Source organism: Chanos chanos, chromosome 7, assembly GCF_902362185.1.
Source record: "Chanos chanos chromosome 7, fChaCha1.1, whole genome shotgun sequence".
Taxonomy (NCBI): domain Eukaryota; kingdom Metazoa; phylum Chordata; class Actinopteri; order Gonorynchiformes; family Chanidae; genus Chanos; species Chanos chanos.
The window spans coordinates 45,043,739-45,109,310 of NC_044501.1; the positions used below are offsets into that span (position 1 = coordinate 45,043,739).

At 39.0% G+C, this 65,572-nt stretch overlaps 2 protein-coding genes across 2 annotated transcripts; one reads left to right on the top strand and one right to left on the bottom strand.

The window, feature by feature from the left end:
• The first annotated feature begins 25,648 nt into the window (after window positions 1-25,648).
• LOC115816486 (apoptosis-associated speck-like protein containing a CARD) lies at window positions 25,649-26,982 on the top strand. The gene is made up of 3 exons (XM_030779440.1): window positions 25,649-25,916; window positions 26,381-26,410; window positions 26,729-26,982. The coding sequence occupies exons 1-3, from the start codon at window positions 25,649-25,651 to the stop codon at window positions 26,980-26,982; spliced, it is 552 nt and encodes a 183-aa protein (XP_030635300.1).
• A 4,346-nt stretch (window positions 26,983-31,328) lies between these two features.
• LOC115816770 (E3 ubiquitin/ISG15 ligase TRIM25) lies at window positions 31,329-34,724 on the bottom strand. Its single transcript, XM_030779885.1, has 6 exons — window positions 34,028-34,724; window positions 33,579-33,674; window positions 33,157-33,390; window positions 32,921-32,943; window positions 32,623-32,768; window positions 31,329-32,405 (listed from the first exon to the last, which is right to left on the bottom strand). The coding sequence occupies exons 1-6, from the start codon at window positions 34,673-34,675 to the stop codon at window positions 32,161-32,163; spliced, it is 1,392 nt and encodes a 463-aa protein (XP_030635745.1). The 5' UTR covers window positions 34,676-34,724; the 3' UTR covers window positions 31,329-32,160.
• Between the last annotated feature and the right edge of the window lie 30,848 nt (window positions 34,725-65,572).

The window sequence follows — 65,572 nt, forward strand, 5'->3', positions numbered from 1 at the left end:
GATAGGCTTAAAACTATAGAAATTAGCAATTCGTTTTCTTCACTGTTTTAGTGATTTGGTTAATAACTTGTATTTTCATTCTGCCACTTGTTGAACACTTAATTAAATATTTGTCTATATAGGAGAAGACAGAGACATCAGCCACAGTGGTTTCTTGAAACCCCACAATGTAATGGAGAAGAGATCAAGAATGGTAGACAATTAAAGATCTCCATTTATTCTAGGCCAGCCAATTGGTAATTAAAAACCTATTGTTTCATATGTGACTTTTCATATATAACTCATACTGTAGAGAAACCAGGAAAAAGCTTTATCCTTGACTTGGCCCTAAAATAATTCACAGAATGTTTGGTGGTCACTGCTGATCAAAAGATGAATCCAAAATTATTGTCCAAAAATATCTTTCCACAAGATAAGTTTTATTTGTTTATTTATCTGTTAAGTTGTTACTCATTTCCATGGACATGATGTTTAATAAGCCTAAAACTATATAAATGATCAATTTGGTTCATAATTTGTGTTTTCATTCAGCCACCCATTGAACATTCTACATCTTGGACTGAAGGCAAGCAAGATGCATTCAAACAGGGAACAACCGACTCAGAGAAAATGAAAAGAAAACAACAAAGTCAAAATTCTATCTGTCATGTCACACAAATAAATCTTCACTGTCATTGTTTGAATAGTTTGCCTGTTGTTTTGCAAATCTTGTGACAATGTGAATGTGAGTTGTTTCCATGTTTTTTGTACGATTACGTCATTCAGCATTTCATATGAGATTAAGTCTTGAATGAAAATATAAGAGATTTTTAGTTTAAGTGCTCTTGACAAACTAATTTTGCAGTAGCTGATGTTTAACAATGAATATAAAAGAGTGTTGTTGCAGCAATTATGGCACATGATCTACTTGCCAAATATTGTTTTAACAAATGAGATCACTTTCAGTATGACCTCATGTATTTCATTTTGTTAAAACAGAGTCATAGCAAGTTGCACTTAAATTAGTTCCAAACAGTTCCAAAGATTAGAGTTCAGAAAAGTAACTAGGCAACTTTTCACTCAACCTCTCAAGCAATGTTTATAAAATGACTTGCGAATAAATGTGTGTTTTTGCATGAGATTAAATTACATATGTGTATCCTAAATAAATACGAAATCCTTACACAGGACTCTGAAGATTGGGAGCTGATTGAGCCCTCTGTAATTTCACAGAGGGAAGATGCTGAACAATTCCATTGAAGGCAACTTCACACCTTAAGTCTGTACCAAGGTCTGAACCAAGGTTGATCCAGTTAGTTTTGGTTTCACATTGCAATTGCGCGAACGTGCTAAAGAACTTTGCATGACATACCTACGTCCCTCTGCCATCACCTACATGCGGTGCGTTTCCCTTGACTTAACATTGATTGGTTTGTAGACCTCCTTTGTCCTTTGGTCCGGACCGTGGTCCGAGGCACCTCTCACACGTGCTGTTTTGGATCTGACCAAACTGAAAAGTGTGAAGGTCTGGATCAAACAAGGTGTGAAAGCACCCTAAGCTTTCCCTCTGTCCTCTCCTAATTGTCTTAAATTGAGACGGACTGGATGCAAGTGGAGACAAAGCTTTATCCAGATTGTTATCCAAATGCAAAATTAGGTAAGGCCTGATACAGTAAAACATTTTACAGGCATTACAGTAGTCAACACAAAGGAAGTCTCACAGGGAACAAGGCTAATTAAAATAGGACAAGGCATGGCTCAATGCAATCGGCAAGTGAGAGACTATGCAAAGGTATACGGGAAAATAAGGGGTGTGTGTGTGTGTGTGTGTGTACATACACAGACACACACACACACACACACACACACACACAAAGAAGCAATGGGAAACAAACTGGGACGGGTGCAAGTAATAATTAGGTCACAGTAATCAGACAGAATTGTGTAAAGATAAGCTATGATTGGCCAGGAGACAGGCAGGTAGAGGCAGAGGATTGATACTATCACAATAGAATAGAATTTCTACTTCTTTAGTCCAAATGAGCAGAAATTGCATTTACGCAAAATCAACCTGTAGGATATGTCGTAAATCTCCTGTAAACACCTTGTGTGATGTTCCTCAGAAGCCGTGCCTCATGTCTTTTATATCACTCTTAGTGTTCTTTGTCATTGCACTGGTAATAGTCACATACAATCAACAAGCACTTCTGGATATCGACGAGAGACTGTTGTATTCGAGACCGAGAGCCCAGCTCACTGTGTGTGCAATCACGGAAACTTCACTTATTCTTGCTTACTCTGTGGCTCACACAGCTGCCCTGAACCCTCAGGCAGGGGGCAGAACAGCACAAAAATCACAATATCACACTCTTATGACTCAGGGTCATAACACTTCACAGCAGAGGTTATTTGTATATTTTGATGTGTCTTCAAACTGAAAAGGAAGGAGGAACTTTAAATGAAATGTGCTAAAACATAAGTGTGTGTACACAAATATATTTTTTTATCTCTATGTGCACATACCATAGGAACACAACCATTGTCTCAGTGACAAAGGAAAAAAGAAAAGAAAAGAAAAAAGTACAAAAGAGCAATTTGACTCTGTGACTTCTGCTCAATTGTTACTGACAGTCATTAAATGTTTGGAAAAGTTAGTGATGTCCCTAACTTTTATCAGCCACATTCCTGACAGTCTAGACATGCTCAAACTCACATACTTCCCACACAGTTCCACAAATGACACTAAACCACTGTCTGCTTTGGCATAGTAGAAAAAATGTATTGATTCTTGTCTTATGTACTAATTTCTAGTATCTAATGTGTATTGATCTCTTGTGTGTATCTTTGTATTAATGTAGAACTGACATTCTAATAACATGTTAGTAAAAGAGTGATCAAAGTAAGATATTAATTCTACTTGTATGCATAAGATGACACACCAAAATTTAAGTCAAAAATTCTATTATACATTAAAATGTCATTCCTAATCTTCAGTACCACGAAGCGTCATTCTTGTTTCATCTTTTTATCTTTTGAAGATTACAGTCAGACTTTTGCATAACAGAATGTTCTCTAAAGATAATGCATGGAATTTATTTTTTGATGATTGGTCTTTTCAATGTGTTTGATGTCTGAAATGTGTCCCATTGACAGTGGAGTAAACAACATGACGTGAGAGTAAACAACATGACGTGAGTTGCAGGAATGCCCGAATGACTTTGGCACGAACTGTCTTGTTTCGCTTTCAACCAGTCATCAGATTCAGAAACAGCATCATTTCATTGCAAAGCACACTAAGAACTCGTTTTGGCCTGTGGTGCAATAAAAAAACAAGTAACCTGTTTTTGTTTTAGATTTAGATTTAGGCTGCTATCAGAGCTGAAGTTAAACATTCAGTTGTGTTGTCAGTATTTTATGCATCTATGAAGAACATTTTTTTTCTTGTAATGCTGAAAAAATGTAAATATAGAAGTACTAGGTACGAGTAGAAGTGAAAGTTTTTAGTGTCATCAGTATCTCATTAGTGTTTTTATATAACACAAGGACTTAAGCATACTTGAAGGTATGTCATGAGCTGAATAAGCCTTGTAATAATTTATCTGGCAGGTGTACAAAGCACTTAGTGTCGCAGCCAATGATGTGTGGCAGCTTTCTTTATTCTATCTCTACAGAGATACCATCACTGATAGCACGGATTGATTTTTCCTTACTAGAAATCTGATTGTGGATCTGTCTTTAAGGAAGTAAGGTAATTAAAACCTCTACAACAATCAAAAAGGCGAATGAAATAAGATCAAATCCAATAAAATAAATCCTGTTAATCCTCAGTCACCAGACAGTAAACATTACACCCTGAAAATGATACTTGATCATATGAGGTTTTTCAAAAATGTATTTTTATTGAGTATGAACAAAGTGAATAAACAAGTAAATGAATTGGAAAAGTAAAACCTAGAGACAGGGACCAGTACAGGGTCACTAAGGACAATCACACATTGGGTTACAGGAGGCAACAAGGTAAAACACTGACAATAACACAACCTCTCACAATAACCAACTACACTCCTTTCAACACAACCCCCAAAGTCAACTTCACACTCCTCAGTTTACGCAAACTTTTGCCTCAGTCAGGCCCCTGAGGTGCCTGACAATACCGGATTATTGTAAGATGCCAACACCATCCTACCAAACCAAGACAAAACCCTCTTGCCTTCCCTGCTGTATGTGGTGCTATAAACTTGTCTAACCGCAGCTGCAGCACACATATAAATGACCCTAAGTACTTTCGATCTGATGAAACTAATGGAGTGTTGAAGTGAGTCAATGTTTTCAGTAAATATACCACTGTAATCCCAAATATATATACATGGTCTAATTTAGATGAAATTGTTACAACTCTGCAGGATTTTTTTATTTTTTGGGCTCTTGTGCTACTTTTTCCTTTTTTCTTCTTTCTTTTTTTTGCGTAGTGTGAAGTGCAATTATAAAATAAAGAATGTGGAAATATTTTCTAATGGGAAATATTTAAACATCCAAAGTAAAAAAAGGAAGCTGAAACATGGAATTGTTTAAAATGTAGTAAAATTCATTTATTCATGACATAATACGTCATGTGACGAAGAAATAATAGTTTGGAAGACTGGCAAACCGAAAGTTATACTGTTTTTGTTTTGTTGATGAACAAATGGCTGATGGCATGAAAAGAATATAATTAAAAATATAATTTAAGCAACGATAGTCATGGAGGTCTGAAAGACGGCCATTTTATTGGTTTGAATTTAAAAGTGGTAGCTGATGAGGACATCCCAAAGAGGTGATTAATGTTCTGTTATCTGAAGAATCGTTGACTTTAGCCTGTGGACATCCACTGTCTGGAAAAAAAAAAAAAAAACACAAACAAAAAACATTTCACAAATCCAAACTCAGCTGAATTTATGAAATGCTATAAATTCCTCCAACTCATTATCTGTGGAACACATTGTCATATGCATTTTTGTTGTTGCAATCTATGTAAGTAAGAGGTTGAAAGGATGGTAATAGATCTGCAGCTGGTTGCACCAGCAGGGCGTAACTTTGAACTGTAACTAGTTCAAACATAAATCGGCACTGCGTACAAGTTTAGGAACAACTAAAAGTACAGTTGCACCAATTCACATATGTTCAGCATAGCCTTAAGTTATATCATAGAACTTACACCTAATAAAAATTATGGAGTACGCGGTTTGCGTAGGCAAAGAGTTCTCTGCAACAGGTCTGCTGGACCTCTAGGGTGACATCGATTTATATTTGCGTTTCGATTTCGGGGCACAGAAATTCTCCAAATAACGCACATCCTTTCCCTCAACTTAATGCATGACCCGGACAGGAACGGGGCCCTTAGCCCATATTTACAGGTGTGTCTGGCTCTTAGATATTTTGCCACGGGATCATTTCACAGTCTTGTTGGTGAACCCCTACAGGCGCACAAGTCTACCGTGTGAAGGGTAATTAGGTCTGTGCCGCTGTCATTCTGTAAACACATTGATACGAACGCATGTTTCCCATCACAGCCTGAGCACCGAAACACAACGTGTCAAAAATTCTTCCAAAATGCCAGCTTCCCTGACGTGCATGGATGTGTGGATGGCACTCACATAAAGATCAAAACTCCACGGATCGCATGACATTAATGAAACATATAGATTTAACATTCATGCACTCTGCATCACAGCAAACAAAACAATATCATTTTAGCCGCATCAAATTTAAATGATGATTAAGCCTTAATCTGATAGCAAAATTCATATACATAATTCATGCTCTGTATTTTGATTCAACATCCCAGCAGCGTATATACTGCACATGTGATATACAATGCAACTTCAAAGAATTTAAGTCTCTTTAATGATTTATCCATCCTGGGACTGTGATAGTCTTGAGGCACTCAAAGTAAGTTCAGGAAAATTAAAGGCTTTCAGAGCTGGTAACAGAATTAACAGAATCCACAGAATCAAATGTGAATGATTATATTTGATTATATATGTCTCTGCCTTCACTGCATAGCTTTACATATATTGATTTTTGATATTCAAGTTGTTCCACAGATGCCTCCACATTTGGGATGTTGTGTGTAAGACACTCACATTATAATATCTGTAATGGGATGACAGAATCTGGATTCAGAGTTAATAGCATGTTAACAAGCACGGTTCATACAGTGTTCAAGTGCATTACTCAACTGTATGTTTAGGAGTGATGTGATTCCTGGGCTTCAGATAGGCTGGTAGAGTTCATACCTTTACCTCTGTGTCTGTGTGAATACCGACGTTCTTCACTCAGGACAAAGGAGTGGAAAGTAAAACCAGACAGTTGGCTATGGGCTAATCACTCAGGCGTTGCAAAGGAGCCCGCATGACCAGTAAGTTTGTGTGGTTCATAAGGCACATTTTTCATATTCTTATGCTTTGAGTAACGCTTCAGAATTTGACACGAGTGGACAGCGTGTTATTCAGTTCAGATGTGAAGGGCAAGCATAGATATATTCTGATTGGTTGCTATTTTACTCAGTCAAAGCTAATATGCTCTAATGTGCACACCCTGTTTGAACTTATCACCCCTCAGAAAACCCAACAAGAGGGACTGTTGGTGAGCTGTCCTTTGTGTTGCCTTTCAAAATACAGCTGAAAAAGACCAAAGACACTATTTCTTTTTCTATTTGAGTTTGTTAGGGGGAAAAAAGCCTCTTTTTTAACAATGAAGCCATGGCATAACATCATCTACTGTGGTAAAATTAAGCCCTACTCTGGATTATGAATCTAGACATTACTTTTTATAAAACAAAACAAAACAAAAAAAACAATCCAAAAAACATTCTGCCCATTCTGTTTGTCAAAACCGATTATCTATACTGGAATCTGTCCATTATATTCACTGGAAATCAAGTCACCTCACTTTGTTTATTGCAATCTAAAGGATCTGGGAGTAAGACAGCAATTTACCAATTATAAATATGATGGAAGAAAAAGACAGAATAAATATATATTAGATTTTTTTATTTACATTTTCACTCCCCATAAACCAAGAAATAAATATTAAGAAATGAAAGTGGCAGCAGAATACTACTACACTACTATAGAAGTGTACTACTGGACACTTTTCCCCTTTTCTGGATGGACATCAGATGCAGCGCTATTTTCGGGACTCACAGAATCGGAAATATTTGGACAGCAAAGCTTACTTTGAAATCTAACAGATAATTTGTTAACTGACACGTGATTTTTTTTTCAATGCAGGGTAGCTTGGCAAGCATGCTTATGTTCTTCCTGCTCCTTCTGTCTTGTCAGCCTTTATGTACATCACAGCCCTGCAAAAAAAATCTTCCTTTCTGATCTTATTTCAATATCAGAAATAAAGTGATTTTTTTAATTGAAGGTGACCTGTTTATAAACAGCATACAGTTACACCATAATATTAATTTATGCTTTAGTGTAATGTGATTCACAGTAATTTTAATCATTGTATGTATTATGCAACATGTGCTTGATTATTGTACATAAAATATAATGAAATATAACAGATTATAAATAAATACAAGAAATGCTGGTTTGTTATCATAGTTAAGCAAATTGCATTAATATGGGAACAAATAAATACTTTTGGGCATACGTTCTGTGCCATGAAACTAGCAATCTTGATATGTTTTGTGTGTGTGTGTGTGTGTGTGTGTGTGTGCGTGTTTGCATGTGGGTTTCTTACGTATGTGTATGTGTACGTGAGTTGATCTGTGATCTGATCCTCATTGCTGATTCGCTGCAGTGAAATGAGACCCAGTGCTATTTTTATGAAATTGTAACCATAACTGTGACTCACTGAGTCTACAATGTGAGGAAGGTGAAGTTTACTGTATGATGTCATATGATTTTTTTTAAGCATGGGGGAATGCTCTTCCTGGAGCCTGCACACACATTCCGTACCTGCCATAGACTTTTGCTTTCATATTTTATGTCTTTTCCAGAAACTCTCTGACAAGCCTGAATGGCAACTATGAACAAACTACTACTGGACATCCTAGAGGAAATGGTGATAAAAGAATGTTATTACAACTCTCATTCTGAAGGGGATGAGTAAAACAGTCTTGTTAAAAAAAACACAGAAGAACATTCTGCACAGTAAACTAACATCCATACATAACAACCCATAAAAGATTGAAAAAATTACGACACTCATTCTAAAAAAGAGAGTTTAGACAAATCTTGCTGAGAATGGGATACATCTTGACCCTCATTCATTGTTTGTTTACAAAGTTTGCTTTCAAATTTAAGAGTCTATATTTGTATAGAACTACATAGTATCTGAGTTGTCATAATTTTAAGCTTTTGAATTTAAAAAGAAGAAGAAGAAGAAGAAGAAGAAGAAGAAGAAGATCAGATATTTGTGACAATTAAGTGTTACTGACAACACAAGAATTGACCAGCTGTGACAAATTCTAAAACATCATGAGTTCTGTAACCTAGCCAAGTAGAGGTTTCACACTGGCTCAGTGGTTAGCACCTCGCCTTTTTAATAATTTTGAGATTTGAGATTTGAACTTATTAGGCAAACCGTTGGCACCATTTGTGAGTATTACCTTTGTTTTTTTATTCTTTAAAAAAATGTTGAAATTTCATGTAATGTCTTCACCTGCATTTGCTAAGCACTATAATTATTGGTATGTTGTTACGTCTTCCTAATCTTACTGTAGATAGTGTATCTGAACCTTCATATCTAGGAGTGTCTGTCCAAGTAGGAGGAGTTTCCTAAAAAGTGCCTGGGTAGTGTAGAAGTATTGTATTTCCTGATGCAAATTGAATGTGACGACGCAGCTGATCCTCCCCTACAGAAGTGCCTTAAAAGGCAGCAACATGTGCATTAAGTGAATCATTTGAAATTTGATGCCTGTTAAATGAGAGGGCATCAGCTACTTTTTTCCCCCAATTTTACTTAAATGTTAGGCCATTACCTCGGACTCATATGTGATGATCAGTTGGACAGATGAACATTTTATTTGGCTTTTAATCATCACAGAGTAAGTCAACCATGGCAGAACTGTCAGAACATGGTGAGTGTTTAGTGCGGTTTATTTAATATTATGTCTATAAAGATTGTTTTCAAAGTTTAGGATCTTTCCATATCTGTGGATGTTGATTTGGGATCTCAATGATTTTGAAACTAATTTTATGGGCTCCTATGGGCATCCATTGGTTTGTGCAACATATTGAGGGTCTAAGTCTACAATATACAGGCAGCTGGATTCCTAACCAGTATGAAGGGAGTTCATTACAGTAAAACAATGTTTGTGACAGATGCTTTAAATAAAGGAATTACTAACTAACCAACCAACTAACCGACTAACTAAATACATAAACCAACGAATAAGTTCTTTTTTTTTTCCAGGAATAAGTTCTTCCACATTTACACCTGAGAGACTGAGGAAGGGATTGAAGGAATATGTAGAGGGTGCAGTGGAAATATCACGGCTCAGTAATAATTGTCATGAAAGGTATCAGTTGTTTTTACCCTGGTGCGGTGAAATCATCACAGCAATTGTTAAGAATGACCTTACCTCTTCACCTGGTTTATTCAAGTTACCATTTATTCTTAATTCCATTGAAATTATGTGAGCAGCCTATTTGGGTTATGGTATATTTTGTACTAAAGTACTGTTATTAAAATAAGAAATTGTCTCCTTTGACTGTGTTGTAGTGTCCTTAATGATTCTGCAGGACTTGAAGAGAAACTTGCGAAGGTCTTAGCTGAAATTGGGGATGACATAGACATTCATGATGATGCTTGGGTGAAGCTGTACAGTGTAATGGAGCGTGGATCAGTTTTGGTGCACAAGTCCATCCAATTCTTTGATCCAGCCAAATCAACAAGTAATTCCTATTGTTTCTTATTTCATTGTCCATATGTTCAGCTCAGTGAGAGAATGAGACAGAGGCATACCATTATTCTTAGACGGGTCTCTAATGTATTTATTTAATTTATTTTTCAGCTGTACCATGTCAGATAGTTTATTAACATTTGGCCATAACTCATAACTCTATGGTCTCCCATCCACTGTCATTTGATTATTTTGTGGTTTTAATTGATGTAGTCCACACTGTTGAAACAATATCTGTTTGCAGTGAACCCTTGTTTTTATATAACACGCATGTACAAGAGAAACACTCTTTAATTTAATTTCCCATCTTTCAGTGGCTGGGGCGCTCAAACATTTACCTGTCAAAGAGGATCTTGTGAGATCTTGTGAGTGCCAAAAGTACAATTTTCCATATCTGCCTGTGTTACTATTTTCTTCCTTATATTGCATTATATTTTATTTATAGTACATTTTTCATAACTATCACTAGAAAAATACTGAAACTGTTTACAACAGCAGCAAAAGTTCTGCTTTGTTTGCAGGTTTGAATACACTTGAACACAACATGGAGGAGCTGAAACAAGAGAAACAAGAGAACATTGACTGTGAGGAAAATGGGGTCCTTGACAAGGATGAAAAGAGTGTCAAAGAGTCAAGTACTGAAAACCCAAACCATGCCTTGCACGCTGCAAAGCAGTTACTGAAGGACACTTTTAATCAGCAGATGAAAATATATCATTCCATGAACATCTATCCAGAAGGCAGGATTGTTTTGTGTAGTATTCTTTTTCTATTTTTCATGATATTTGTTCTCCGATAAATCATTTGGTATACTGTAGTGTACACCTAGCTTTATATATTTGAAACTATGACATAACAGTAGCATGTAATCCTTTACTTGTGAGGAGATTCTGAATCGGAAACAAACTGCAGCTATTGATTCCCTCTCCATGGTATTTTATAAATTGTTGAAGTAAAATATTTAAGTGGCTCTCTCATTTATGATTACACTACTATATTTGGTCATACATTTGAACCTGCTCAGCTTTGTAGAAGTATTTGTGAAATCTGAAACATTTCCTAAAGACATTAATGTGTGCTTTTCAGACGCAGGGGATTCAAACAATGTGAATGTCCTTCCTAAAAATGACTGGGACTCAGAGGAATCAGAGCTAACCCGTTACCGAGTTTTTCACTCTTCATTCTGGAATATAAGGACTTCCATTGCAAATGTGTTTCCAGTCAAGGTTCACTGTGACATACTGATCTATTGCACTGGAACTGCACAATCAAAGTTCCGTGTGTATCTGTTTCCATGCGACAGCGAGATGATAAAGGTAGTGTTAATTATGAGATACTGTATGTTCATTCATGAGTCCAAGTGAGTAGCTATCCATGGCTGCTATTTCTAAATGACTGATTTTATTGATGCTTTTTATTTACATATATTTTCTCCTATTGATTTGTATATGCACTGGTTTGTTTGGTCTTCTCTATAGTCTGTGCAAGCTAAGGAGAAACATGATGGTGGTGTAAGGATCTATAAGCCACGACCAGAGACTTCACTCAAAACAAATAAATTTTATAGCCTTAAAACATCCTGCAACTCTGATGTCACACCACAGGTATTTGTGCCTTAAATGATTTCAAATTTGTAGTGTTTTTAGCCTTGGCCTAATTCTGGTATAGGAAGAATTAATTTCTCTTCTTTTGAAAGTTATTAATCATTTGGACTATCAGAAACACAACACAGTATAAACATCTAGGAATAATCCAAAAATAGGAGATGCCTAAGTGACAAATTTGTTCTTCAAATTACTATCACATTGCAAAAAAATCTAACTTAACACAGGTTTGAATAATTGTGTTTACCATGCTGATCAAGCAAAAATCCTGGAAAAAATAAGAGTAATGTTACATATTACGTTTCTTCAACCTAACCAAAGATTTCAAAGGATTTTTTAGTTTCATGACAAGACTTTGTTTCAAGGGCCAGAATGTATCTCTTTGCGATTCTGTATGTTTCTTTCTCAAGGAAATGAAGCTGAAATACTTAACCCATCCCTTATTCTTTGAGTTTGATGCAAAAAATGCTGAACAAGACTTTGAAATGCAATTAATCAATGCTAAGGACAAGGCAGTATGGAGAGCTCATATACTCAAAGGTAAAGGAAACATTTTCAAAGGTTGTGAAGCTACTTTGTTTTCTTCTCAGAAAAAATAAATAGATAAATAATTAAGGTCAAATCTATCATGAAATTCTAAATATGCATTTGTTTTGCCTGCTCATTCTAGAAGAGTACAATAGGAATGCCAGTTCAGCTGGCAAGTGAATTTGAAATCATTGCACTCCAACATATATTCATATTTGTTTCACAACAGCCACGCTTGAGAATGTAAGAAAGAAAATTCTTTTATCATTGTCTTGAGCCATACAGCTGTGCCAGAATTCATACATTTTTACCCTTTTTTTCGACGTAAATGTTTGTTTTTGTTACATTTATTAAGTTTTCATTTATATTCTTCTTACAACCAGTGTGAAAAAAAACAGTCATCAGTTGTTTTTTTGTTTAGTTTTATTGTGTGATATTGTTTAGCCTGTTTTTACAGAGGCCAGTTTGTCTGGCTGAGCTTAGAGTTACAAAGTATTGTACTTACCACCAGTCAACACCCTACTCTGTCCCTTCCAGTCATGACCCCTCCTCCCACCACACACACACATACACCTTAATTGAAATTAGTTTTACTTTTAGACTTCTATAAAGCTTTCGATACAGTGGAGCATCAGTTCATTTTGCAATCTTTGAAGAAATTTCGCTTTGGTATTTATTTCGCTACAGCTATTAAAATTCTTTATAAGGAGGGTAATGGTGCTGTTAAACTAATGGGCGGGAGATCTCCAAGATTTAACCTGTCCAGGGGCATTAGGCAGGGTTGCCCCACCTCCCCATACCTCTTTCTCTTAGTGGCTCAGCTTTTAGCAAATTAATTGTTTGTCTATATAGGAGATGACAGAGACATCAGTCACAGCGGTTTTGACATGGAACCCCACAACGCAATGGATTATACATCAGGTCTGATGAACAATTAAAATATTTGTTTGTTCCAGGCCGGCAAATCTGTAAGTAGTAAACCTGATAGAAGTGCCCAATGGCTTTATTCTCCAAGCAAAGCAAAGCCATAGGGTTCATTTACCACTTACTTACTTTCTTTCTTTCTTTCTTTCTTTGTTGATGTTATGCTGTTACTCATATCCATGGATATAATGTTTAATAGGCTTAAGACTATAGAAATTAATAATTCGCCTTCTGCACTGTTTAGTGATTTCGTTTATAGCTTGTATTTTCATTCAGCCACTTGTTGAACACTCAAGTGTTCTATTTACTATATGTTTATAGTATATTAAATAGAACACTGTAACTCTGAAATATCTACATTGAATTGTTCTACTTTACGTATTTCAGACACATTCAAGGATGAAACCGAAAAACAACATTTGGAAGGAAAAAAACAACCCACAGAGGGTCTTTCGTTGAGTATACTTTGTTACTGCTGATGATAATCATGTTGATATGTCTTACCTGTTCTCTTTCTATATTTCTTCTTACATTATCACTCTTAATATGATCAAGCCCAGTAGCACGGATGTGGTATTCAGTAAAAACACTGCTTCATGTCTTACCTGTTCTCTTACATTACTTACATCTACTTACATTACCATTCTTAATATGATACAATTTTTAACATTACTCTTCATAAAACTGAATTTTATTTCTGATCTTATTTTTCAAGGTTAGAAATGCTACGTTTACAGCTCAAGGTAGATCACATTGGAGATGAGATGGAAGATGACCATGAATTTCAAGCCACGTTGCCTGAAAGAGGGCTCAGATCAAGCCCAGCAGCACAGAAGCAGTATTCGGTCAAAAAACGGTTTCACGGTCTGCGGCCAGCAGGTAATTACATTTCGTTTGTCTTATTGGTTGCTGAAACAGAGGACGTCCTTTCCAGTGTCATGACTTTGTATAGTTGTTCATCTTGTTGGAGAGTATGATTTATTAATGTGTAATGATTAATTCACGTAGTGTTTCACCTTGAGACAACCATGATTTCGTGCACAATCATCTAATGATGTGTTATACTATGGATCGAAGAATATAGTTATTCAGTATATTTTTATGCAGAGTAAAAATGCTTTTTAAATTATTTGTTAAAACCTGGAACACATTTATATGAATGACATTTTCATTCAATGGACAGCCCGACCAATACCCAGTGTAAAGAGAGATCTTGAAAGAGGTGAGTAAAAAGAGGACCATGTTCCTGTTTAGCATTTATTTACTTTTTTATTTAAAAAGAGAGGGCACCAGCATGTGTTACTGGCTTGTACTATTGTTAATATTTAGCCCCTCACCATCTTTCCTCTCGTGCAGGGGTAATGAAAGTTAGCCTTGCAAGGCTTTTATGTTCTTATGACTCAGTCATTTTAGCTGATACCAAGGAAGAGTCAGTCGGTCATTTGGTGTTATTTTATGCTTATAACAGTTTTTAACAAATGAATATTGTCAAAGAGTGAAACACTCATTTGTAGTCTTATTTTTATACACAAGACTTGAAAATTCAAGCCCTAATCAGGTTTAGGGTTTGAATTTAGATGGGTTAAATGCAGAGGACAAATTCACTGCTCACTGTTCATGGTGTGTTTGCAATCGTTGGGATTCTATCATAATCCTCCAGGGAGGAGAGCTGGTCATTATTGCGAGATAGACCCCGACGGGGTGATGCAGGACCGCGACACGAAGCGGAGGGGTCTTGCATCGCCCTGAAGAGGTTTATTTCCTTATAATGACCGGCTCACTGCACATTATCCCACTTGCTACACAACTACTTACTAAAGCAATCAATAATTTGACACAAAATATTGATTTAAAAATTATTTTAATGATTTAAAAGTTATTTTATGGCTTCAGCTAAATAAATAGTTCTATAGCAAAAGTCTGTTATACAAAGCAGCGGTCTACTATACAGAAATAACAGACCGTAGAATGCCGTAATTGACCAATCAGAATCGAGTATTCAGCAACGCTGTGTAATAAACATAGTTAGGTGTGGATGTCCTCTGTTTTAATGTATTCCTCCCTATATGGGATAAAGGTAGACAACTCAAAGCTTTTCTTTATCAAAATGCCATTGACAAGTAGTGTTGTTCTGAGTTGAGATTGTCTCCCCAAAGCTGAGATACCAGCTCCGATTGGTCAGTCAAGGCACCTGATCTGGGGAAACATCACATGAACCTTGTAATGTGTTAAGGGTTTCCCAGTGAAGTCCAAGCAAGACACAGACAAGCAGGAAAAAACTGGCCCTAAGAGAACAAGACAAACATAACAAATTCAGGGTCATGCTAAAGATGCAAGCATGTTTCATTTAAATTATTGCATTCATGTAACCATTGACTAACAGCTTGATTGCTTACTACTTGATGTTTACTGTTTTTTCAGGGTCAGAGCGATTTTGTAATTCTTGCGTGGATGTGATGGTAATTCAGTTTAATTTTCTTCGCATAACAATGAGATATTGTTAGTTAGTATTTATTCTTTAGCATAAGATTCACAGTGTAAATAATCGTATAATACACTTTTCAACAACACCTGATGTCTCCATGAGATCATAAAACAGGGGTTTTGCAGCAATTACACGCCATGATATGGGGTCTACTTGATGTCAATAAAAAGAGATTAAATGCTATTGTGTGGACAGACATCAATATTTGACAGTTTTTTATGTGATTGTCAATATCCTATCCATGGAGGAAAATATTTCTCCTTTTTCAATCCTCATTTCCAATCTCAGCATGATCTCATGAATGTCATTATTCTTAAGTAAGGCTACATTAAACAAGGTTACCGACTGCTAAGGCTTTGGGCTCAGGTTGGGGCTGGTATCTATGTATAGGCAGGGCTGGTTTTTTTTTTTTTTTTTTTTCCACAAGCCTGTTTGATGTTTTATATCTTTTACATATGAATATGCTGGGATTGATCAGGGATAGTTAATATTTTGCAAACATAAAAAAAAAAAAAATCCATTATTAATGAGCTCTTACTGGACATTTAATTTTTTAAGAAACATAACCTGTGCATACTGGGATTGAAGCTCGTAACATTTTGCTGTCATCAAAGTTTGACATCTTGTTTTTGTAATCAGACTGGATCAATATGCTAATTAAAGACAAAATCTTTACACAGGACTCTGAAGGTTGGGAACTGACTGAGCCCTCTGTCATCTCACAGGAGCAGGGAGCTGAACAATACCAGTAGGCTTCCCCTTTGTTCTTTCCTATCAGACACACAGTCATATCAGACATACAGTGTTTGTCCTACTCTTAGAATTTATCTACTTTTACTCCAAGGGAGAACATTTAACAATCCTTAGCATTTAATTGCAAATTATCACAATTAAACTTTAGGATCTGTTGTCCTCCTGGAAGATATGAGTGCACAGTCACAAGGCTTCGGATGGAGTGTTCCTGTCCAGTTACCCTGCAGTATCACTACATCAACTGGGGACTAGTGAGTGAGTTCCTGAAAAAAAAAAATATAGAACCGTGTGGTCCTTTGTTTGACATCACCATCATTTCAGGACGCCTGGAGGCCATCCATCTTCCACATTTTATCTGTTTAGGTACGACACTGTCAGGAACATGTGGTAGTGTATATATGTCACTACCCATTCTTTTCAATAACTTTCTGTGTTTATTATTCATCATTATTTTAAAAAGTCTTTTTTTTGTCTTTTAATGGTCATCATGCAAGTATTTGTGAGAATGATTACCACACACACTTTAACATCAGAGAGTCTGTGAGAGCTGATAAAAATCTCAGACAAGTACAATCTGTCATTTACAGGCTCAGGCTCTTCTCTGCAAGACAAAATAAAGGTTCTCCGTAAGAGTGATGGTGGGGTAGAATTGGAAGAGTGGGAATTATCACGTTTCCACGCCAAACGTCTTCACCCTACCTTCTCCTGGATAGGCATGATCATTAAAAAGCTTTTCACTGTGAAATCTCACTGTGATACTCCAATTTATTGTGTCAGGAGAGCTCCCCTCACCCTCCGAATATATCTCATTCCACTGGATTCACAAATAGCTCAGGTACTGTGAATTATCATAGATCTAATGGCACTTAAAGAAAGACTTGCATTTCTGTCTTTTTTCATTTGGGTGTGATGTGCGTTGTTTTCAGCTGCTTTTTGGTAATGCTCAGATGCTTTCAGATATTAATTTGAAATAACATGTCTGAATGGTCTTTTCTGTAGGTGGTGGAAAATCAGGAGAAATCACACGGTGGTGTAAGGATCCTGAAGCCCGGACCAGATGATTCCCTCAAAATGAGAAACCGCTATAGACTCCTTACATCCTGTAAATCTGATATTACACCCAAGGTTCATACAGTTATCACATCTTGCCCATCCTTTCTTAATTCTCCAATTATCTGGACAGAAATGATTGAAAGGTCTGCCAGTGTTTTATTAATAATTGTCTCTATTTCTGGTATTGCAAATTTAATACATTTTGTGCATTGAAAAGTTTCTTTTCTTTAACTGTCAGAAAACGGGATTGTGTGCCAAGTGTTTTAACACCCCCCATCCTCATGTTCTTTGACTATGTTCTAGTTTCGTTTATCTTCATTGTCCAGCTATATAACTCATTCTACTCTCTCTCTCTCTCTCTCTCTCTCTCTTACTTTCTTTTTTTTCAAACATACTTTCTGGCCTTCTGAAGGATATAAAGCTGAGATACTGCAATATTCGTCCAAACTTTTTTGAGGTCTTCACTGAATGTACAGAAGGTGACTTTGAAGTGGAATTAAAAAGTATAAAAAGTAGAAGATCAAAGTGGAAAATAAAATTACGAAAAGGTACAAAAGATTCACTTTTCATCCACAGAATAGCATGCATTTACAACTCGCACCAAATTTAACCAAAATAACACCCCCCCCCTTTTTTTTAAATTACTTTCCTGGTTCTTTGTAGTGGAGTACAGCGAAGTCTCAGCTTCAGCTGGTAAGTGAATTTGTAATATTTTCAACTCTCTGAGTGTATTAAGCTTTTCCAAATACATTTCAATATGAGAACCTTGTTTAATGTTAATGATGACATAATGTGATAAGGTGAGAGATTTCACTTCTGCTTAATTTAGTGTATGTGAATGGTTTAAACAAAAGTGTAGGCTACCAAAAGTAGCAAAAAATAGTCAGTTGTTGTGTGTAAAACTCAGAATTGACATTATTTAAGCAAAATGCCACTAAATTCCCACATATAAGCCAAAGGACTAATTACTCAGCTGGCCCAATACATAAGCAAAAAACAAAAAAACAAACAAACAACAACAACAACAAAACATTGTATTTGTGAACAGTGTACATTAATTAATTGGCAAATATTGTATCACATAAGTATACATTTTCCATGAATTCAGAGACACTGGATACGGGCCCAGACTGTCTTTGTTACAATGCACAATTCATCGTCAATGTAATAAACAGGTGGAGTTCGGTACAAGGTAAACACGCTGAATCCAAAAGTCAGTATCAGAAACAGGTAGAGTTCAGTACATGGTAAACAGGCTACAATAGGCACTAAATCAGAAAACAGGCAGTGGTCAGTGCATAATAATAGAAAGGCTAACAGGGAACAAAGAGGCTAACTGCAACTATGCAAACAGGACCATGGAAGCTTAGAAAAAAATAGCACAGTTCGGTATACTTTTGAAAGTGAGAGACATCACAACTAACACTGAAATAAGTAAGACTATTTACAAACTGATGAGTAACTTAACCATATATGGGTATGAATGATAATCAGATAAAGCCAGCTGATTTGGTGACCCGTGATTTGACAAAAAGGAGCACTGATTGGCTGGAAGATGGGGAGGTAGAGTGAATGGTGTTGCAGACCTCATAATTCAATGTTATGACTTGACTGTGACTAGGGTCCTCTCCTCTTAACTTCCATGTCAGATGCTGGTGCTCAGTTTGTGGATAAACACAGAGCAAGTCTCATCGATAGGGTGACGACAGTGGAGCCCATCGCTGATGAACTACACTCAATGATCAGCCGTGAAACATACTCTAACATCAGAGCAGCTCCAACCCACCAGGAGAAAATGAGGAGGATCTTTGTTGACATCCTGGTGACGCAAGAACTGAAGGCAAAATTTTATGAGATTCTTCTAAGACATGAGCCTAATCTAGTCACAGAGCTGGCAGGGTCTGGGCGAGACAGTCAATATTAACACAACTCTTCAGTAATGACTGTGAACCACTGTTTGAGAATGCCAGGCGATGAGAAGGGAGAAAGATATTTGTATATACACATTGTGGTACATAAATAAAACTGAACTGGGATACCATTTTATATTTTGCTGAAACCTTAACGCCATAATATCTTTGAAACCTGAAACCAAAGTGAGATATTGCAAACATTGTTAGTTTACACCAATTGTACAGCATATATAATAACAGCTTTTATACAGCACAGTGAACATTCACTCACTCACATATTATCTTAGCTGCTTATTTTAATTAGGGTCGTGGGAGGTGCTGGCGCCTATCCCAGCATTCATTGGGCGAAAGGCGGGGAAACACCCTGGACAGGTTGCCAGTCCATCGCAGGGCAGACACACAGACAAAAACATTCTTGCACTCATTCACACCTAGAGGCAATTTAGTGTCTCCACTTCACCTGACCTGCATGTCTTTGGACTGTGGGAGGAAACCGGAGCTTCCGGAGGAAACCGATGCAGACACGGGGAGAACATGCAAACTCCACACAGACCACTGCTGTGAGGCGACAGCGCCACCATGCGCCCCGCATGATGAACAAAATACAATTATTTGTACACAGCACATGTATTTTATGGTTCTACTGTCTTGGTCACATATAAGCAATAAGCAAATTATTATAAACTGTAAAGATCTTGATGACATATATTTTTATTACCGTCTTGTGTATGTCTTAGATTCTTTTTTTTTTTTTTTTTTTTTCTGTTTACAACGTAATCCTGTCAGCTGCATTTAGAAGGTCCTCTCTGTATAAATATACATTACTGTCAAATGATTCATCATTATTGTGATAATATCTCATATACATCAGCTACAAGTTTCATAGGTCGTAAGTAGGGGAGGGGCTGTATTGTGACATTATCTCATTTTCATCAGTTATGTTATGTGAATAAAATCAAATGTATAAGTTGGCTGATATTGGGGTTTTTGACATTTGTTTGAAATTTCCACTTATTGTTGATCATTTCTTTTGCTGGAACCAAAAATTCACGGTTTAATACTTAGCCCTGTTCCTCACTGCTGGTTTGCTGAACTTTGAACCGTCAGAGATACGACCCTTCTGTTGAACTCCAGAGCACAGTCTGTCTTCTGCAGTCTGTAAAGTGTGGCATGTAGGTGGAGCTGGTATGACGTCCGACATATGTGAGCATGTTTATACCAGAAAGGAAGCAGAGCAGGGGGGGTATTCCAGAAAGCAGGTTAATAAGTAAACCTCCTAATAGAAGAGTCCTACGGCTTTGTTTTGCTAGGAGAGTGAAGCCATAGGGCTCTTCTATTAGGAGGTTTACTACTTACTTAGAGTTAACTGACTCAAAGTAAGTAGTGCGTTTTCACTAAACACACTTTCTGGACTACCCCCAGTCCTCTTCCCAATTAGGGAAGTTGAGAGAAACTTCTGCAAAGAGCATGATACTTTGCAGGACTACTTTGTTACGTTGAAGTAAACGGGAGATAACTTTATATTTAAAGTGGCCTGCCAGGTAAGAGCAATATTTATCCTGCTGTATATACTTCTCTGTTCTTTTGAGACTTAATTGACAATGTTTGATTGTATGAGCTGGTGGCTACTGGCTGACAAAAACTGAAGGTGAAAGAGGGTTTTTTTTGTTTTGTTTTTTTGGTCTCTGCTCTTTTCTCTGCTTTTGTTTGTATTTTGATTTTTCGGCAGGAGTTTGGTCCTTTGTTTGGTCTTTTGCACTTTTACACTGTCGTTTTGGTTTATGCTGTTAAGCAATAGTTGAACAGACTTTGAAAAACATTCATTTATTTGACTGTCTTCCTTTTTCTCCAGTGAACTACAATGGCAAGCATACCCACACTGCTCCTGAACACCCTGGATGAACTGGGAAAGAAAGAATTCATTAAACTTAAATGGTACCTAAAAGAAGGCATGCCAATGGATTTTACTCCCGTCCACAAGGGTAAGTTAGAAGACACAGAGACGCAGGACGTTGTAGATCTGATGAGGGATCAGTATGGTGAAGAAGATGCTGGAAGGATTACAGTTCTCATTCTGAGAGAGATGAAAAACAACCATCTCGCTGAGAAACTGAACAAAAATCTGAAAGGTAAAACTGTCCTTATTATGTTCCTGCAATTACCATTGCTAATTTTCATTTATACTTGCTTTGAGAGATCTTCACCTAAACCAAACTAAATGTTACTAAATCAATATATAGGTAACTAACAAACACCTAAAATATTTGTAAACTGTATTAATAGGAATGTGCCTCACTTTTATTTCCAATGCACTTCATTTCAAAGGTCTTTGTGTGTGTGTGTGTGTGTGTGTGTGTGTGTGTGGGCGGGCATGCACGTGTGTATCTGTGTGACTGTGATTGTCTCTTTATGTGCATATGTGTATGTTCTACATGTAAACAATCTTTGTAAATTGTTCCTTGTTTCAGTAGGACCTAGTGGCCATGCAAGCTCAGATGCTGAGTAATTCTGTGTCATGACTTTGGGGAGTGTCATTCCTTCTTTTGCCATGTGGGGTCCTCAGTCTCTTTGTTTTGTGCCTGTCACGTGTTTAGTTCACCTATTGCTCTTTATTAATATATTGTTTTCACTTGAGTCTTGTTTGTCAGTCAGTTTAAGCCTGGCATTCTGAATATATGAAATTCATGTTTGTTTGTTTTTTAACATTCAATCCTCAGATGAAATTGAGAATAGTCAAAGTGCATAAGACACTTACAGCTTTAAAACTAAAGTAGATTATATGTATGTGTGTGTATATGTGTGTTGGGGGGGTATTTGTGCATATTCCAGTGTAAATGTATGTGCACTTGTCTTCATTCTTATTGCCTCATTTTACTAAGAACTTCTCTTTTTTTCCCTCCCTCCACCCAGGTGCTCAGTTTGTGGATAAACAAAGAACAAGTCTCATCCGGAGGGTGACAGCAGTGGAGCCCATTACTGATGGACTACACTCAGTGATTGGCCCTGAGAAATATTCTCAGAGCAGCTTCTCATTTTCTCCTGGCTGGTTGGAGCTGCTCTAACATCAGAGCAGCTCCAACCCCCCAGGACAAAATGAGGAGGATCTTTGTTGACATCCTGGTGACACAAGAACTGAAGGAAAAATTTTATGAGATTCTTCTAAAACATGAGCCTCATCTGGTCAAAGAGCTGGCAGAGTCTTGGTGTGACAGACAGTATTAACGCAACTCTTTAATAATGACTGTGAACCAGTGTTTAAAAACACCAAGGGATGAGAAGAGATGAAGAGAGTGAGAAAGAGTGAAAAAGTGAGAGTGACTGAAATGAAAAGAAAATGTTGATTTATGTTTGAGTCACTGTTGACTTATTTTCATCTTTGTCAGCTAAGGGTGGTTTAGCCTTGACAGAACCACTTTCAGTGTGTCCTGTAAGTTTAATTGAAGTTTAGCTTAACCACCAAACCTCGAATCATTGTTATATAGTATATTTCATTCATTTGGTGAATGATCATTCTGCAGTATTTATCTTTGTTTTGTTTGGGGTTTTGTTTGTTTGTTTTCCTTTGCAATATGTATACAACTGAACTGGGATTCCATTTTATATTTCACTGAAACCTGAAACCATGTCATACACTCAGTGTATATTTTATTGTGGTATTTGTGCTGAATGTATAAGACAACAGTTGCTGAAATCATTAAGCAGTTACAGTAGGAGACTATTAAGTCTGGACTGTTAATGTGTGATTGCATTCATCTCAGTGATAGTCTGTCTATTTGTCATGTATTTGGGAAGTGTAGTTCTTTTTTTGGCCATGTGGGGTCCTCAGTCTTTGTTTTGTGCCTGTTTAGTTCATTATTGATGTATTGTTTTCACCTGTGTCTTGTTCTGTCAGTCTATTTAAGCCTCTTGATTTCAAACCTTGTAGTAAGTTCTGTGTGTTTGCTTGGATTGGGCTCTGTTGCTGAACCTCTGTTTTTGGATTAAGATTCTGCCAGCTGTTTTTCTCTTGGATTTGTTCACGGTATATCTCTGTTTACTGGAACGATTTTTACTGATTTTTGCCTGACTCTCTTTGATACCTCTGCCCTGATTCATCAATTAAAAGGAATCACTTTAACTGTATTATTTTTGCCTTGCTTTCTGCAAGTGGGTCTTACACTTGGTGGTACTAGGGTAAGGCACTGGGCTCTCAAGCCAGAGCCCTGGGTTCCATTCCCAAGTTAGGTGTTACACTACTATTAGATAACTCAAACAGAAAGAGAGCTTCTGTAAACATTGTTAGTTTACAACATTTGTACAGCATATATAATAATTGCTTTTATACAGCACAGTGAATGAAACACAATTATTCCAACACGGTACACATGTAATTTATGGCTCTACTGTCTTGGTCACATCTTGAAAATACACATTACTGTAAATTGTAAAAGTGTTGAGTATAGATGTTTTTAATACTGTCTTATGTATGTTTTATATATTTACAAGATCTTAATTCTAATTAAAGCTATTTTTTTATTTTCGGTTTACACTGTAATTTTGTCGGCTGCACTTAGAGGGTTCTCTCTGTATAAACATTACCAGTGAGGCCAAAAAAAAAAAGTCGCTAATATTTCACTCTAATATTTCTTTGGACCGTCTTTAGCTTTGATTATGGTGCACATTCACCGTGGCTTTGTTTTGACAACCTTATGCAACATCACAACATTTATTTCTGTCCAGAGTTGCATTAATGTTTGGTTGAGATGTTGGCGATGGGAGAGCTGAACCATCCCGTAAAGTCTTCTCCAGCACATCTCAAAGACTTTCAGTGGGGTTAAGGTCAGGACTCTGTGGTGGCCAAAAGATCCATTGGTGGGATCACCTGGTCATTCAGTACATTAAGGTACTCAGCTGACTTCATTTTATTGCCACATAACGTTGCTGAGCCTAGACCCGACCAACTGAAGCAACCCCAGATCATAACACTGCCTCCAGAGGCTCCAACCCCAGATCATAACACTGACCTCCAGAGTCAACCCCAGATCATAACACTGCCTCCAGAGACTCCAACCCCAGATCATAACACTGCCTCCAGAGACTCCAACCCCAGATCATAACACTGCCTCCAGAGGCTCCAACCCCAGATCATAACACTGCCTCCAGAGACTCCAACCCCAGATCATAACACTGCCTCCAGAGACTCCAACCCCAGATCATAACACTGCCTCCAGAGGCTCCAACCCCAGATCATAACACTGCCTCCAGAGACTCCAACCCCAGATCATAACACTGCCTCCAGAGACTCCAACCCCAGATCATAACACTGCCTCCAGAGACTCCAACCCCAGATCATAACACTGCCTCCAGAGACTCCAACCCCAGATCATAACACCGCATCCAGAGACTCCAACCCCAGATCATAACACTGCCTCCAGAGACTCCAACCCCAGATCATAACACTGCCTCCAGAGTCAACCCCAGATCTTAACACTGCCTCCAGAGACTCCAACCCCAGATCATAACACTGCCTCCAGAGTCAACCCCAGATCATAACACTGCCTCCAGAGACTCCAACCCCAGATCATAACACTACCCCCAGAGGCTCCAACCCCAGATCATAACACTGCCTCCAGAGACTCCAAATCCAAATGGTGACTTTTTTTTTTTTTTGGCCAGGCAGTGTAGATTACTGTCTTATGATTCATTATTATTGAGATATTATCTCATTTTCATGAGTTATGTTATATGAATAAAATCAGATTTAAAAGGAGTTGACTGATCATGTTTTGTTGTTGTTGTTGTTTGTTTGTTTGGTTTTTTTTTACATTTGTTTGGAATTTCCAGTCATTCTCGCTAATTTCTTTGCTGAAATCAAAAATTCACAGTTTAATACTTAGCCCTGTCCCTCACCTCTGGTTGGCTGAACTTTGATCTGTCAGAGATATGACCCTTCTGTTGAGCTCCAGGGCATAGTCTGGCGTCTGCAATCTGTGAGGTGTGGCGTGGAGGTGGAGCTGGTGTGACGGGTGTCATACGTAAACATGTTCATAGCAGGAAGGAAGCAGAGCAGCACTCTTCCTGATTAGACGAGTTGAGAGCAACTTCTGCAAAGAGCACGATCTTCACTCTTTTATTGTTACTTAAAGGCGAAGGACAGGCAATTTACCTCCATATTTAAAGTGACCCACCGGGTAAGAGGAATATTTGTCCTGTTATATGTACTTATCTGTCCTGTTGAGACTTAGATGACATGTTGTTTGAATGTATGAGCTGGTGGATACTGGCTGACAAATGCTGAAAGTGAAAGGGTTTTTTTTTTTTTTTTGGTCTCTGCACTTTCGCTGCTTTTTGTTTATAGTTTGTAGATTTTTTGGCAGGTTGTGTATTGAGATAAAGGTATGTCATGCACGTTTGGTCTTTTTTGTGTTTACAGTGTAGTTTTTGGTTTCATGTTGTTAAGAGATAGTTGAGTGGACATGGAAGACCGCTCATTTCCTTGACTGTCTGTCTTTTTCTCTAGTGAACTACAATGGCAAACATGTCCTCACTGCTCCTGAACACCCTGGAGGAACTGGGAAAGAAAGAATTCAGTAAATTTAAATGGTACCTAAAAGAAGGCGTGTCAGAGGATTTTACTCCAATCCCCAAGGGTAAGTTAGAAGACACAGAGACAGAGGACGTTGTAGATCTGATGAGGGATCAGTATGGTGAAGAAGATGCTGGAAGGATTACAGTTCTCATTCTGAGAGAGATGAGAAACAACCATCTCGCTGAGAAACTGAACAAAAATCTGAAAGGTAAAACTGTCCTCATTACATCATTGCAACTATCACTACTAATTTTCATTTATACTTCTTATGAGAAATCCTCACCTAAAACAAAGTAATTGTTGGTCAGTGAATATATGCATAATTAGCAAACATTTAAAATATTTGTAAATTATATTAAGAGGAATGTGCCTTCCATTTTATTTGCAATACACTGCATTTGTGTGTGTGTGTGTGTGTGTGTGCGCGCACGCGCACGTGTGTCAGTGATTGTGTGTGTTAGTGATTTATGTGTATATGTGTATTTTCTACATGTAAACAGTTTCCATATATTGTTCTTTATTTCAGTAGGACCTAGTGGCCATGAAAGCTCAGATGGTGAGTGATTTTGAATGTATGAAAACATGCATAATTAGCAAACATTTAAAATATTTGTAAATTGTATGTGTATTTTCTACATATAAACAGTTTCCATGAATTGTTCTTTATTTCAGTGGGACCTAGTGGCCGTGCAAGCTCAGATGGTGAGTGATCTTAAATGTATGAAAGTTTTTTAACATTCAATTTTCAGATGAAATTGAGAACTGTCATGGTGGATGTCTGGGTTTGAGGAATTTAAAAATGGTGCTGTCAAAAAGTGCATAAGAGACATTTACAACTTTAAAACTACAACAGCGTTTTAGTGTGTTTGTGTGTGTGTGTGTGTGTGTGTGTTGGGGGCTGGCATGTGTGTACATTTCAGTGTAATTGTATGTGTATGTGTCTTCATTCTTATTGCTTCATTTTACTAAAAGCTTCTATTTCTTATTTATATTTATTTATTTTTTTCTCCCATCACCCAGGTGCTCAGTTTGTGGATAAACACAGAGCAAATCTCATCCAGAGGGTGACAACGGTGGAGCCCATCGCTGATGAACTACACTCAATGGTCCACCCTGAAAAATACTCTAACATCAGAGCAGCTCCAACCCCCCAGGAGAAAATGAGGAGGATCTTTGATGACATCCTGGTGACACAAGAACTGAAGGAAAGATTTTATAAGATTCTTCTAAAACATGAGCCTTATCTTGTCAAAGAGCTGGCAGGGTCTGGGTGAGACAGTCAATATTGACGCGACTCTTTAATAATGACTGTGAACCACTGTTTAAAAACACCAAGGAATGAGAAAAGACTTGAGAGAGAGAGAGAGAGAGAGTGAAAAAGTGAGTTACAATAATGAAAAAAAGGAATTAAAGTTCTTTTTTAATTTTTCAGGTGTTGTAACAACATTCTTTAAATTATATACATAAAAAAGCAATTAATAAAATTAGGTGACGTGGTGCTAAATTGATCCTATTTTGATCCTACGACTGAATGAATTAATGGTGTAATTTGAATTTGAACAAACTCTCTGTTTGTTATTTCTACAACCTTTCATCAAGATTCATCAAGATTCAAAACTCAGACTTTTTTGAAAACTCAGGGTGGCTTACTTTTAGATGGAACCTCATCTAGTTTCTTCTATAAAAACAATTAAAGTTAAAATCGCTCACCAAACTCCTGATATATTAGAAAATGTTGCGACAATATATTTAAATGAATTTTGTTTGTTTTTGTTGCTTTGTTTTAGTTTTGTGTGGTGTGCTGGGTATTCTGTTTACTGCAATTTGCTCAGTGTTTTACATGGGATTTTTGTTTTTGTACGCCTGTAGAAGTTCCATTTGAAATGTCTTGTTTACCATTTCGGCTGATTCTGTATGGTTCATATTCGGCTCATAAGATGCTTTGTTATGACCTTGGGAAATGTTTTTAAAAGACAGCTAGAAATAAACCCCATTTATATATACATACATGTCTGAGAAGGGTGTCATTGCTCTATTTGAAATGAACATACAATAACTGAAAACATTAAACAATGACACTAAGAGACTATTTACTCTCTAATATGATTATCAATGTGAATATATGTGATTTGATTAATTTCATTGTTAGTCTGTCTGTGAATCTAAGAGATGCACTAATTCTAATTCTTGTAAACTGAACATATTCCTATCTATGTGCTGAATTAGGCTTAATTTTGCATAGAGTTTTGATATGATTCATGTTTGTGTAACTAATTATTTTTCTAAAGTTAAAATGAGTGCTCATGATTATGTTTGTTTATGTCACAATACTGACAGTATAAAACACACATCTTTGTAATAATTGGTCAAGACAGGTCACATGGTAGGGTTGTGTGTCTGGCTCATGTGTCTGCCTCTCTGAACTGTATCCGAACTTCCTGGTTAGTATTTACCGCCAAAATTTGATCCTCGCTCCTGATTGGCTCAAGCCAAAAATGAGTCACACCGAATGTGTAGAATATGTGTAGTACGTTGAGTTTACGAAATGAAACCTGAGACACAGTTTTGTTTTCTCAACAAAGAGAGCAGTGAAATGCTGGTCCTGGTTGTATAGTTTGCATACATGTGCTGTCATTGCAAAAAAAAAACAAACCCTTCCAGTTTCTTTTAACTTTTAACTACCTCATAACTTCAGAACACAGGAAATGTTTTAAAGACAGTCTTATTGTGTAAGTATTTATAAGCTTTGTTGGGATTTATACATCCTTGTCATATTTAATTCATATTCAATATCAAAATTGCTCAGAATACTGAATTGGGAATGTGTTTTATTTGTTAAGTTACACAAATTTGCACTTGTTGTTGCTATGATTTCTTTTGTGCACAGTCTTTGTTCATGTTTGCTCAGTTGTGGGTGTGTGTTACAGTATGCAAAGTGTTGATACAGTATGCAAATATGTATTGCGCATGTTTCGTCTTATGTGTGTTTACAATGTGGGTCTCTTTTTTTTGGTGTTGCAGTCACTGTTTCATATCATCATATATTAGTTTAAAGGATTAGGAGCGGTTGAGAATCCTACTGGTTGTTTATGGCTACCATACCAAAACTGCTCTTGGATTGCCTGGATGAGTTGGTCACAGAGGAGGTAGAAAAGTTCAAATGGTGTCTGACAGATGTGGTGTTGAAGGATTTCAACCCTGTTGCAAGGGGCCATCTAGAGAAAAAGACCAAACTGGGAACGGTGGATTTGATGATTCAACAATATGGACCCCAAGAGGCTGGAAGAATAACAGCTCTGATTCTGAGAGAGATAAAACAGAACAGAATTGCCGATAAACTTGAGACTTTTGGAAGGTGAATGGATATTCATCACAAATTTTCGTTTAAAAGTACAATGTGCACAGGCTTAAGAAGGAAAGAAAGAAATGTTCATTTCAGTGCGTACAGGGTGTACTTACAACTTCAAAAGTGTTACGTAATGTGTGTGTGTGTGTGTGTGTGTGTGTGTGTGTGTGTGATTTGTAGGCCAGTGCAGTGCAACTTCCAGTTCAAATGGTGAGTGATTTCCAAAACAGCTTTAAAGCTATCAACACTGACTTCAGTCAAAATTCAGTCAGCTCTACCTGGTGGAGACTAAGGTTGATCTCTGGCTTCTTGCTCTTCTTTTTCCTCTCTCTTTTCCATTCAGTCCTCTGCCCTGGAGTCCAGTTTGTGGCTAAGCACCGAACAGAACTCATTGAACGGATAACAACCGCGATGCCCATGCTGATGACCTGTACCAAAAGATTGGCCACGAAAAATATAAGAAATTACAAGCTGCTTCAACAAGTTGTGATCAGATGAGACTGTTGTACGACTATCTACACGAAGGAGGAACGGAACTAAAGGAGAATTTTTATGAGAGCCTCAGGAAACGTCAGCCATACCTTGTCAAAGATCTGGATAAATCTGAGTAAAAAAAAAACAAAAACATTCACGCTCTTACAACGTCCTTCAGGTCTCCACTCAGTTGTCGGATTCAAAACGTTTTCTTCTATCAGAATCGCTGAAAACCGAAATCGACAAGATCCTAGAGTTATAGAAGAGAGAGAGCGAGAGAGAGAGAGACAAAAATGTATTTTTTTTTTTTTAGTAAATGAGTATTCTCTGTGAAATAGATGAGACAGTAAATTGGTATTTTTTATTCATTATTAGTTCAGAGAGGTGGAATATCGAGAGAAGGGGATGTGGGGTGATTGGGGGCATTGACTTCATTGTCCCACCCTCTTCCCAGACTACAAATCCAGTCAATACTGTCCAGTTACAGGTACAGCAGTTAGAAGGGAGATGACAGTAATACAGAAATATTCATATCAGTATTGATTGCCGTTGATTTAATGAGATTACAGCGTATGCCAGTTAATATCAGTATGTAAAAGCAGAAGGATACCGGGATCTCTGCATGATACACAGGGAAGATCTCTTATTATGCTTGATAAAACTAAGACATCCAAGTTAATTACACTGACACTGACACTGACAAGTGGTGTTCTTTTCTTTATTTTTGGAACTTATAACCCCTGATCTGGTTTTATTGGAGGATCCACACTGATTCAGAGCGAGAGAGAGAGAGAGAGAGAGAGAGAGAGAGAGAGGACCTTCAGCTTTATTATATTAAAATGTGAAATAAAGAGATGTTTGGAATGGCAATAAAACTTCCACTCTCGGAAACTATCCACATTCATTCGGGCAACAGTACTGGCATGTGTGTGTGTGTGTGTGTGTCTTGTGCGCATGGAAGCATGCAGTATGGATTACTATTTTTAACAAGGCAGTGAAATGAACGTTCCTGTTTGACCAGCTTCACATACCGGCTACTGCATCAGACCATACTTCCAGTTTTCAGTTTCTGTGACTAGAGCCTGAAGGAGGTGTGGGGAAAATGCCAAAATAACAATATGAGTAAATGTATTGAGTAAATGTATAATACAGCAAAGTGTATAATGATATCTCTCACATAAGAGCTGCAAATTTCCTTTCTAGCTCAGTGTTAAGATCTCTAACATAACTTGGCCGCTAATCAATAGGCTTTTTTATTATTAGCTCAATGAGGTGTTCTAGCACTTGGCTACAATAAAAAAATATCTTGTTGCCATGGATTTCTAACACTTCAGCCTTCAAGAGCGGATCAAACAAAAAGCTCTGCTAAAGTCTGCATTGTTTCATTAGATCTCCCCTCCTTGTAACTGTGCTTAACTGTTTGAACCTGGATTTCCATTTAGGGCAAAGGTTCAGTCGTCCGAGGTAACCCATAATCGATGGGAAATGTAGTTTTAATTTAACCACGGGTTTCCAGTTTGACATTATCAAACCGCAGTGGTAAAATATGACAAAAATACTGGAGGAATAAAAGAAAGAATCAGGGAAAGAATTGATATTTATTTTAATCATACCAAAGAAAATCAACTTAACAAAAAAAATATATTTATGTATCTATAAACCAGTTAGTTAAAATGACAATCTGTAAGTGCAAATACATCCAGTCTTAGCTCAGCTCCTCATCCCAAATGCTTAATTGTGCAAACATAAACATTATAACCCCACCCCCCAAAAAGTGCAGTATCTTTTAAGATATATCTCTCCAAGAATTGGAACGTAGGCCAGCTTAGCATTTTCCCCAAAGTACAAAGTTTCACTGCTTAAGAAATTGCCCTTTTCTAATAAACAGCATAAAATGTATGGTGTTTTAGTTTATAATTGTGTATTTGCTTAGATAAGTGCAGCTTCATTCAAAGAACATGAAACCATTAGTTACCACTGCCTGAACACACCTGAAAATACATTTCTAGTCATTGCTTGGTTGTAAACGAACATCAACAGACCGTACCCAGATAAGACCGAAAAAAAAAGAAAAAAGGGGTTTGGAAATGTGTTAATTTGATCCTCAAAGTAATGTACTGATGCACACACCAAACAACTGTTACCACAGAGAACACACCACTGGTAACTGGAACAAATACAATATAAACTACTTGGAAAAGCAATTCAATCCTTCAAAAGGGTCATTTTGGCAGTCTCTGAAAAATTCAGCACAACCTAGTCCCTACAACAGACCTGTACACAGCATTAGAACACAGAGACAACTGGGACGACAGAGTATGAGAGAGAGAGAGAGAGAGAGATGGAGAGGTTTCTGACTTCAAACAGTCAGTGGAATTTCTTTACTGTATAAACTGTTTCACATTCACTGAGATTTTTTTTTTTAAAACACTTGTTTTGAATTCGCACCGACGGCAAAGTGCAAGAGAGAACACCGTGCAGCTCTCTACATATGAGCCACTTCAAAAGAGAACTGAAGTGTATCCAGTGATTTCAGTGAGCCGTCTTTTGGCTCGTGTAAGCTATGCTTACTTCACGTACATTCAATTACTCTATAACAGTCACTTCTCCAAGGCCTTAGACTAATCTGTTTTCAGTCAGACAGAATGACCTCCTCTTCTTCATCATCATCCTCCTCATCCTCCTCCTCTGGACTGTAAAGCTCATCTCCAGACTCGCTGTGGTTTTGAACCAGCTCCTCCTCACTCCTCATCTCCTCCTCCGCCTCCTCCTCTTCCTCGTCACTGTCGTTGTCATCCTCGTCTTCTTCATCCTCATCCTCCTCCTCATCCTCTTCTTCCTCTTCCAACAGCTCACGGCCTTCCTCCTCTGATGAACCTGCGAAAAGAAAAATTATTAAAATTGCATATCGTACTCCCATATACTCAGAAAAGCATTTTATATCTCAAAACGACCTTGAGATGACCTAGGACCTAGTCCCATTAATCTACTTAAACTATTATCTGCTAGATTACAAAGACTAATTAATGGGGCCCTAAGTTATTTGTTTAGATAAATTAAAAAAAAAAAGAAAAAAAAAAAGAGTGGTACTCACAAATCGTCTCGATGACAGAGGTCACATGCTGTCTTAGCTCGGTCATAAACTCCTCCAGTTTCCCCTCCATGTTGTCTGAGAGTGTGTCAGTGTCAACCAAAGTATACTCAGGGAAGAACAGAGGCTTTTTCAGCAACCTACGGAACCTGAGGACAGCACACACACATGAATGCACACACACACACACACACACACAAAAAGAACAATATTGTATGCAACAATAACTTATATATGGGTATCAGTGCCCACACAGGCGTGTTACTGTTTTTTTTTTTTTGTCTTCTCTCGTGCTTCTTACCTTTTCCCTGAAGAGTGGTACTCCTGAAAGATAAAGAAATGCAACACATTTTACTCAGCAGATACATAAACATTTCAAAAATCAAATCGAAATAAAACTCTGACAGCTCCAAAGGAGGTTTAAAGACACAGTAAAGATAAACATTCAGAAAATAATTGCTGTTTTCTTTCTCAGAATATTACTGTTCATCTCTGTTTATCAGCTGGACTCAAAATGACAGCAGCTGTGTCACTTGCCTTTACAAAGTGGAACGGGTCTTTTTCCTGCAGAAGGTTCTGGATTCCTCTGTGGACCTCCCGTAGCCGATCCTGGTCTTGAGTTATCCAGGTAAGGTTCTGTTGGATACCCGAACCGCACTCTACCTCAGGAGAGCGAGGGCACTCGCGCAAAGATGTGAGAAATCCATCCAGTCGCACCTTAAGCACCTCACCCAAAGCCACGATCCGCTGATCCGCATCCTCCAGAAACTCCTGTACGGGCGGGTGTCAGGGGAACAGCATGAAAAGGAAGCAAAAAGGCACAAGGGGGTTTAAGGGACAGCACCAGCATCACCATCGTCGTCCAATCAGTCTCGACTAAACGGACGAGCAAAAACACGTGGGCGTGCTCTGCACAGTAAACGCGGGGAAACACGGGCGGAAATTTCCGGAATCATCACCTCATGTCGTCGCTCTTCCCTTTTTTGGTGCTGCAGAACTCCCTCTGTCCGGCTTATCTTCCTCTCCACTTTGTGCAGTTGACCTTCCAGGGAAGCCTAGGGTGTGTGTGTGCGTGTGTGTGAGAAAGAGAGAGAGAGAGAGAGAGAGAGAGAGAGCACAGACACCTCTCAGGATTATAAGTCACTGTAATAGGTTTATGGCTTGCGTTTGAACACTGTTTGCTCTTTCATTAAATCCCCTTCCCCTACATTTCAAAAACACTGTTCCAACACTGCACGTCACCCTCTCGGGTTTAACTGGGGGGCCGTTGTTTTACTTTTCATTGAAGCTGACCGGTCAGTTTGTACCACTGCTGGGGCGGGTTAACAACTGTCAATCAAGTGGATCCTTGTCTCAAGACTAACACGATTTGAGAGTGTGCAGTTTAAGCCAAACATGAGAGCCCTACCTTGAGATCCTTCATGGTGTTCCTCAGAGTTTTGATGGAGTGTCCAGCGTGCGCCCCTTCAATGGTACAGGCGTTACAGAGGCACTTCCTCTCATCCATGCAGTAGTAGCGGAACATCTCATCGTGCTCCGGGCACTTTCTTTTCCGCATGTCGCCCAACGGCTCCACCAGGGGATGCTCCCGGAACGCCGGGAGCTCCAGGTGCGGCCGGACGTGCTCCGGACACATGGAGACCTCACATTTCAGACACGTCTTCACCGCCAAGCCTGATGCAGCTGAAGCCCCCGCCGGGCCCTTTCCAGCGTTGCCCATGTCTGGAGGGGGGCAGTAGTCACAGCAGACCTGGGACAGAGTCCTGTTTGGGGGCTCGTGGTTCTGAGCTGGTCCCTTGGCCCCTTTACGGCGGTAGTCCTCAGCGATGTTGCCCAGTTTGAAGTTCTTTTGCGTGGGCGCGCTGCACCTGTGCGTCTGTCGGCACTCGGGGCAGCGGAACCGGCCGCGTTCGGAGCGGCCCTTCAGACGACGCAGGCACTGCAGGCAGAAGTTATGACCGCACGGCAACAGGTGAGGGTCCCGGTACAGGTCCAAACACACTGGGCACGTGAGCTCATCTTCCAGAACGCTGGTATCTTCGGCTGAAGTGGCCATTTGGCGGGAAGGCAAACGGTGGTCGGGTCTGGTTGGCCAAAAATGGGAGTCAGTGTGAATGTCCGTGCCGATTTTCACTGTCTGTTACTGGGGAAGGAGGAGAACATGAAGGGAAATAACAGCTGGGAACTCTTCTCATTAATCAGTTTCAAAGAAAAACAAAGAATAAACCACCCAAACAACTTAGCTAAATGTTCAAACATTTACAAACAAGTAATCATGAAATTAAAATGGAATGCAGATGAGGGAAATTTGAGGGGGAAAACAGAATTCAGTTTTTCCTCTTACCTGGCACCTATGATAGGAGAAATGTATTCCGATTTATAGGCCTACATTTACTAAAATTCACAATGAAATGTAAAACGAAACTTGTAAGTCAGGTACTTACAAGTGGAAAGCGGAAACTGCTTATTTGTTTTTTTAAGACTTCACTTCAAAATCGAAAGAGCCAAAGTGACGCATGACATTCCCTCATTCTGTTTCGTTTCACGCCTCACACACAAGCGCTCGTCTTAAGCTAAACCAGCTGACTATTAAAACAGGTCATGAACTCGAACAGATGAACTTTGAACTTATTATCGGAAACTGTACCAATATCATAATTTGCGGCAAAACCACTTTGACCACGTAGCTCAAAAAAACAATCTTTGAAGCAATTTATACTCTCTGTACAGGCAAATTGTTTTTAGACAGCTAATTAAGAAACAAACAAACAGACAGACACACAAAAAAAACTTTCAACTGTTGTTTTGGTAACATTCAAACGGCCTTACCCTGGAATTCCCTGAAGCATCCAGTCATTACAAATAGCTATGCATCTCATGCACTCACTATTTTCGCTAACCATATCTGTTAAAGTTGTTTCTAATGTGGAAACAACACTACCACCTCATTACACATTCGAAACGCATTACACACAAAAAACTGTTGTCCCGGAAGTGGGTGTTGCAAAACATAGTTACTGGGCTCCATATATCGACAGCAATTCTAACATGTACTGTAGATTTGAAATATAGAGTGCAAATGCCATGGTCTACCTGGAAACCCAAAGTCTTCTTAACCCCTATACACGGTTACGTGCACCCATTTCTGACAACAGCGTTCACAAAGGGCGATCTAAGACATAAAAAGGAGTTTACCTCTGTTGACAAGTCCTCAAGAAGCCAAGCCCTCGCTAGTTGATCTTCAACTGAAAGTTCCTTATTTAGTGTTCTTCTCGGTAAATGAAAGACAGCACTGCTGCGATAAACTCGGTTTGCGAAAAGAGTGTACTACGTAGGCTATGACGAAGCACACAAGTTTGTAATCTGTAATAATCGGAATTTACTAGAGTATGAGAGGTACGCCGGACTAGCAATTGCAATACAACGGCAGTGGAAAGCAGTGGTGCTATAGCAGTTTTTGGGGACAAAGTCAAATCCGTATTAGAAGCAATACTCACTGTGATGGAAATCGCTGAGATGCATAGACAGACGATTTATTTACCGGTGTAGCCTGAGGACTTCTGTGTTGATCAGTCATGTGGGGCCGCACAGAGCACGTGCTCGCTCCACACAGACGAACACATGGTTTCCTACTGGATAGCCCGGCGAACTAGACACACACATACACACACACACACAGAGGTATAGAGCGTTTTGTATTATTTTTTGGGTCCCCTGCAACGTGACAGCATTACAACAATAACAAATAGCAAATGCTATTTGTTTGGACGTGGTAAAATGTAACAGTAGCACCTGTAAATTATGAGACGTACATTTTACTACCATAAATGTATTACTTTCCCGTGAGATTAAATTGGCCAAAGGGCAATATGCAGTTGGCAAATTTACACAAGCCCTTTTGGGAAAAAAATCAGTTGTAAAGATGCTGGTAGCCTAGAGCTCTGTTGTTGTTAGTGTTGTCAGTTTGTAAGAAATTTCTCTGTTGTATGGCACACCATTGTGCGGTGTCTGTCTTTGTGCTCAGAACTGACCGGAAGGTTGACCCTTTCTGTCTGTATGGTCTGCAATGGCAAGTTTTGTGGAGTGTGTTTTGTGATTATTTTCAGTCAAAACAATCCTTTCGCATTGTTTTGTACCACAGGAACTGGATTTGGTCCATGTCCAGTGGGAGTTGTTGAAGTGAACCTGAAAGATGAGGTAACTACATTTTTTTAAGGTATATCTAACAAATGAACCTATGTGTAAAGCAAGCTGTCGAATTAAGCTGTGCTTGTTTGTCCCTTTTCAGACTGGTGGCATCCTCCTGTAAGCTAACGACTAGTGAAATGACTAGACTATAGTCTAGTCATTTCTCTCTCTTTTTCTTCTCTCTTGTTGACAGCCTCATTTAGCTTAGGTTTTGTGCAATTATTTCAGTTTCCTGTTAGATTATCCTGATTTTGTTCACCTCTTTTGCTAAACTGCCCTTATATTACTGTTGGTGTCTATTTTCTGTTGGACTGACAGCTATAATTTTCTTCACATGAAATGCACTCTAAAGCTAACATCAAGCTTTTCATAAGGAGTCTAAGCTGTTTGAGAATTACGCACATACATAGACGCAGACTCATGAGAATAATTAGGACTGTAATGTTATTAGTGTATTTAATTATTTATTTAAATATTCATTCAGGGAATATAGTGATTTCCTTCCAAACAAGATGTAAGAACTGAGTGTCAGTCACAAAATCACACGTGTAAATAGACAATCTCTCTATTTGTGGATGAACAGTATTTTATCAATTTGGAGACACACATACACACGCACACGTATGTGTGCTATAAGTTATGTGCATGTGTGTGTTAACATTAATTTACTCCCCATTGTGGGAATGCTGCTGTTTCGGTTGATTTGCGGTTGAAACAGTGGCAGCTGTCCTGAAGCGTGTATATAGACTGAATTTTGCTATTTCTTTCAGAGTATACCATAACTCAGATGATTATAGGGAAGAACATTCGACTCTGCTGCTTTGTTTGAGTTGATTTGGCCCGGGGTCTAACTTATAACGGCCACAAGCTTTATTTTCCTCCCTGTCAAAGGTAATGATGATCGCCAAACTGACTCATTATATGAGGGTTCACAGTCATCAGGTCATCCAGAAGTGACAGTGACAGTGGCTCCCAGTGTTCTTCTTCTTCTTCCCAGTGCACAGTTGTGCAAACAAGTCAGACTGGACACAATGACGTACAAGAGGAAAAAATACAGCGCAGACTCAGAAAGATGGCTCTAAGGTTACCTGCAGAAAAGGAAGAACAATTCAGGTGAGAGGAGGTAGAAAATAAGACTATGGAACAAAGACTTGGGACATAGAGCTTACGTGTTATTAAACCTGAGATAAAAGAAATACCTATGACTTTAGAAGAACAGTTGTTTTCAAATGAATAGGAGGAACAGAAAAGTCCTTTTGCAGATGTTCGTAGAGGCTTTCAGGATAGGTAAACAGTTCAGCAAGAAGTCTCATGACCAGTGGTGCACATAAGCTGTGCTCAGGTGTGCGTGCGTGGTCAAAATAAATAATGCGCAGCATGTTTTACAATAAGAAGCGCTTTCTATACCAACATTCTGATACGCAAAAGCACCTCTTATTGTAATACATGCTGCGTGTCGTTTATTTTGACCACGCACGCACACCTGAGCACCACGTATGCGCACCCCTGCACATAACCCTAAAAGACACCACCGTCAAGGCTGAAAGCAGTGAGATTGTACCTCACGAGTTATTACTGTCCTTGTCTATGGCGGTGATAAACGCTGATCCGAGCAGGCATTTGGAACGTGAATCTCCAGGTGTAGATTGCCAGTGACCTGGCAAATCCTGTGAGTCTTTCCTGTGAGGAAAAAAAACACTCACGAGGTCTCCACGAGAGATATTTGTATTTTTACGTCTCCTGGTATCTCTCCATTGCTTCATGAGCAGAGGGAATCAGAAGACGGCCTCATATCTGAGGGGATCCAGAGGTCACGCCTAAGTATGACCTTAACGGCCAGGCACAGTGCGGAGCTATTGGCGCGTTCCATTTGAACTCGGAAGTGAGATTTTCCGAGTTCCCATTTAGAAATTTCAATGGGAACGCACCTTGAAGTCAGATATCTAACTCGGAAAGTCCGAGGAACCTCACCGACCCCAACTTAAAAACCCAAGATGACTGCCCCAGTAGTGAAGTAGTGAAAGCTGTAGTAGTTTACTGTTTATTGGCACTTCTGTCTTAGTTGTGTCCCATTAAATCAGTTGTACACACAGTACAACGGCGGACATGTTGCTACGGTGTTTGCATGCGCAGAATACCGCTTAATGTGTTGTTCTAACAATGGCTAACAATAGCTAACCTGGCTGAAATGGTTTTCCAACTTGTTGTTTGGGAATGCGGTCAATTTGGCTGTGATGCCATTCCCAGCTCCGAGTTCTGACTTCTGAGGTAAATGGAATGCACCATATGTCAGGGAATGGTGAAGGAACAGGGATGCCAGAACTTCTCAGAGGGTGTGTACAGGACGTCGGGAGACTTTAAAATCTTGCTCAGTTCTTCTTGGCGAAGCAGCAGCATTTGCAAAGCCTCCTCCGGCAGTGCCGCCCACTCAGAAAAACCTTACCACTGCACCGAGCAATGAAAGGTTTTGACCCTGCGCAAGAACCTCAGGAGACACAAGAGGCTCCACTCGGGAGAGAAAACCACACAAACGTGTCACATGCAGGAAGCAGTTCAGACTGAGGAGGACAACTGAGGTTCACCAGCGCTTCCCCACTGGTGAGAAGCCATTTGGTCGTAGTGTCTGTGGGAAGCACTCCAGGAGACTGAAAAACTGTGAGAGACACATATCATGTTTTTGAAGAAGTCATGAGTATAGACTGACAACAATTATTGTTCTTCATCTTTCCAAGTCTGGTCTTGTGACTTGTGGGGGGAAAAAAAGGGAGAATGTTTAAATGTGTTCTCATCCCACATCAAAGTGTACATCATCACCATTTACCATGTATATGTAAAATATGTGTGTGTTTATGCCTACTACTTTTTTTTTCAATTCTTAATATTTTCAGTCAGATAGAGTTTGTATCAAAAAAGGGATGCTGTCAGGGTTTGTGTAACACTTGTAACACAATAAAATAGTATTGCTTCTGTTCAAATACTGTTTTAGGTATTAAAAGTATTATTATTGGAACTATTAAGTATTGGTGTCTGTTTTAGTACTTTTATAACTTAATTGGGAGTTATAAAACAGGTAAAATCAGATGTATTTTACAAGGTAAGTCGCCACCGGATTCATTGGAGTCTGGACTTGTTAGTGGCAAAACAGCTGCCAAGAGGGCGTTATTAATATGATTGCTGGCTTGGGAAAAAAAAAGTTCTATGTGGACTTTGATTACTTGCCTAACCAGCCATGTAAAATAATACAGATTATTTCCTCTGGCATCCTTTGTTTCGGCTCTGGTTTAATTTCAGAAGAAAAGCTCAGACAAGGGGTAGGTTTGTCTCCTTACTTTATTTCAAAGTCTGAAACCATCTCAATACAAAATAACATCTTATTTCTTCTTAGTTCAGTATTTTTCTAATTGTGCAATCAGTTGATACGTAAGAGTTTAACAGCGTTCTACAAAACAATAAAATCGTTAGATTTGAATATTTGCAAAAAGGTTTCGTTGTGACTGAATTATTTTCAACACTCAATAGAAAAGAAGCATAGACCATTTTACATTTCACAGGGATAGCACACATCGAAATGGCAGCTTACTATAACTATTCTCAACTGTATTTAGTGACTGTACATGATATTGAATGCCACAGGCCCCTTGATGTTGAAGCCAAGGTAGAAGGTGACCAAGCCCTGACTCCTAACGCTGGCTGGGTTGTTTGGGGAAACCTCAATTTTCTCATTACTGCTGAGGGCATACACTCTGTGGTTTCTGATTTCCCCTTTCACACGGATAAGACTCGGATTATTGAGTCCCTCGTCGAATTCTATTAGCCGACGGCTATCGGCAGCGTCCAGTTTGGACCTGTGGACCAATCTCTGGAGACCTTCTCCCTGACCAAGGAAGAAGAGAGGCACCAGGAAACGAGAGCGAAGATACTTCCCATATGAATGCTCAAATGACTTATGCATTTCTTTGGTACATTCCTCAAGGTCTGGTAAGTTGTGGTTTTCCTGCTGTTGTCTTTCATCTGGCCAGAACAGCAAAAGGATCAAGAGGTAAAACTCAGGCTTTTGATTGGTCTTTTTTTCCTCCCAGTATTTTCTTAAAGTGGACATCAATGTCTTTTGTGGACAAATCTCTCCTGAGGTTGCATTTTTGTTGCTCAGGATTATGTTGGCGAGGACATAGTTTTGCACAATATGTGCATCAGACAGTTCAAAGTTCTCTTTGTTTTCCACAATGTATCTCCACAGTGTGACAATGTGCTCCAGGTCAGAAACAGTGCTGCCTTGGTCCAAACAAGACAGCAACCCAGCAGAAGTCCAGGCCTTCTTCTGTTTCAGTATCTGCTCAGGGATTCTTTTTAATGGCTCAGCATATACTTTGTGGCATTCTTCAACCTCTGGCCGAAAGTATGCCGGCTCACTTTCATAGATGCTTGGCTTGGAGTACGTCAAGTAACTCTGAAAAAACTCAAATTTATTTTCTACTCCTTCTCTGAGACTGGTGAGAAGAGCTTTGTGCTTGTGAAGTTTTCTTCTCTGCGATTTAAAGAAAGTATCAGGTGGCTTTTTGTGGGTGAGGACCTCAGACCATTCAAGATCACATTTTGTGAGCTTGAAATGAATTAGTTTAGCAACCTGTAGGTAACCGAAAAGGCCCCTGCTGTTAAAGGCGTAAGAGATCTTTGTCACACCAGCATCCCTCAAATCGGGACCTTGTTCCTTCTCAGCTGTCTTTTCCTCATTTTCAAAGGCCTCGATTGCCAAGTGCCCTAACCTGAATATCTTACTTGCATATGTTTTGTCCTCTGTCTCATTAGCCAAATTCCTTAAATGGTTTTTATGGATTTGTGCGAGTGTATCCCTGATGAATGAATTGTCACTGTCTCTCTTGATTGCAATTTGAGCCCAGTTCTCTGCTTTTTGGTACTTTTCCTCTTCAATCAAATAAAATCGTGCAAGGGCTTGTGGAAAAAATGGATCTTGGTCAAATTTGTCTGAGGCATCTCTCAAAATACGCACACAGATGGCACTTCTCTCAACTCTCTGAATGGCCTGAATGAGTTCTGAGAACCTTTCCTTTTCCTGGCCTTTTGTAACTTCTCGTTTCATCAGCAGTTTTTTGATGATTTGCATCAAATATGGTGACACTGCATCTCTACAGAATTGCAGGAGGAACATCCGTGTTGTTTCGCCCCTGGTTATTCCTGCTTCGGTAAGCAACTCCAAACACTGAGTTGCAATCATGGGGTGTGCTGTTCTGATGTGTTTCTCCTCATGTTGTGTCCCTTCCTTTTGGAGGGAGAATGTGATCAAGAGGTCTTCAAAAGGCTGCATTTTGTTCTCTAAGTAGAATCTGCCATAAACAGGGTCAATGAATTTTCCACATAGATCTTGAGGAAGGTACGAGCCAGGTACGTATGAATTAACTAGAGCCAAAAATGCAAAGAGCTGTGCTTTGCGTCGCCTCCTTCTCCTTTTAACTGGTTCCAGAACTGAGCAGACTTCCGTCACATAAGCTTGATCAAAATTTCTTTGCATAATGTTAAAAGCGTAGAACTTGAGCTGCTGTTCTCTTCCATGCTCTTGGGTGATCTCTCTGCTCTTGTCCTCGAATTTGGATTGCTCCTCTGCGGAAAGCTGCATCTTCAGTATCACAGAGTTGTTTTCTGTGATTTTTTTTTTGCGCTGACAGTCCACAATGATAACGACTGGGATCTTGGTGATGAGGTTCCTTGCTTTCATTGCGTCAAACAGACTGTCTTGTAGAGATTTCTTAAACTGGATCTCTCCCACGTCTTTGTTATCCAAAAGGAGAAGGACAGTGTTCTGATTGTTGGGACCTCCCTCAGTGAAAAGGCTGATCACATGCTTTGCTACTACCTTTGTATCTGATGCGAAATCTTTGACTTTGGCACATCTCAGCTTTTTCCTGAAATCCCACAACAACTGCATTGACAAGGTGGACCCTCCACTTCCTGGCTCGTGAAACAAGTTGATATTGACAACGCTCCATCTGGAATCTCTCTTTTCCTTAACCTTTTTCTTTAACTCCTTGTAAATGTCTCGCTCAACAAAAGGCCTGCGCTTCTTTTCAGCCCAGTAGAAATTCAGCCATTGCGGTGGGGTCCCTGTGTAAAAATCAGCCTCCTTTTTTTTGGCTTCATTTTCATCGATTTCCTCATCCTCAAATTTATTCGACCATACAATGTCTAAAGTCGACAGAGTATCTCTGACACTGCTGGTTAGGTGAGTGTATCCACCATGGCGTAAAGGGATTTTGTAGTCTGCCATCAGGGTGTTCTTTTTATTTTTGTTACGGTCGTTTTTTTTTCTCTCTGTTAGCTCAATGCAGATGGATGTAAACAAGTCCAGTGTTATCTGCCAGGTCTTTGGATGAAAGAGACAGAAACTGTGAGAATTCTTTAAGTACATTTTTAACACATGAACCTAGAACATTAGCTTAATTAACTTTGTATATATATTTCAGTGATCAAAGGTGCTGGACAAAGGCCTGCAGATGGCCCTTTGTAATTATATGGTAAAAGCAGGAAAGATGTGTAACAGTGCATTCCTATGCAGATTTATGTATTTATACAGTTATTTAAAACAATTTGATTGAATCCTCAGGAAAGTCATGATGCAACATAAATTCCATATGAATTCATAACGATCACAGTCATCATAAAAAAACTTTATAATTATAAGGTAAATTAAGCTATTTCTAGCTTATGTCACAGTATCACAAAACGGAAGTATGAAAATATCTTTCATGCTACATCTATTCCTGCAGCAGTTCTTGTCGTCAGATCTGATATCATGTCTTTCTGCTTGACACCACAGGTTTTCTGCTCTGATCCACAACCCAGCTGCTACCTTGGATCCAGAGCACTGCCCTCTTAAAGGCTTATCAAATTGTTAATTTTTGTTTTTACTAATGTCCAAAAGTACATTCACTAGAAGGTGTAACAAGTCCCCAGTGACATTTTCTTCATCATCATCCTCTTACTCTTTCTTAGTAATGAATTAATTCATTTGTTTTACGTATGTAAGCTACATGGTTACAACGAGATAAATGTTCCTTGTTCGTCAGAGGACAAAGTGCTAGTTGACTTTCCTTAACATTTATATAATTTTTTTTACTTCATATCAGTATTATTTTGACATCATTTTCATTCATTAAGCCAGTAAGACAATGCATGTTTTACAAATGTCCACGAGATGAAAGCATCTACTTACACACCTCATTTTTTCCCCTTGTTTATGTTTGAGAGAAATCTCTGTGATTTTTTGTGTAGGTTTGAAAATGTAAGGCTTTTTCACTGCCTTAAAGAAACTGTAGTACCAGTTCCATGTCACAATTATGTTAAATAAATAAAATATCTCTTCTTCTCTTTATGGCTCACTCTTTCAAGAAATGATTGATAGTAGGGGGCCACTCTGTCAATTCCATGCAAATTAAAAGAATATCTATTGGTCAGTGCTTGTAAAAATGGCCCATGGTTGTACAAGACTAATTAAACATTTAACATTTAAGGCTTACCTTGTGAGAAGTGGGTGGCAAAAGTGATGCTGTTCCCCTGTTTTTTTTAATAATAATACGGCAACGAGACAAAAAATAGTATTCAAACCAAAATATTTACCTATTGAAAACTGACAATTTCTCTCTCTGTTTGCAACCACCTTGCTGAGACTTGTGAGAGTGAATCAGCAGGGGACCTAATTTTATATACAAAGCCACTCCCAGAGTGCGTGAGATGGTGTGTCCAGGCGTACAACTATTCTTTTGTAATGCAGTTAAGTTTTGTTTTGATGAACTGGCAGAATGACCCATCCCATTTGAATTGTTATCACACCTGTTACCTGATAGAATCTACAGAATTTGTTCAGTGGAATGTTCAGAATGAATACTGGTTATCACAGAGATGGCTTTCATGAGTGATGACCTCCTCACAAGTTGAAATGATTACATGTACAGTTGTAGTGTATTGTCCATAAACGTATTAACACTGTAAATTCGCTTGTATATTTCAAATGTAAATATTGATGATTTAATGTTTTGTGGTTCAGTTATGATATTTGATTAGACTGTGTATATATTTGTTTTAGAGTTTTGATTTGTTTAGATTTTATTTAAGGTATTACTCTGAACGGCTAAAAGGGGCGGTACCAGATGAACTGGGCAGACTGGTATCTGACTTTTGTTTCTCCTGAAAGGCTAAGTGGTACATATAACTGCAGAGACCGGTGTCTGAGTTTCATTTCCCCTGATAGACTCAGAGGTACAAATAGCAGCACACTGAAGATACATACTTTTCATTTTTATGTTTTGGTTTCTTGTAAAAGGGGAGTTTATGGGAACCAGCAGAGTGTCTCATCTGACCTGTCAGTGATGTTGGCACCAAGCCTGTTCATTAAATTTGACATAGGTTTGATGACATGTGACAGAATACATGAAAAGCCCATTTTATGCATTAAATGATTTTGGTTTTTTTTTTAATTTGCTTGTTTAATTGGCGCTTAGTGCAAGAAGCCATGTAAGAGTAATCTGCATCATATATCTAAAGTGTGAAGAGAATAGAATGATGACTCAATCTGAATTAAAAAAAAGCACCATTCAGATGAAGTTTGGGTTCTAAAGACCAGATCCCGTTTGGAGTCACAAATACATATAACTCTTTGGCATGAGGTTTTCAGGCAGTTACACTATACAGAACATTTTGACAAAACAAAACAGCCCTAACCTCACCAAGGGAACACACAACTACAAAACAAAAGGTGGCAGAGCCAAACAAAAACCTAGCTACCCTAGGGGGTATTTCAGAAAGCAGGTTTAGTGAAACCTCGACTAAGTAGTAAACCTCCTAATCGAAGAACACTATGGCTTCATTCTCCTAGCAAAACAAAGCCATAGGGCTCTTTTATTCAGAGGTTTACTATGTTCTCTGAGTTAACTAACTCTCAGTTTTCACTATACCCTCTTTCTGAAATACCCTCTCTGACTATCTGCAAAGCAAAACATACAGTAGTGGCTTCTAGGATTGCCACCTGTCCCTTATAATGCCGGATCGTCGTGTTTTGGAAAACAAAATGCTGCGTCCCGTATTGAATCAATAAGGGACGCGATTTGTCCCGTGTTTTCGTACATATATACACTAGGTCTTCAAAGTGCTGAGAATAACATAACATCGGGTAAAATCAAACCAGGTATACGAGCAGAGTGGGGAAGTTTAATTTCAGTGGTGAACTACAGACCAACAAGCTCTGCGTGCTGTGTTAGGCTGTGTAGGTGCAATTTCAGTCCTAACACAGGGACACCAAAAGATGTAGGTGTGATAGGATTAATAAATCAGTCTCATAACATTTTTTATTAACCATTAATTTGGGTGTTCAATATTTTATTAATTAAACAACCAAGATCAATGGGATAAGCTAGCTGTAACACTGTGCTACAGTCTTAGAGAGCATTGCAGTACTAATGTACTACAGTTACACTACTAAACCCATAACACTCATGGACAAACAGGTTGGTGAAGGTAATTGGGAGTGCTTTGATGGCAGAGGTTGGCATTCAATGAATACTGTGGCAGAAACAGACAGGACAACAGTTTATTTCAATGATACTATTTATTAACACAATCACTACTACTTGGCAAACTAATACTGATATGGTACAATCAATAATCAGCAGCAAATAGAATGATAAAAGGGTAAATGGTAACAAAATGGTAATGAGTCTATGTACAGGTATTCAGTGTAGGACTGAATGAGTGTTAGACCAGAGATGAGTGAGTGTGTGTGTGTGTGTGTGTGTGTGTGTGTGTGTGTGTGTGAGAGAGAGAGAGAGCGCGTGCGTGTATGTGGGCGTGTGCCCAGCTGCGCACTGAAGAGAGAGGGAGGAGTTCTTTGGAGAGAAGCTGTGCGCATGTGCACAGGAGAGAGGAGGAGGAGCGAGGGAGAGAAACTGCGCGCAGGCGCACAGCTAGGAATAGGCGTGGTGGAGGAGTGTCGTGTGTGAGCGTTCTTGCTCCGCCCCAATGAAGAGGGGGGATGGGTAGCAAGAGCGCGTGCACGGGAGAGGGACAAAGGATCGAGATTTAGTCTTGACTAGGCCCTAAACCCAAACCACAGTTCAACCCTAAACTACGCCCGAAATCCCAATGTTGAGGTGTGTGTGGTGCAGCGAAGAGAGTTAGAGATATGAAAGAGAGAGAACGCATGCACGGTCTAATAAGGATACTGCACAATAGAACAGCTACACATACGGTCTAAGACCGAATCAAAGTGAATCACAATGCAGATATTTAAACCACGAATGAATTCAAATAAAACACTTTCCTCACTTCTCTAAACACAAATAAAACTAACACTGCCCAGATGCCAGCCTTACTTGGGATCGCTCTTGCTTGGCGATCGGAGGTGCGTCTCCTGTTATCCGGTGAACAGCGCGTAGCACAGGTCCAGAGAAAAGTTCCTTTCCTTTTCACTTGAAGATCTTCGGGGCTCGGTGGCTCGCACGATGATCTTGAAGAGTTCTTGGTTTAGTTAATCGACGTTTAAAGAAACAAAAAGGGATCCGGTCGCCTTTTCTTCCGTCGAATACTGTGCGTTACAGTGTAACTAGCCGGTAGAAGTTAAAGTTGCAACTGCGCGAGAGAAAGTAAATTAAACTTTGGTTGTACAAATGTCTCGCTTCGTTTTCACTTTGTCCTTTTCTTCGGCAGAGAAAAGAGACACCCGCTGCTAGCGAGCTGCTGCTAGAGCGAGCCACTGTTAGGGAGTTGCAGAATTGTGGAGCTGGAAAGAAGGAAGAGTTTGGAATTTTCTGCAGTTTTATGGCGAAAATTGCGTCATCACTTTATGGTAGCTGGCTCCATTGCTGTATCCAATACCGTTACAGTGAAACCTGAGAAGATGGGTACAGATTACCCATGCGGTCAAGCAGGGAATTATGGGTAATATGGTTTACGGGCCTGACGACCCCTACAATTGCACGTCAGCGTCATCATTTCCATTACGTGCAACTCAGTGGTTGCCTTGTCGCTTACAATTAAAAATAGCTCCTTCAGTCGCTGTATTTTTTTCTTTTCTTTATTTTTTCACTGATGTCTCAAGTCCCCCGGTAAGAGGCTGACGAGATATTGGGTTGAATGGTCAGTGGGTCAGCCCCTTCCCTGGCGACGTATACAAGGCAAACTGTACAGTCTGCCATTGAGCTTTTTCGGTCGCCCATGGAGGGATGTCTAACCTTAAACAGCACTGCTACCCATGTCCGAGAAGAGCAGACCACACAGAGTGGAACTGCTCAATTCCTTACATCTCAGACTTCCCTCAAGGCGGACATGGTGTATTGTCTGATTGTATGTTGCCAACTGTAGTCTATATTATAGCTTACGTTAGCTCTTGGCGAGGTCTCCCTTGTTTCTCCACATAAAGGGTGGCAACCCTAGTGGCTCCTCCCACTAACCTAACCTCTATACCCAGTGAAATACTACCCCCACCTCACCTGCCCTTCTCCCCACGGTGTCCAAATGCAAACAAGCCAAAGCGCAATCCACAAATGGTGTCAAAAAGGAAAATACAGCGTCAAACACGTCATAGGCAATTTTTGTAAAGAGAAGGCAAAACACGAAAGCACGAAGGGACAAAATAGCAAGATCGTAATCTGTAGACTTAAAATCTGGCGTCTTTAAATTCGGGCGCGCCGTCTCTGGTTGGCCGGACCAGAGCGGGGAGGCGGGACGCAACACCAAGCCAGCTGGAGATTGACGGCTGCTTCGCACCACAGCTGGATACCTGCGTCAAGAGAGAACAGCGAGAGACGAGAGAGAGAGAGACCAAGACGCAAACAAAACAAACACTCAATGTGACCCACGTAATGCTAGACTAGAGAAGCAAGGCCATTTTTCAGAATTGAGAGCTATGAGTTTCTCTTTCCATGGATTTCAAATTAAGGAATCAATATTTTCAAACTACTCTTTAAGGATCAATATTCACTAACTACTAACATCTGATTGGTAGAGGATTATAAATAAGACCATAAGTGAAACCACTAAGACACAGTCACAAACTTCAGATGGAAAAACAACATCTGGATTAATGAATAATAGAGACACTGATGTTGAGTGGGTGGATGCAATAGTGCATGGATGCATCTCCTCACAGTTGATGTAGGCTAAAGTCATCACACTCAGGCTGGCCAAGATCTCTGAGGCATCAGCAAGTCAGCCTAAATGTAAATGACAGTAGAACAGAACTGGTGGAAGAGTAAGAGAGCATGTGTTCCTCGGCAGGCACAGCTATGGAGGTCAGACTCAGAGGCCCTGTTTACAACTCGCATGTCCCCCGTAATGGCCACCGTAGGAATGGCCACCCTAATCTTCGAAAGATTTCAAGTAACTTTTATCATGATCTGTCATGTGCCACCCCAATAAAAGACTCAAAGACTCCTCAAAGACTCTCAACACAGTTGTGCTCTGTTAATCTGATTAGGCAAATAACTGTCTTTCTATTTCTTTTTTTTTAATATAATTTTCAAACCATGTTCTGGATATTCAAATAGACTCACATATATCATGCATCCACGCGCGGACACACACACACACACACACACACACACACACACACTTCTTTTTAAATAAATACATAAAAATGGACAGTGATGATGAAAATGATGATGATGATGATGATGATGATGAATTATCATAAATATGGTAAATTAATGAACTCATTATGTGCAAATTTAAGGAATGATTTCAGAAGTAATACAACCTGCATTCAGTACAGTACCCCATATATACAGCAAGGTGGCACTGTTATCATACCAAGGTGAGAGAGAGAGAGAGAGAGAGAGAGAGAGAGAGAGAATGAAAAACCTTCACCTCAGTGTCCATTTAAGCTTTGACAACATCACACAAGACACGATCAGAAAATGATATTGCCTCCCTGCATCATTTGCTACTGACTCTGCACATATCTGTATCGGGAGGCTGCAGGCGTCCGGGAAAAATGATTGTTGTGCCAGTACTACACACACCCTGATCACTGTCTGCACTGACCTCTACTTAGTTTTGTTTAATATATGTTTGAAGAAGTTGTCAATAAAGATATATATACTGTATTTCTTGTCTGTGTTGTGATGACGTTTATTTCCACCTTTGCATCGCAAAACTGATAATGAACATGACAGTAAGCATCAAGACCAAAAACAGTTTTATTAAAGAATCTAATTACCAAAGGAACTTTTTCTCCAGGGCTATCTTGCATAGGATATATAAATGTTTCGACCCCCATGAACTGTTGTTTTTACCTGGGTGGGTGGGTCTAAGTCTTAATTAGGGGAGGGTCAGACGACCCCCCCCCCAGCCAATTTGAACCCTGCTCTAGTTCCACCATTCTGCATTCAGTGTCAGCAGGAAGTTGATCACTAGTCATTTCATTTTTGTTTACACATGTCGCTGTTCTGTTTCTCATAGCTTGACTCACCTTCCTTTAATTGAATCAGATCTTTAGTTTTTATAAATACCACTGCCTTTTTCATAACTTCCTTGCGAAGTCTTTGTAGAGATGAAGTCTTATGACGCTGAGTTCTTGTTAAAGGTCTAGTCATTCTCATCATTCCTCTTTATCTGTTCCTTACAGTCTGTTTGAGTATCTTTTACCTTTTTGCCTGTTGTTCCTGTTTGTGTATTCCCCCTCCGTTGTACCCTACTCTACCTCTGTTTCTGTAGAACAACCCTGCTACGATCATGCACTCAGCCCCTGCCCTGCCCCGGGTCATGACAGCTGTTCAGATATCCCACTACATCACTTCAAACTGACAGAGTGCCTGTAGCATGTCATCTGATAACACACCCCAGGGTGACAGAACCACATTCCACACCAAGAAAAACACAGTGAGTATAATCTCCATTTACAGGAAAAGGAAACATATTTCTGTGCTGAGCCAAGCAGAGACTCCCTATGAGATGCAGTGTGAAGGAGAGGTGGCTATTTTGATATGACTGCACAGGGTTAAATGTGGATGCAGTATAAAAACGTTTTGCCTCAATATGAAATGGACTTCAGTGAAAGTAATTCTAAAAGATGTGGTGGATAAATGATTACTATATTGCTGTTTTTTATTGTAATGTTTAAGATGATTTGTGAATTTTGAATGCTCTTTCGAAGTCAAATGGTGAACGCATTGTTATGCTGACGATACTCAAGATTTTCTTACCTGTCCAGCAGAATGACCGTCCTGAACTGAATAACCTTAAGCTGTGTCTTTGTGCTATTAAGGGTTGGATGTCTTCAAATTTCCTGATGCTTAATGCAGGCAAGACTGAAATGCTGGTCACTGGTCCCCCTACGCATAAGCAACTTTTTAATGATCTTACCCTAAATTTTGACAACTCTCCATACCTTTAAAACCAGACTAAAGACTTATCCATTTTCTCTAATTTATGGATAATATAATTCTGATTTGACTTTGTTATAGACATGTAAAGCCCTTTGAGAATATAAATAGTGACGCTGGGCTCTAAATAAACGTTTTTTATTATTATTATTATTATTATTATTATGATGATGATGATGATGATGATGATGATGCACTTTTTAAACAGACTGATTAAACTGATTAGGGCTAGACATAATCATCACATCCTTCATTTCATTCAGCTGCTTCTCTTTAGAAATAAAACTTTTAACTTTAAACGACCAAAATTTACTGTAATTGGCATTTCAGTGGGAAGTGTTGGACTGAGTTCAGCAAACTTCTTTTTTGTTTGTTTGTTTTTTTTAACTGCTGTCAGCAATGGTCGTTACATTCTGTATCTCGTCTGGAATGCAAATGCCCTGCGTGATCTGATGCCGTCAAACAGCATATCTGATATACTTTAAATAATCATAGCAAATAATACCAGCAAAACCTGATTAAACTATAGAGAGTTCTGATCAAAAGTGACCAGTGTTTAAAAATGTACAGCATAATTGCATTACTTTTCATAAATGTAACTGGGGGAGACTGGATGTGTTATGTGACAAAGGTACTTTTAACGTTTATTAAATTCAGCCTCGACCGCATTTGCTGTTGGAGGGAGGTGTTAAGCTAGTGGGTATCTATTTCCTCTATACACACAGGACAGGACAGTGTTGTTAAAAAAAGAAGATATATATGTATGGCAAATTGTGAGCTAAAACTTAAAAAAAAAAAAAAAAAGATTTTCACCATTTTACCAGAACACCCTTAGCCCTTAATTTAAAAGAATTTGTAACACACAATTCTCCGAAGCATAGCTCTTTAGTATTAATATTTTCATTTACTTCGTCACATGATTCCTGTCAGAAAGAACCACATTGCTGGACACAAGTGCAGTGCACAGGAGTTTTAATAACAGGTGTAGAAATCACTATAACAGCAGGCAGAACAAAATACAAGGTTATCAGGGATCCAAAGACAGATTGACAAAAATAGGGTAACAGACGGCCAAAAGACTGTGGAACAAGAACACTCAAAATCACAGTTCAGAAAACACATGGGAAGTTTAGGCTTCGCACTGACTGATCCAGCAGAGGGGTGTACATAGTGAAAGGCATCAGAGAAAACTAAAGTGAGGGCAGGGGTGCAGAACGCGGATGATCAGACCGGCGATTAGTAAACCGGCGATGCTGAGCGTGGAGTGGCTGAAACCGGCGAGGGAGGAGGCGAGGTCGTTACAATTCCGTTGAAAAATTCTCTTGAAGTTAGATCGTACTTTTTTTCATTTGGAAAGTCCTGACCAGTCCTCACTCCAAGCTTCAGTTAGGATTCATGACAATGGTTTAGTGACGTTTTAATAATCTGGCGCAGTGTACTCACTGTGCTTTGTGGTGTTGCTAAAGATGCTATTGTTGAATTTTGTATCTTTCCTTTAAAAGTAAAAAAACAAACAAACAAACAAAAACAACCAAACGAACAAACAAAAATAAACAGTATTCTATTTCAGCTTGCTCTTGTTCACTGACTGTAAATATTTCTATTGAATTATGTGTTTCTAGAGAGTTCTTTTTAACTATCCCTTCACATCAGCATTATCTGATAGTTGTGAAGTAAATTTATGTGATAAGACTGGAAAATTAAAAAATAAAATAAAATAAAAAAGCTAATGTGTATATATAAAAATACTTGAGTGAAAAGGGGGAAAAAAAGAAGTACACAACAAAAAATCTTTAGAATCGGCCATTAGCCACCGTCAAATGTTACAGTCCTCTTCTCTCAACACTAATCACGAACATCAGTTTAAGAGTGTATTTGTCATATGTAGGTTAACACAGGGTCAACGGTACAATGAAATGTATGAGACGAGAGAAACGGGTCAACTCAGCAATAAGAGCACACAACTCAGCAATAAGAGCACACTCGAGTACAATAGGGCGCCGAATTAACGAAAAGAACTAGAAGTAAAAAGTAAATCCACACAACTTTGCTGAGTTGACTCGGAGCTCTCGTCAGTGCAGCCATCTTGCGTCAGTGCAACAGTAAAACTGCTACGCACTAAACACATGTATGTACATGATACACGGGGCTCAAACCACTAAAATAGCAAAGACTTCCCAATAACAATGTTCTACATTAGAACTTATTTTACAGTCCTGCGTTACAGACTCTGTATTACACACACTCATTCACTCACTCACTAACTAAGCCACTTATCCTAATTAGGGTCGCAGGGGGTGCTGGAGCCTATCCCAGCATTCATTGGGCAAAAAGCGAGGAAACACCCTGGACAAGTCACCAGCCCGTCACAGCTCTGTACTACAAAAGACTATAATACAGGCTCTGTATTACAAAAGTATTAGAAAACTATATATATATATGAAAAGAAAACTTATCTAAACAGCCAGAAACACTGAATAATATACAAACCTAACAGTAGTTTCTGTAAAACAGCAAACAATAACATCATATGTCATATAAAAACACATGATAACTTGACACAAATATCCAACCACCTGGAGCACTCACTTATTGTGTCTTCTAGGTTGACTCACTCACTCATTATCTAAGCCGCTTATCCAGATTAGGGTCGCAGGGGGTGCTGGGACCTATCCCAGCACTCATAGGGCGAAAGGCAGGGCAAACACCCTGGACAGGTCGCCAGTTCATCACAGGGCAGACACACAGACAAACACACAGTTGTACCTAGGGGCAATTTAGTGTCTCCAATTCACCTAACCTGTATGTCTTTGGACTGAGGGAGGAAGAGAGGGAGAGAGAGAGGGAGAGAGAGAGAGAGAGGGAGGGAGAGAGAGTGAGATACAGAGAGAGAGAGGGAGAGAGAGAGGGGGAGAGGGAGAGAAGGGTAGAAAATGAAACTACAAAGACCCGAGCATCTGATGTAAATAAGATAAATAATTAAATAAAATGGATGCAAATATATTTTTAATATACTTACTATGTTTTTTATATTTATTTAAAAAATCAGTGAGTTAGACATTATGCAAGCACGTGCACACACACACACACACACACAGACAGACAGACAGACACACACACACACACACACACACACACACACACACACACACACTGAAAAGGAAAAAAAAATATCCTTACTAGAAAGGTAATAAAGTCCTTTAGTTGTACTCACGATTCCATATGACATGGTCACTGGGGAACCCCTTAAGCAAAGAGAATTAACATCAAACACATATAAATGTGAACTCCCTCTGCTAATCATAGATGAAAATAATACACAAACATACACACACACACACACACACACACACACACACACACACATCTTAGAAAATATTTGCAGATTTTTCTCCGTTTTTACCTTCCAGAAGTTTCTTTTCTAGTTCAAGAGCAAGGAGGTTCTGTTGCATTGTCCTCAGAATGAGAACCGAAATCTGCCCAGCTCTCTCATCCCCATAACGGTCCCTCACGATGTCCACAACGTCCTGAGGTTTTCGGTTTTCTAGCTTTCCTTTGGGGACGGGAGGAAAGTTTTCTGCCACACCATTTTTCAGGTGCCATTTAAATCTGTCGAATTCCTCCTCATTCAAGCCGTCCAGGGTGTCCAGCAGCAATCTAGCTGTACTGGGCGTAACTGATATCGAGAAAAACGCTGGAAGAATATCAAAAGCCTAAATATCAGTAATTATTTCATAACATAAAACAATAACCACATAGTAAACACACTGATGATCAAGTATAGGCCCATATACCGTAGCACCATATAAGTTGTCATTTTCATGGATATTTTACTACAAAGTACATAAAAACAAGGTTAGACTATTGTCTTAAGGGGTGGTAATAACCTTATGGTTGCCCAGAAAGTATGTGATGACAATCAGAAGAATTAATATGAACACATGCACACACGCAGACACACACACACACACACACACACGTATATGTACATATATGTATATGTATATACATTATGTGTGTACAAAATCCTCAATGTGCCACTTCTTACACACTGACATGTTACCTGATCTCAGAGACAATGTAGTTTGTAGCTCATATCTCTCATCAAGAGAGTATGATTTTTCTGTAAACAATAAGAACAATGCCAAATGTATTCATATTTTGTGACTACCTTAAACTATTCACAAAAGTATAAAAAGTGAAGCAAATTTTAAAAATGTACCTTTCCCAAAGGATTTTGTGGAAGAGTTTCCACTGTCAGATCCTGCTCCACTCACTGCTAGCAAACAGAGAAAAAGGGGAAAAATGCAGGATTTGCATTTACAGTCAATTATGTCTCAGTCAAGCATAATATTTGCCACATTAAGTAGTTTAGATACTCACAGTCTGAGGGAACAATTTCAAGGCTGTGGGCCTGTCTTGTCCGTACTAGAGGTGTCTTAGACCTATTCACAACTTCCTCCTTTCTCTTTCCCTGTTCCTCTTCCAGCATCAGTGTATTCTCTTCTTCTTCTGTTCTCTCTCCCTTCTTCACATTGGTGGGCACTGTTACTGGAGACACTTCAGTATAGAAACTCTGGTCCCCATTTTCCAATATCATTTTCTCTATCTTCTCCAACAGCAGTGCAACCTGAGAGTCATTCTCCCTGTGTCTGTTATCAAAGACGTGATACCTTCTCCCACATTTCTCAATGAGCCATTTGACATCTTTACCTTCACTCTCAATGTGCTGCTCTATGCTTGCGTGTTCCAGAAGGTCACCTCTGGTGAACAGAACTATGACGTGTTTCCAGATTGTACCACCTAGAAGCTGCAAGTGTTCCTCAACCTCAGTTTTGTGTTTCTCTGTGAATGAGGCATTCAGGTCAAAGGTCAAGAGGACAGCATGGGGTCCAGGATGACAAAGAGATACACTCCGCTTCATCTCTTGTTTCACTGCTTCTGGAGTGTTCTGTGCGGTGTGTCTCCCCCAACCAGGAGTGTCCACCACAGTCATTTGCCTTCCAGCCACCTCTCTCTGTTTCTTCACGATTTCTTTCGCTACTGTTTTAGTGTCAAACAGCTCCTGGCCAAGGAGGGTGTTTCCTGCTGAAGTCTTTCCTGTTGCTCTTCCTCCAAGAAGTACAACCCTCAGTTCAGATGGAGGTTTAAAGGGTGCTTCTACTCTTGCATGCTCTATCAAAAACAATAGAAAAATAAATAAATTTCACTTTCATTTTAAAACGCAGACTTGTTATTAATAGTTCACTTCCAAAGCAATACACAGCTGAATTTCAGAAAGAAATGAAAATAAGAAAAAAATCAGGAAGGAAAACATACCAAGATGTTTCTTTCCAAAGAATGCTGCGGATACATTTATGTCTGGGGGATACTCTTTCACAAAGTTTCCGTTTATTCTCTTCCATTCTTCCTCAACCTTTAGCTGAATGGCCAGCTCTCTTCGTCTGTACTCTTCATTTCCCTCATGTTTATTGAAGCTGAATTGTCCATTGTCATATACAATCACCATCTCTTCAATCTTGGTCAATAGCTGAGGGACCTGTGAGGTGTCAACCTCTCCCTCATTGTCAAAGACATGATATCTGTTCCCACATTTCTCTACAAGCCACCGAAGGCCCGCCCCCTCACTTTCAATATGTTCCTCAATGGATCTGTCCCCAAGCCAATGGCCATGTGTGAACAAAACCATGGCATATTTCCAGACTCCCTCACCAAAAACCTTCATGTGCTTCTCCACTGATGTTTTGTGCCTGGGTGTGAAAGACAGATCTGTTCGAATAACAATGAGAAAGGCGTGAGGCCCTGATGGACAGTGAGAGACGCTGCCCTCCAGCTCTTGCCTGAGCAAGTCTGGGATAGGGTTTTGAGTGATCCCTGCCCATGAAGGAGCGTTCACCACTTTGACCAGCCTGTCATCCACTTTTGACTCTCCAGTGAAACACTTCTGGCCTCCTTCAGATGGAAATACCCTCCTGCCAATGATGTCGTTACCAGCAAGACTCTTTGCAGCAGAGGAATTACCAAGTAGAATGACCTTCATAACTGATAGATGACGTCTATTAGCTGAAGCATGGAGAGCAGATATTATTAATATTTTTTCAGTAGACAAACATAACCCACGTTTCTTATGGTTTTGGACTTGTAAGACTAGTGAAATTCAAGAAATATATCCGTGTATATGGCAATTCTGCTTGGCTAATGGCTAAAACTTTGCAGCTTTGTAACAACATAACTCACCATCTAAGAATGAAGTTAACACTTTCCTCTTAATGTCAGATTTCCTGCTCCTCTCAATGGCTTTTTCTATCACTTGTTTTTGTTTACTCTCCATTTCGTGTAAAATTTTTCCATCCATTCCCAGGCATCTACCACCATTCATAGCTACCATCTCTTCAATCTTCTCCAGCAGCTCTTTGACCTGAGTGATGTCCCCTTTATCCATGTTGTTGAGAACATGGTATCTGTTCCCTGATTCATCTACAAGTCTCTGCAGACCTATGTCATCACTCTCAATGTGCTGTTCAATGCTTTTGCCACCAAGAAAATCACCCATGGTGAACAGGATCATAGCGTGGCTCCACAGTCTATCCCCAAGCAATGTGAGATGTTGCTTCATTATCTTAGTGTGTGACTCTGTGAAGGAGGCACTGAGAGGAACCACCAGCAGAAGTACATGGGGTCCTGGAGGACAGAGAGATATACTACCTCTGAGTTCCCATTTGTCTAACTCTGGAGTTTTCTCAATTTCGTGGTCCCTCCACCATCCTGGAGTGTCCACAATAGTCAACTGTCTCCCAAACACTCTTCCCTGTCTCACCACACACTGGGCAGTTCTCTTGTCTGTCTCAAACTCCTCATTTCCCAGGATGGTGTTTCCTGCTGAGCTCTTTCTGCTTCTTCTTGGCCCCAGAAGTACGATCCTCACCTCTGAGAGATGGCGGGTCTCCTCTGAAAGAGACAGGAAACAGCAATCCTATTAAATATTTGTTGTAATATCAGTCAACTCGAAAACACATCATGCCATGTCTAAATCACTTCATTTGCACTTTTTTTTTAAATTCTTATTTTGGTTCAGCTGCAATACAAGTGCATTTTTTAATTTGCTTGTTCCTTTTAAACTGAAGCAAAAGGCTATTATTGGGTTTCCTTTTATTTTGTTTTAACAATTTCTTATACATATCTGCTAAACCTCTGCACCTTCTAGCTCTTTTGTGAAGATGTAATTTGGCAAAGTTGTGGACGTGATCAGTGTGATAGTTTTCCTTCAAAATCAATATATTCTAAAATAACATGTGACCATAAAACAATTCACCTGTATGTTCTGCGCTGAAACTCTGTCTTCTTCTCTCTGTGTTTGTCTTCCTTTTCATTGCTCTCAGTTCCACCTCTCTCCTTCGGTTTTCCACCTGTTCCTGCACTTTTCTCTCCATCACAAAAGAGTGGTATTCATTCGCCATTACCATTTGTTCAATCTTCTCGAACAGTGTGGTGATCTGTCTGTTGCGACTGTCCCTGTTGTCAAGAACGTGATACCGGTTCCCGCATTTCTCCACCAGCCACTTGAGGGCGCTCCCCTGGCTCTGTATGTGCTCTTCTATGCTCTTACCACCAAGCCAGCGGCCCAAGAAAAAGAGTACAAAACTGTGGTTCCAGGCCTTGTTTCCTAGGATCATGTGATGTTTCTCCCATGCTTTCCTGTGCGCCTCGGTGAAAGTTACATTCACAGGTATGACCAGCAGAAAAACATGTGGTCCAGGAGAACACAGGGACACAGCATCAACAAGCTGATCAGTCACCTGCTCTACTGATTTCCTGAAATCAAAGGAATAAGTCCACCAGCCGGGTGTGTCTACAACAGAGACCTGTTTGCCTGCTATCTCTCTTTGGTGCCTGACACAGTTAGACGTGGTTGTTCCTGCTTGGAAATCCTCACAGCTCAGGATGGTGTTAGCAGCTAAACTCTTCCCACAACCCCTCCAGCCAAGTAACAAAATCCTCATCTCTAGGGCATGGAAAGTTAGGAGTGTTAGACAGATTATGTTCTTTATTTGCTGCACATTAGATTCTTATGCAAAAAGTCACCTTTTTGACTTCAGAATATGAAAGCAGTGCGGATACACCGCAAACAGAAAATACGTTAAATTCTATTTGACATTAAGTTATTAAATAGGTTAAAATGTGAGACAAACTCACCTTGCAGAGGGCAGCCTCCAGTAGCCATTTTCTGTATTCTGCTTACTCTTGGTTATTTGTTAAGACATTTAGAGACTTCCTGGCTTTGTCTTTTCACTTTTCTGATTCTGCAGCCGAATGAGCACAGTTTCGGTTCGTGGTGGCTTTAAATTATCTTGAACTTGAGAGACTGGATCACTTACGTTCCAAACAGTCTGTTCAGTTATTTGCTTGGAGCAGAGACTTCCTGGATGTGATGTGATTAAGTCTAAATTTCAGAACCTGAATGATTTTGAGTTATGAAATACGTTTTGCTGTCTAGGTAAGGAAATTACATTAAAAGGTAAGAAAGACAGTTAAGGTTTGGAACGACTAGCTCTGGGATTGACCACTGCGAAGGTTTGGACTTGGAGATTTGGGACTCGTAATTTATTTTGTATGGGTCAATCAGGGGGATTTTCAGTTTACTTACTTCAGGGAATATACATCTGCAGGTTGTCAAAATACCCTCTCAAACTGGCTGGACAAGTCTTATCTATTCACGGACTGTCAAGTGAACTGATAAATGTCACTGAGTGACGAGTCAAAGATGCCTTTTCAACTGACAGACTCGTGGGCCCAAGCTGTAATGTTATACCAAATTAGAAAAGATCTTTTTATGACCCACTTACATAGACCACATGGTAAACACATTTCTCAAACTGATATTTCGCTAAGAAACAAGAGATGCCGATGGTCATATTGAATAAAGTTTGGGTTATACAAAAGTGACAGAGAGAACACTCAAGAAGTCATTACTCTGCAAACATTCAAGGATCAACTTCTTGAAATAAATATCATGTACATAGGTTCAAGACCAACAGAATTAGAATAGCACATTTGAGATATATCAGACAGAGTCCCAAAGTGTACCTGGGTGCCGGTCTTGAGCAGACTTCTTTGGTGTTTACCAGCACAGGGGATTCTGAAGCCCATGTAAAGGTATAACTCAGAAACCTTTATTTTGCATTAACACTATAACAACAGACTCCAAAAACCCCATCCCTCAACGTTACATACTGCCATATTGAACATTCTCACTCTATACAATGATATTCCACTGATTATAAATGACAATGAGCACAAAGACCAATAACTATTTAAAAAATGTCAAAACAATAAAAGATCTGTTCAGATATCCCACTACATCACTCTACACTCACCACAGAGTGCATGCGACTAGTCAACTGGCAGCATTCTCCTGGTGACACAACCACATTCCAGACTAAAAAACAAACAAACCAATGACAAGCCCCCCCCCCCCCCCCCCCCCCCCCGTCAAATATTATTTGCATTTACAGGAAAAAGAAACATACATGACCCTGTGTGCTGTTCTGAACAGGGATTTTTCCATCAGCAATGGGATGTAAACTGTGCCAAATCGTTATGTAGTTACTGAAGAATTAGACATTTTTTATGACTGGACAAATTCACATGTGCCTGCAGTATCAGGATTTTGTGTCTGACGGTGGAGTGATCTTCAGTTAAATTGTTTAAAATAGTGTTGTAAAGTAAATGCTCATTTTAAATAATTAAATGAGCATGTACTGACCTAACTCTTTAAGGGTAGACCGTCTTATCAAATCCATCATTTCATTTAGCTGTTTCCTTTTAGAAGTTTAAAGTCCTTAACTTTAAACAAGCAAAATTCACTGAAATTGCATTTCCGTGAAAAGTGTTGGACTGATTTCATAAATGAATTACATTTATTCTTTTAATTGTTCATCTAAAATGGGAGATCATGGGATCTACATGTAATAAAAAAAAAATTGATAAAGGACTCGATCTTTAAAGTGAAAGTATTATAGTTACAAAAGGAGCCACAGGGGTGAGTTATTCTAAACTGAGCGTCAGTCAGACATTTGTCTGTGGTTCATATTTGACAAACAATATTTTCATATGTAAGTCTGTAAAGTTTGACACAGGCCAGATACTCTGCATCTGAGTGCCTCAACCTGAAAACCCCAAAGGTGTTGTTGTGGGAAAAAAGTGACAGTGTTTAAAAACTCAGGACAGCTCATATACCAACAAAAGAAAAAAACAGTTTCAATGAGGCTTCAAACTATCAAATAATTAGCTGATCAAAAAAGCTGAAAGAAAGAGAGAGAGAGAAAAAAAAAACATCTTGAAGAAGCCTTCAGCATGTTTTACTTAACCATCCTCTAACCAGCCAGAGTCCGGTTTGACCTGTTTAATCATCCAGTTACCTAATCAATTTCCCCTGACCTCAGTTTATTTCCTCAGTGTGTCTGTGTGCATACATACCACTGTGTTTTCCTGTGTGCCTTTATGAAGACTTTCATTCACCGACACTGCTGACTCATGCTTTCCTCTCCCAATCCTCAGTAGCCTATGTTTTGTGTGCCAGAGCCTGCATTGACTATGCGTTCGGATTAAAGATTTGCCTGAACTTGCATCCAGTCGCTTTCTATTTGTGTCACATGTGCATTTATACCACAAACATATCTTTCTAGAGTTCTTGGAAAATCAGCCTTCTCTTTTATTCCCCCATCTTCCTGGAATGATCTTCAGCGCACTCCAAAAATCAATTCTTTACCTTAAGGCCAATTGGCCAACTTAAAACCATGATCATAACCTCCCCACCTCAATTTGTAACTGTTTTAACTGATTTTTGCTGGAATTTCTATATGTCTGTTGGCAATATTTTATTTTTCTTTATTTGTTTATTATGCTCACTATGTTTTATTGCTTTTACTATGTTACACTGTTTTTATTGTCATTTCTTTTTATTATTTTATTCTTTTATTTATTAGGTTTTATCTGTATTTGTAATCTCAGCAGCACTGAAAATGAGGGCTACGCTCAATGTCTCAGCGCGAACTAGATAAAGGCTGAATGAACGAATGAATACATATACGGAAAGAGTAAAGGAATAAAACCTTCAAAAGTCACAAACCCATACCTGTAGTAATACTAAAGGATGTGTGTGTGTGTTTTTTTTTTCTTAATTCCAAAGCCCAACAGTCAAATAAGCGTCATTTTCCATCACACTACCATCCTGTGGTTTTGCTTTGTTGCTAAACCTTGACCCAAATGAAAACCAGCCAAAACTGCGTACCTTTTCATGAGCACTATTAAATAGCACTATTTTTACTAAAAAGCTGATGCTGATCTCCATCCTCAGTTTTACATGGTTTTCTCAGGCAAAAACACTTCTTTAATAGCTTTTTGATGATGACCATTGCATTGCAGCACTGACTTTCAACACTGATGAAACACTCAAATAAGTACCAGAAATGTGTTTTTTTGGCTGAATAAAATTAAGTGGTGATGTTTTGGCACCCTCTCCTGGCAGATCTGCATGCTCTTCCTCACTGAGAAGCATTTCAAGGTCATTATGGTTACTAATTCTTGTGGTCCCCGTTGAGAATTAACCAAACATAGAAAGCTCATTAACATTTTTCGCCTTCGTCTTTTGTGAATAATCTTCTTTCTAATCTAATCTGAATGTTCTGTGATCAACAGTTCAGATGCAAATGTCACTTAAAAGGGGTGTCATCAGTTATTTTTAGTAGTAGTAGTAGTACTAGTAGTAGTAGTAGGAGTATGTTGTTGTTTTTGTTGTTGTTGTTCTTTTTATCATTATATTGATATTGTTTGGTTTTGCTGTTTGAGAACATTTTGTACTTTCAAGACTTTTTTGACACTTGAAAAGTACTTTAAAAGGAAAATATCATTATATTTACAGTGTCCGATTGTAGGAATCTGAGAATTAATTTCTTAGGATTATACCATCTCTGAGGTCATAGGACACTGATGAGCCTTTTCTTGTTTCTTTTCTTTTCCTTGTGGGCAGGAAAAATTAAGCCCATTTTTCCAGAACAAAATATGGATTAACTGTTTTTTTTTCAGGATGTTTCAAGTTAAGTCTGTAATGGGAATTTTACCAAATAGCCTATCAAATATTTAGCTGTCTGAGAAATCAATAGAACAATAAAAAATGTATATGAATCAAACTGTGATCAATTTTATTGTGTTGAGCATGAGTGCCAGGTAGGAAGAAAGAAGATATACATTCAATAAATCTGTACAGTTAAGAGAATTAGAATTATTTCTGACTACATAAAACAAAACAAAAACAAAAACAAAACAAACAAACAAAAAAACCCAGTTAAATGTGACGAATCCACACCCGTATTAATCTGAGAGAAGACTGTGTATGATACACTATATAAAGGTTCCTTAATTCCAAATTACCAATAAAAGGAAAAAGGTTCACATAACATATCAGATCTTTGATTTAACATCAAATGTTTCAAATAACCAGCGTTTCACCACTTCCATTGTTCACTTTTGTAGTTACTCCTCAATTTCATTGATGTTTTTCTAACATAAGCACGTAGATATAGGAGTTTAGATGGTCTTAGCTGTGATTATCGTGGTTGTGAACGAGGTTACCTTTATAATTTCAGAATGAGGCAAATTATCGCATATCTTATTTTTCAGTTTTTTAAGGCCGGTGTGAATTTTTATATACAGATATTCCTCAGTGTCTGTGACACTCAGTGGAGATGACTGAACACCAGCATTAGGACTTCTTTCAGCTTGCTGATCTTCCTCTTGTTTCCGCACAGTGAAGTTCTCTCCTGTCGGATTGGACAAGCCTTCCACTTTGTCTGTAGGCACTGCTCTCTCTTCACTCTCTGTCACCATGTTCGACTCGTTCACGATGGTCTCTTTGACGTGATTAAAATCATCTTCAAAGGCCATGAGGTCATTGGTAGTTCCTTGGATCACAACTGTGCCGTCGCAGTAGATGTTTAGAGTGACTTTACTGCCACCCTCCCCTGAGATTTGGATCAATCTGTCACCTGCGTCAGAATTTTCTGGAGAAGCCAAAATGGTGCTTTGTTTGTGTGAAAAGTAGTCAAGGAAAGCGTTGAACCAATCTTTAGGACGAAGAGTATAGAACAGCAGGTTGTTGATGGTATACTCGACAGCTCCCAAGGTTTCTGGGTTATTTCTCATGAAATTATTTTGAAATATAGTTTTAGTTTGTTCTCTTCTGTCTTCGTTTACAAATTTGGAAATGCACTCTGCAAATCTGAAGTGTTTTTGAATGGGTTTCTGTGTGGTTTTATTGGAGAGGGCTGAAGACAATGAAGCCATTTCTTACTGTGCTGCTTACTGAGATGATGAGGTCACCAGTGTATATGCACATATCTACATAAATACATACAGCATAGTTCAATAATGTAGTCCAATGCAATGGTGATAAACATACTTGGACAGGAAGTGTATCTTGCCAATGTAAAGCAAGGAAGATATTTTATGTCTCAAGGAAAAAGGGGTAAAACTTGAGGAAATGACAAAACTTGCACATATTGCAAGAAAATAACCTTAACTACTGATCTGTGACTTTATGTTTTTAATAAGTCAGGATGTTTCTTTGAAACAAATGTATTTCTTGTAGTAGGTGCATTCACCAGAATACTAATGGTTCTTCTGCTCCATCACAGTTTCCTCATTTCCCATACAACATTACAGCCAGAGGCATTGTCAGCCTGGAAATTCGTCACAATATCTACGCAAGCTTTACTTTATATAGAAGCCTCAGGCTTGAGATAACATGAGGTGTTTTACACAATATATACATCGTAATAGCTGTACCTGCACAGTCGTGTGAAATTAAATAACACTGAGACAGATTACTGGCAGCCTCTGGCTCTGGACTAATAAACTTGACTTGGCTTGCAGCTGTCTTATAATGATCAGTGATTAAACAAAGAATGACAGAACAGAAGACCCATTAGTATTCCAGTGAATGCACCTTTTACAAGAAATAACCTCGTCTCAAAGAGATGTCCTGATTTATTAAAAAAGTCTTGTATCTTGCTCATAAAGTCACACATGATGCTTTGGGTTATTGTCTTGCTTTATGTACAAATTTTGCCCCTTTTTTTCTTTGAGTTTTCTTTGCATTGGTAAGATACACTTCCTGTACAGGTGTGTTCATCACTATTCCTTTGGACTACATAGCCCATGTTACTGAACTATGCTGTATGTATATATCACTCCACCTCAGGTTTCAGCTTCTCTCATCAGTTAACCATCAGCGCATGTTGTCATGTGGATTTCTTTAAGCAAGCGCACCAGCTAGCCCTGCTAGAATATAAAAATACATTTATGATTCCCCTTATTTATAATGC

Coding starts and splice junctions, on each gene's coding strand:
- LOC115816486 (XM_030779440.1), top strand. CDS start 25,649: ATGGCAAACATGTCCTCACTGCTCCTGAACACCCTGGAGGAACTGGGA. Junction 25,917..26,380: donor ACTGAACAAAAATCTGAAAG/GTAAAACTGTCC, acceptor TCTTTATTTCAG/TGGGACCTAGTGGCCGTGCA. Junction 26,411..26,728: donor TGGCCGTGCAAGCTCAGATG/GTGAGTGATCTT, acceptor CCCATCACCCAG/GTGCTCAGTTTGTGGATAAA.
- LOC115816770 (XM_030779885.1), bottom strand. CDS start 34,675: ATGGCCACTTCAGCCGAAGATACCAGCGTTCTGGAAGATGAGCTCACG. Junction 33,675..34,027: donor ACACCATGAAGGATCTCAAG/GTAGGGCTCTCA, acceptor CACACACCCTAG/GCTTCCCTGGAAGGTCAACT. Junction 32,406..32,622: donor CTCTGTCATCGAGACGATTT/GTGAGTACCACT, acceptor TTCTTTTCGCAG/GTTCATCAGAGGAGGAAGGC.